Below are 72,089 nucleotides of genomic sequence, written 5' to 3'. Positions count from 1 at the left end.
TAGGTGAGCTCAAAAATTTGGAAACCACACTAACTGCAAAAGAAATATCAGGACGAGTGTGTGTTAAATATACAAGACTACCAACCAATTGCCTGCATAAGGTAGGATCAACATCTTCACCTTCCATGTCCTTGCTTAATTTTAACCCTGAAGCAATTGGAGTAGATACACTTTTACAATTTGTCATTTGAAACCTCTTCAATATGTCTAGGGAATACTTAGTTTGAGAAAGATAAAACCCATCATCCTTTTGCCATACTTGTATACCAAGAAAATAGTGTAGAAAACCAAGATCTTTCATCTCAAATGTATTTTGCAAGCTTAACTTTATGTTACTAATTTTATCCATGCTATGTCCTGTGATAATAAGATCATCAACATAAAGCACAATGATTATGATATCACCACTAGCAAATTCCTTCACATACAAATTTGGATCATGTTGACTATTATGGAAGCCTTGAATTTGAAAATATTCATCAATTCTAGCATACCAAGCCCTTGGAGTCTGTTTGAGACCATATAAAGGCTTCCTTAATTTGCAAACCAAATGTTCTTTCCCTTGTATTTCAAATCCTTGTGGCTGAGTCATATAAATCTCTTCATCAATTTCACCATTCAAAAATGCATTTTTAACATCCATTTGGTGTAGAGGCTACTTAAAAATGAGCTGATAATGCTATAATAACTCTGATAGTACTAATCTTTGCTACTGGGGCAAAAGTTTATGTGTAATCAATCCCTTCTTTTTGTGAATACCCTTTGGCTACTAGTCTTGCCTTATGTTTTTCAATACTCCCATCTGACTTGAACTTGGTCTTATATACCCACTTATTGTTAACCACATTCTTACCTTTTGGCAACTCTACCAATTCCCAAGTGTTGTTCTTTATCAATGAATCATACTCATTTTTCATAGCTTCTTCCCATTCATGTTTTCCTTTGGCCTCTTCATATGTTTGAGGATCATTAGTCTTCATTATGGTGGTCATCAAAACATAATTAATTTGATGAGTCCTTTGATAAATTTCTTGAATACTCTTGGTCTTTGGAGAAGGACTAGATTTTTCATCCATGTCAAAGGGTTCCTTAGAACTTTCACCAGTTTCAAAATCATTAGGATCTTCATGATTCTCAATGGCCATGTGTGGAATAGGAGTGGATATTGGCATATCGTCAAACCATTCATTAAACTTGACATCCCTACTTGTAAACACATCTTCCACACTAGGATCATATAACCTATATCATTTCCTTTGGTCATCATACCCCACAAAGATGCACTTAATGGTTTTCTTATCAAATTTCTTTTCTCTAATCTCATCTGGCACATGGGCATAGGCTTCACATCCAAACACTCTAAAATACTTAACATTAGGTTTTCTTCCACTCCAAGCTTCTTCAGGAGTAATGCTTTGCAAAATATTTGTGCGAGATCTATTCAAAACATGAGATGCGGTATTAATAGCTTCAACCCATGGAAACAAAGGAAGATTCTTAGATTGTAGCATACAACGTGCCATTTCCACTAAAGTCCTATTCTTCCTTTCAGCAATACCATTTTGTTGAGGAGTATATCTATTAGTCATCTCTCTTTTGATCCCATGATGATCACAAAATTATTTGAACCTATTGTTTACATATTCTCCACCATTGTCAGTTCTAATTCTCTTGATCTTATTTCCACTTTCATTTTCCACAAGAGCTTTAAATATTTCAAATTTGTTAAACGCTTCATCCTTTTGTTTCAAGAAATAAACCCAAATTTTCCTTGAAAAATCATCAATAAATGTCAAGATATACCTAGCTCCTCCCTTTGATGTTGGATTCATAGGACCACACAAATCACTATGGATAAGTTCTAGACTTCTCTTAGTTCTCCATGTAGACTTCTCAAAAGTGTCTCTATGATGTTTACCAATCATGCATCCTTCACACACATTTGTATTTAATTTTATCCAAGGTTATTTTATTTGACCTTATATCCATGTTGAGTTATTTGACTCACTGATAGAAGATTTTTGGCCAACCTAGGTACAAAATTCACATTAGTTATTTCCAAATTTTTACCATCATTACCTTTCATTGAAATTGTACCTATTCCTTCTATGGCATGTGAACTATCATCACCAAGAAATATTTTTGCACCTTTTGTTGCTTCTAAAGAGCTAAATATATTTTTGTTGTGAGTTAGATGTTGGCTAGCTCCCGAATCAATATACCATGCATTACTTGAATCACCTTGAGCAGCCAAAGAAGCTATCGTTATATGATGATCACCCTCTTCTTGAACAAAATTTGATGCCTTCTTTGATTAAATCTCTTTTGCCATTTCTTAAAACATTGATCACTTTTATGCCCTTCTTTTCCACACTTGAAACATTTGATAGTATTTGCTCCTTTGAGATTATTATTGTAATTTCTCCCTTCATTTTGTGGCCTTTGATAATTTTGCCTATTTTGATTATCTCTTTGTTGAGACCATTGTCTTTGATTATTTCTATATTGATTCCCTTGATTAAGTCTTTGATTTTGATATGTTCTTTCTTGATTATAATACTTGTATTTCCCTCTAGCTACAAATGCTTGACTCTTGCTAGACTCACTTGTAAACTTGTGAAGCCTTTCTTCTTCATTTAACAAAGCACCATAGACTTCTTGCAATTTTATATTTTCAAATTTGTCAGTTAATTCTAAAGTGCAAATGAAATTATTATACTCCTCTGGAAGACTTTCAATTAAAAATTCTATGATTTCATCATCTTCGTACTCAACCTTCATCATTGCAAGCTGTTTTCTTAAGTTTTTCAATCTAGCAATATGATCATTCATGCTATCTCCTTCTTTCATTTTCAAATGAGTTAATTGCCTCTTAATATCCAATGTTTTTAACTTACTTGTTCTTTCATACATTGTTTGTAAAGTTTCCCATATTGCCTTTGTTGTTTTTAAACCTTGAACATGAGGCCTAATCCCTGGACTAATTTGCCACAAAAGTGTACCATGTGCATTCATATCCTTTTTATTCCATTTATCAAGTTTATCTTGATCTGTAGGTTCTTCTTCTGTGACTAGTTCCCATAAATCTTTCATTTGTAAAATTAACTCCATCTCACATTTCCAATTAGCATAATTTGAACCATCCAATTTTTCACTAACCACAAGATTAAACATCTCACCAGCCATAGTTAGATTTCAATCAATTACCAACACACATGCACACAATCACATAAGCATCAAGCATCTGGCAAAGACCACACCTTGATATTGGCCTTCTTAAGAACCTAGCAAACAAGGACTTATAATAACTTTATCAAACATTTCTTTTCTAAACAAAGTTACCACTTTCTATTCTTATCAATCTCTTCACAATAAATCTTCAATATCTTCACACACCTTGAGGCATATACAATTTATATCTTTCAAAGATACTTTCACTTTTCTCCAATATTTCTTTTAAAAGAAAACACCACCAATTCAATATAGAAACTATAAAGGCTTTGCAAATAACCATATAAAACAACATGTTCCTCGCAAATTTCATATCTCAAATTTTTCTTTCATGGATACTTTGTCCATCGTATACAAGCCTTTCACATATGAAAGACAAGAATACTTTAGCTGCACTACTACAGATCCGTCACCACATTTAGACAGAGAAAAAAAAAAAAAAAAAACTTACTTTTAGTATTGTTGCAAGTTGCAGATTTCTAACAACTCCTTGGGGCAGCTTTCTATCAACAGTTCCTTGCTCTCATCTTGCTTTGCACAGGGGAAGCCTTCTCTCATTTATCTTCTTCAAACCTTCAACTCCTTGCTTCAATAACCAATTAGAAAATGATGATTTTATATTCAGCAGCTTCTGTATGGACAGTCTTCTCACAACAATCATTCTCAAACCTGCACTTACAACTCTCAACTCACTCTCGACTCACGTTGTAAGAGTTCTCTCAGATTTTTACACTCATAGCTCTGATACCATGAAAAAATAGAGAATTTAACACAGAAGAATACTCAGGAAGTGAGTGCTGAAAAATCTTGCCCCAACAAGTCTATTTATAACAACAAATGTAATAAATGTACAGAAATCTCCAGAAGTGGTTTTTGGTGTATTATTAATGTCAGTAGTTGGCAGTTGGAAGGATGGCCGCACATGCCTCTAGAAACATCTTGGTCAGTGCTGACCATGCCTTGCGATGTAATTAATTTACGTTGACACCCTCTGCATTGAGCAGAACCAAATTACCTCCTCTTGACAGCATCAAAATCCCAGACCTGTTTCTAGCGGGAGTCTCCCTGTTGGCCAGCCAAACAACAGTCTTCTCTGGTATTTGGTCATACCAGATGCCAATATACCAGTTGCCTCCATTTGGGCTGAAGAACCCCAACTCAAATGTGTTGTTCTTTGAAATTAATGTCTGACTTCCACTAAGGGAGGCACCCAATAAAAGAGTATCTCCCCCCTCGATTGTAGCACCATAGCTCTGCAATTGAGTAAGTGTAACTAGAAAAATGATTCTAAAACATAATCTTTTCCTGTTTTGCATAGCAAAATTGTTAGGGACCGAACGGACGTCCCTTAAACGTTAATATAATCTATTTCCACAAATGTTAATATAAGCTAAGTTGGAAAGTCAAGTGACAAATGAACGTCAATTGGAAGATGCCACGAAGTCATAAGAGTTTGCGTCGCTTGTGATGAGTGGAAAAAATCACGGACAAGTCCCCAGTCGTGTCTGCAGATTTAGTCATGGTAGAAACAAAAAAAATTGTCTGTAATCTCTGCCGAAATAGTAGCAGTTTGTATTGTAGCACCTCGACTCTGAATTAACACAATAACCGCATTGAAAGTGTTTTCCCATTGCCCAGACAGCAGGATGTCTATCGTGCAATGGTAAGCTAAATTGCAATCTAAAACTTAACGTGTTAGGGTGAACTTGAAAAAAATAGTCTTCATGTGTACACATAGAGTTTGAAAAAATTACTCGAACTGTGAAAGGATCATATTCAATCTTCTTTAATTGTCCATGTACGCCAGAACTAGGTAGAAGCTTTTTCTAAAAGTCCACAAAAATTTTTATTTTTGATGAATAGTCCTTTTCTATTAATAAAAATATACTAATAATACAATTCACAAAAAAGGGGCTGGGCGATACAAGATCACCACACGAAAGAGTTTGCATAGCCAAAGCCAAACTTACTAACACGGCCTCAGCTGAAAACAACAACTATTCATCAAAAAAACATAAATAGCAACCTCAGGCAGCCACAGCAGTGCCAGCCAAGGGAGGAGGATAATATTTGTCAGGAAAACCCAATGCATCAGCGGGATTATGGGGCGGGCTGGGAACAGTCTAGCCATCATCAGTAGTAGCAAGATCAATGGCAGTCTCCGCATTTTTAACCTCGAACTACAATGGAGAAATCACCAAGGCTAGTCAAGGATACTTTCTAGACTGTGCTCGCTAAGGACCAGGGGGAGGAACCGGGGACCAGCCATACCCACCATAGGGTGGGGAAGTGAAGCGGCACCTCCATCCACCATCAACACCACTGGGAAAGTGGTGTCGAGAAGCCTGGGAGTGCAGCATGTGCAAGTGACAGCCTAAGGACTGGCACCGAGAATGGTGGCCATGAGGTGTCGAGACATCAGTCAAAGCATCAAGAAGCACTCTGGCAATAGAGTAGGGAGCATTGCCCGGGTGATTTAACAACTCCTATAGGTGAGCAACTTCTAGGGCAGCTTTGTTAGCTTGCACCTGGATCTGCATAATAACATTGTTACAAATACATGCCTTAGTGTACACAACAATGTTAACATCCAAAAAACTATGAGTGAACAGAACAACATTCCTATCTTTCCACAGAGAAAACAAAATTTCCATCCTAAAGGTATGCAAAATCTGGTTGAACTTTTGAGGAATTCTGGTGGAATCACCCAGGAGAATTATGTGCCATGAAAATGGTTTGGGCCTGAAAGGCTTGAAAAAATCATGAATCTAGTGCCAATAGTTTTGAGCATGCTTACAAAACCATAATATATACAAAAAGGACTCTAGTTGACTACAAAAAGGGAATTTGGGATCAGGAACCCCAATGTGCTTGAGCTGAGGTTCTAGGGGAAGACCTTGGAAGACAAGGCACCAAGCAAAGTGGGCAATCTTGGGTGCTATAATGGCACTCCAAATGGTCTCAAAACATTTTCTCCATTGAGAAAGTGAAGATTGCAAATGCCAGCACTGGTTAAGTGTGTCCACCATCAAAAGATGGGGCAAAAGCCATCTGTACCCCATATTGGGCTTGTAATTAGAAAATGGAGTGGTAGGATATGACTTCCAATCATGCCACCAAGGACGGACAGTCTGAATCCCCACTCTATGAACTAAGTGCATAGGGATGGAAGATAACAAACGGTCAAAAGTCAGCCGATCTGTACTGACAAGGCAATACTGGACTCGCATATCTTCCCATGACCTAAACCTAATGGTGACTCTTGACAAGAGATCCTTAGGAGTTTCGATGCCTCGTTTGAAAAAATGCAAAGAACTGACACCTTGAGTCTTGGTGAGAGGAGTACCCTAAATGGCAAATAGGGGAGACCACCAAATGTTCTGTTGATTCAAGGAGAGCCCATTGTGAAACTCATCTCTAGCCCAATGATGACAAGGCTTAATAGCTTCCCAAGCTTTTCAGATGCTCTTAATAACAAAGGAGCCCTGTATGGCCATGGGTTCAGTCATGATGAGAAGGGTTTGAAAACCAATCCCCTTCCACATAGGCCTATTAATAGGGAAGCCGAAAGAAATACAATGCCAAACTAGAATCATTCAGGCTTCATCTCCAGAAATAGCTCAGATAATCCATTTTGCACAAAGAGCAAGCCCCTATTTCCTAGTGGAAAGCAAGCCAAGACCACCAGAATCTCTTGGGAGACAAAAAAAATTCCATGCAACTCTGTGAAAACCATGCTGATCAGACCTAGAAGCCCAAAGAAAATCTCGGAGCAAACATTCTAGCTTCAGATAGGAAGCTTTGGAGGGAGCCCAACAGGAAGAGTAGTACACATGAGTGGTTGCCATAATCTTTGAACAAATATGAAATTTACCAGCAAGAGAAAGTGGCATGGTGGTCCAATACTCGAGCTTTTTGCTAATCTTGGCAAGCACAACATTCCAAAGCTCCATAGAAGAAGCCTAGAAGGCAAAGGGAATGCCAAGAAAGTGAAATATTTCCCTATGAGTAACCCATTTCCACTGAAACTAGTTGAGCCAAGGTGGAACTAACAAGAATGTCTGACAGTAGCAAAGTGTTTTATGCCATTGAATAGAAGAGCCAGAGGCTTGACAAAAGGTGTCTAGACAATTGAAAGCATTTTGGATGTTTTCTTCATCCTCAAGAAGAGTACGAAACGAATCATCAGCAAAATGACCATTGACTAACTGGGAGTAAGATTCAAGCAAGGAGATGCCACAAACCAGCCCTAAAGACACAGAATTAGCTAGAAAATAGCCAAAACCTTTAGCATCAAGGACATAAAGTGTTGGAGCTAAAGGGCAACCTTTCCTGATTGAATGAAAAATTCCAAAAGCCTTAGATTGTGAATTATTGATGGTAATGCAAGCATTAACATCACCAAAGAGCATCTCTACAGACTGAAGGAAATTGGGACCAAAACCCAGAGCCTGAAGCATAGCCAAGATAAAGGGCTATTCAATGCGATCATATGCTTTAGCAAAATCTATCTTTAAAAGGATAGCTTGCTACTTGGACTTGCGAGAACATTCCATACCTTCCGAGACAACAATGATGTTGTCAAGAATATATATGGACTTGATGAAGCCAGTTTGCTCAGGTCACACAATTAAAGGCAACATGTGCCTGATTTTGAGAGAGAGTGCCTTGGCAATGATCATATGAGACACATTTAGAAGGGTAATAGACCTCCAATTGCATATATCCTTAGGATCACCATCATTAGGTATGAATTTGATATTCCCTTTATTTATAATTGCTCATAAGCTTTTGAAATGATATGCTTCGAGATAGACTTTGTTCAGATCAAGACCTATTTTCTCACAGAGGTGTTTGTAAAATTCACAAAGAAATCTATCACACCCAGGGGAATTTTCATCTACCATGGAGTAAATTTCATCTTTGACGTCACCGAGGGAAAGAAGTTGCTCACAAAAAGCACGTTGCTCAACTGCTAGGCAATTTGGAGTAACAAAGATACACATTTTGTGAGCTTCCTCCTAAGCAACTGAAGTTCCCTGCAAAGCAAAGACATTATCATAGTGATGAACGAATGCTTGCAGGATGTCAAGGAGATTGGATAGAACAATTTTTCACTGTTTGATCATTTCAATCCCAACCTTGGTATGACGGGCTCGGAGAGCTTGAAAGAACTCCTTCGAGGCCTTATCGCCAACCTCTAACCAATGGAGACAGGCCTTGATTTGGGCTCCTTGGGTAGCATAGTTGTCAGCAATTTTCTTGTCATGGCAAAACATGGCAAGTTGAATTTGTAGATCCACATCAAAGGGGTTGAAGGTGAGAGCCTCAAAGGCTTTTTTGAGGGAAAGGGTGTTGGCTTCATAATAGAATTTTTTTGAATATAGCCACCTGACACCCATAGATGCGTAGGAACCAAGTAGTTCTGGTAATGAAATCATTCTACCATTGAATCCATCCCCTTGAGGAATGTAGACATGGCTCCAAATTCCAAACATATTGGATGTGTGAGATGGTGGAAGCATGCAACAGAACATACATGTTGAGGAAGAACTGAGACTAGGCCACCTTGGGGATAGTAGTTTGCCAAGAAATGATAAAAAATATGGGGGAGTGGTCAGATAACATCACATCAGGCAAGGGAATGATTGGCAAATCTTGATCCTCAGAAAAAGAGAAAAAAAAATTGCTTAGTGATCATAAAATGATCAAGCCATTTTAATATACAGTCAGAGCCAACTCGAAAGTTGGACCAAGTGTGCCAAACCCCACTATCCTAGCGGCAGTTGGTATTGGGTTCAAAATGGCCCAATTTATTGCACATGTTTCTAATGACAAATAGTCATGAGCCATAATGTTCCACTAGCAACAATCACAAACATATTGGAATCACAATAAACTACTAGTGATGCTATTTTAGTTCATTGAGTTTGGCTTTACACCCTTTTTCAGGGGACTTTCCCCAATAATTTGACAAGATCCATGTTTTGTGATTGTGTTTTGGTAAACTCCTAAACCATTTTGTGGATTAAATTATAGAAATTATTGGGAATATGCATTTGAAGATTACCATGGTTCATTTTATAGTAGCCAAGCTCATATATTTCAAAAGCTTCAAGGCTTTTTCTACATAACATTTCGTGCACAAAAGTATTGTGATCTAACATATCTGCACAGATCTTTGCAAAAAAAACTCAACTTTTTAAAACAAATTTTATTCTACACAATAGATCATCGATTTGAAATTTTGACCAATGGATCTCAAATTTTCAAACAAAAAACTCAATTCCTCTACAAAAAATCGATTCTAAACAATAGACCTGGACAAGCTTCCATAGATAGATTCCATATAAATATAATGATCACAAAAAACAATACAACTACAACACAATATGTTCTAAACAATAGATTTGGACAAGATTCCATGTATATCCAATGAAAGGGTAGAATACCATCTTTGTCAGAGGCCACTTCAACCATATTAAAGTCCCCACACATAACCCAAGTAGTTGGAGGCAAGTTGTCAGCCAACTAGATCCACATCTGAGATCTTTCCACACCATCATTGGAAGCATAAACATTAATGATTCTAAAAGAATTATTGTTAATGGAAAGAAAAAGCCAAATAATTCTATGTGTGGGGTTAGAACCATGCAAAATAACAACAGAATGAAGGCGAGGTGATAGGAGAGTAACTACACCACCTCGGCTAGCTTCATGCTAGGAAGAAAACATCACGCCATCCTGCCAAATTATGTGGCATGCCAAAGCAATCATGAAACCAAGAATTTTAACTTCTTGTAGATAGAGAAAATCTAAATTACCAAGTCTATGATGGACATCCCGAACATAGTTCTTTCTGGGGAGGTCTATGAGACCTCGGATATTCCATGAAAGGAAGTTCATGAGAATTATTCCATATCATTTTCATCCTCAAGAGAGGAGTAGCTATTTTGCACAAAGGTAGATTCATGGTTGAAGTTAGATGAAAACCCTTTGGACTTATAGCCTGATGCTTCACCTTTGGCATCTCCACATGGCCAAGAGGACTGCGAGAACACCGCGGCACTGGTGGTGCTATGGAAGAGGCAGCAAGAGGAGTTTGCACCCAATCCAAGGTAGAAACCCTGGTGGCTGCCTTGATCCCCTGCGAGCTAGTAGGGTTTGAAACCTGCAAAATTCTGGAAGCCATTCCTTTGTTCTTCGCTTGCATTCCTACGTTGGCTAGAACTAACACTCCTATAAGGACAAGAGGAACTACGGTGACCACAGCATAGTACTACTTGGGGGCCAAGGGACTTGAGGGAGCCTTGCCCTTATGCCCAATAGTGACGCATTCTTCCTTTTTCCCTTTGGCTTGTTTGACAAGCACCTCTTTAAGCATGGGCTTGATCCTAGGAAAAGCCAGAGGGCAGTACTTAATCTTGTGTTCCACAAACTGACACCTATAACATGTGTTAGGGAGGTTCAAGTAAACAACCTTCTAAGAAGGTTGTAGTCCCAATCTAAATTTCCACAAAATCCTTGAGATCCTTGGAAAGATCCATCTCTATGAAAATGCGTCATTGCGGGTAGGCATTGAAGAATTTCTCAAGTTCCTTGGTGACAACTTTTCCAAGAGCTTTGGAAATGGACTTGATGAAAGGCCAACAAGGTAGGGGTAAACCTAGGAACTCAACCCATATAGGAACCCTAAGCTTTTTATTATCCGAGACTGTGAAGTCTCATGACCATTTTTGGAAAACAAGCAAGGAAGAATGCACAGACCATGGTCCGTTGTTATAGACTGCATTTGCTTGTGAGGGGTTAGCAAAGCAAAAAAAAAAAAAACCTTTGGTAAGGTTTTGCACAGCATCAAGGCAGACTCTATTAGGAGTCCAACACTTGTTAACCCATTCTCGAAGCATAGCTTTAGGGGGAGTCCTACCCACAAAATAACCTATCAACGTGTGCTATTCTAACCAATCACATCCAGCATCAAATTCTTGCAAAGGAAGAATAATGTTAGGATTACCTCATGAAAAACCTTTGACATAAACTTGTGCGGATGTTTATTCGAAGGAGGTGCCATGGCAGACTGGAGCAACAACATTAACACTAGAAACAATTGGTTCACCATTGGCTGGAACCATTATAACTTAGCCTAAAAAAACTCCCGCTGTAAATGTGGTGTGACAAGTCGAGCTAACAGAGGGAAAGTTCAGACGAAAAGTTGTACACAAAAAATTGAAAGATCACATGAAGATCACTTATTTGATTGACTAGTATTTCTATCAAAAGGTCCCACAAATATCTTATCTAAGTTAATAGATTAAACTGTGAATTTCATTTCTAAATATAAAAATTAATTTTAATTAGCAGTTGTATGTTTTTGTATATGCAATCATTAGCAAAAGTACTATTCTAAAAAATAAAAGTTACTTTTCCAAAAGAACTGAATAGATCTAAGATCTTATATTTAGAAATCTAAGAATGTGCTACAAGCTTAAATAAAGATATACAATATTGTAATTGGATTTAATCAAACACTTATTTCAAAACACATAAGAGAAACTATTTAATGATAACCTAAAGAACTGAATGAAAACATGATATTCAATCAAAGATATTTATTTTATTGCACAAAAATAAAAACAATCCCTCTTCATACAAATTTAATGGATATGTTAAAACGAAAGAAATCTGTGAACTCCCATTAAATTTGAAAAAGAAATTAAAGACTTAATTAGGATAAAAATGATCTATAAAAATTAGAAACTTGTCATTATCCAAAAGAAAGAGGAAGTTTCATTATTGGACAATCGAGAATGCTAAAGTCATTATTAAAAAAACAAGGAAAGCTTTATTCCCAGCAAAGAGACAACTTTTCCCTAAAAAATGCAATTCCAAAGTCTTTTAGATAATTAAAAAGTGCTACGTAGTAGCTTTGTACTTGTCTATCTGTAGTAAAATAGTTAATTGCAATTTTAAGTTTGCAAAAATATAAATATAATGATTTTTGCAAATTTTAAATATATTAATATTTTAATTTCTATAAATTTAAATAATTATAATCTAAGAAACATTTTTTATAATAAAAATAATGTAATGTAAGATTTTATTGATAAGTTGGTTATTTAAAAAAAAAAATCAATACTAATGATAAAAATTAATAAAATGGTTATATTATAATTATTTTAATAATTATCGAATTGTAAATAATTTAAGAAACATCATGGCAAAATGTAAGGCTAAAAAATTAAGCAACTACCATTGTGGTGGGGGCAAAGTAAGTTCTAACAATCATATTTATTAATTTTAATAATATATTAACTGAATCAGTAAATATGTCAACTTTTGATAACTTCAAATTTTGATAAAATAGTTAGTTTTGTTAGTGCAAAATATAGTTGAATACAATGATACAATAAAAAATAAAACAACCATACATTGAAGTAATTAAGAATAAATAAAATTATCTTCAATTATAATTTTAAATAATTAAAATTAATTTTATAAATATCAAATATCAAAATATCTCTTTAAGAAAAAGTAATCTTTAGGGTTCAATTTATGACACTAGTCAGGGATGGCATGTTACTTATTCACAAATATGAAATCAAGGCTTTCAAATACCTTGATCAATTTAAGGATATGATGGACCCAGATGACATAAAACAAATTGTTCAAATGGTGGAGGATTTTCACATTTGTACTACCACCCAACAATCTACTACACAAGTTTCTACTGATGAAAAGATTTAGCTGGCAAGTGATTCTTTTGTAGCAGGATGGAATGATGAATTGTTTGATGTTGCTTTTCTACAATCTCTAGATTTTAATGATGGATGTGGCCTGAATGTTAATCAATAGCATATTTTTCGTTTGATGATCAGTAATATGTACAGTACAATGTTACTCAATTTTTGGTTATTCTAACTAGCTCTAATACTATTTTGATTAGTTGTAAAGTGTTTCATATGGACTGATTACCCTGTAAGCCATGCTTAGTAGTGATTTGGTAGTCTTTAAATATTTTTTATTTAGGTAATTTATGATGAACAATACAGTATGAACCTGATGTATTTAGTTTTTAAGCTATTTTAATATCAGAATATCTCTAATAAATAAAAATAATAATTCTTTAATGTGAAAATAAAAATTCAAATTATACACCCAACAGTTTTAAATATTTTAATACCATACCACTCACAAGTGTTTATACAACACCTAGATCATGCATGTCTCTTTTTAATATTTGATTGAATAAATACATTTAAATTTAGTGATCCCTGCAAATAGAGGGAATAGAGATGGAAAATTTAGAAATTATAGATTATAATGGAGATATAGATGAAATAAAATAAAGGTTCAGATTCAACAAATTTAATTTTTTCTGTAAAAAGTTTTTGAAGTAATTAATAGCAGCCAACAAGATGGGGGGTTGACCCCAAAGTATAAAAAGACTAGTAAATCAACCAGAGGTAACTTACTAGTCAACTAACCAATACATACTTTAAACTTCAAAAAACAATCTATGTCCATAGTCAGCTTAATAGTACTATCAATCTTTAAACTAATATGCATGAAAAACTATAAAATAAAATAACATCACTTATAAAAATTGTTGCTATAAGTCCCCTTAATTGACATAAACATAAAGACCCCATGGGGTACCAAGTTCATAGGTGTAATCATAAACACAACAAAAATAGACAAAAGAAATAGGGCTAGCTACCATTTTCCAGCCCATGGCTATCATCCTTCTTAGGCACATCCTTGTCCACATCCTCCCCTTCTACTTTAACTAGTTTGTCTAGGATACTCTTTTACCAATCCTCAACCAAAAACCCATAGATAAATCAAGTGGTCTTAGTGACTTTTCCCAGGTCCTTCTCTCTTTGTTTGCCTGTAGTAAATAGAGGGTGGTAGCCACATAGTGCATGATCTTGGTGGAAAACTCCACCAAGGTTTTGAATGCCTGACAGTCACCTTCCCATCATTTCAAGTTCGAAAGAACTACATTAATATAATCTCATGGTGCTTCACCATAGCCTTCATTTACTATAATAGACTACCTTCTTGCATGTAAACTATCACTGCCTCTCTACTATGAATGCTATCTTCCACACTCATTAATTTAATATGATCACTATTTCCCATGTTGTCACCTAGATCAACCACTAATTCTTCAAATAACATAACATTGTTGCAGGTTTTAAGGTTATTGGATACAAATTGAAGAACCCCAAAAAAAAAAATGAAAGGGCATTGCATGAACATCATAAGTCCACAATGTTTCCTGAAAAACAAAAAACCACTCTTCACAACATGGGTGACCATTTTCTTTCCATCCATAAATGGTCATTTCCAACTATATCTTGTGCAGGAATTCATTAACATGTCATTTTGATCATTACTAGATCATTCACTAAATCTTGCCAAATCCACCATCTACATCATTTTATGGTAACAATCAATGCTCATGGCAACCAAAACCATAATGCAAATGAGTAAACAATCATGCCAAAAAATCCCTTTATGAAATGTCCTGCTCACATGCCCACGAGAGAAAAAAAGGCCTAGCACCTATTTTGATTATTCGTATGGTATTTATAAAGGTACGCTCCCTTTAGATCACAACTTGAGTTGATGATGGCAACAATCTGATGTCATCCCATTCCACAAGGTGCATGACACTATGGCCAAATTTAGCTAGCCCATCTGCCATGCCATTTCCTTCATGATATACATCGGCACTATGGATATCTTGGAAATCTTTTGTGAAGCTTTGGATGTCATCCATTATAACTTTGATTGACCAGTTGCTTATGCCTTCACCCTTAGTAACGTTAATGATTAACATTGAGTCTTCCTCAATTGCTAGCTTATTGATTCCTCGACCTCTCACAATTCTTAGCCCTCAAAGAAGTGTTAGTGCTTTAGCTTCATTTCTATAGCCCCCTCCATAGCTACTCATGTAGGTAATGACCATATTTCCCATATAGTTACAAAGGATACCTCTCGCTATGGTGCTACCCATCATAGTTGAACCATCAAATTTTAGCTTGATTAAAGAGTTAGGGGACTGCCACAATGTCTTCTTCCTAGCCAAAAATTTGGAATTATTAAATTGAGCCACTATTGGGGTAGGATTACAAGCTGAATCCCATTTCATATCAAGTTCACTCTGGGTTTTGAGGGGGCTTCCAATGCCAGATCTCGTTGCATTATTTTAGAAACCTGATAGTTGGCTGAGCCACCCCCCAACTATTAGTGGCTTGGTCCTTGAAAATCCTCTTGTTCCTCTCCTTCTAAATATTCCATGCAATATATGGGAGGAGAATCAACCATATGTTTTTGAAGTATGGGTAGTAAGCTGGGTTGTTCCAGTGTACAAATTGTTTAAGATCTCTATCCATACACCATTGAACCTCCAATAAAGCAAGAACCTCCCTCCAAACCTTCATGGAAAAGGGGTAGTGAATGAGAAAGTGAGTAATAGATTTAGCTTCATTGAGACATAAAATGCAACAATTAGAAAGTTGGCATCCTCTATGCTAGAGGTTGCCAATAGTGAGAATCGAACCATGCAAGGACATCCATCAAAAAAAGTTTATCTTAGGTAGGATCCAAGGGTGCTCGGCTTTTTGCCAATTGGCTTGAGCCACTTGCCCACTGAAATCATAGAGGTAAGCAAACTTAACTGTGAACTCCCCCAATGATGGGAGTTTCCAAATTAAGGACTCCTCTATAGGGGTGAAAGGAATCCTGTAGTTTTTTAGCAGGTCCTCCAGCTCATGAGAAAGGCCCAACTCCTTGGGCTCAAGGTTCTAGAAGGTAATCCATTATCTATCAGGAGTGATAAAGTTTTGGGTCTAGGGGTGATACAATTTAGTACATCCCTCTCGTAGAGATAAGAACTTAGTTTGGATGAGGGGTTTATCATGAATCCATTGGTCTTCCCAAAAATTAATAGAATTACCATTCCCTAAAATCTAGTGACACCCTTTTGTTAGGATCTTTTAGGTATTAACAACATTGTTCCATATCTTCTACCCTTGGGGGAGAGTTTTTGCACAAGGGAATTAGTGCTAAGACAGACCTTTGAGATATTTTTCCAATATTATATTACACCAACTACCCTGAGAGTTTACCAAATTCCAACCAATTTTTGTTAAGAGAGAAATATTTAAGTGGCTAGTTCTTCTTGTTCAAGCCTCTAAGAGTTTTCAGATGACAAACTTTCTTCTAGCTCACCAAGCTCATTCTAGTCTTCTCTTCAGTACCAGACCATAAAAAAATTCCACTAGATTTTCTCAAGAATATCTCTAAATCTACTTGGGATTTTGAAGATGGAGAGGAAATACACTAGGATACCTTGTAGAGTGGTAGAGAGAATCTATAATTCTTCAACATTACTAAAAAAAATTCCCTTCCAACCTACTAGCTTTCATTGTAAGTGTTCAACCTGACCATTCCAATATTGGTTGGGAACTTCCTTTATTGTAAGCGGTAGGTTAAGATAAGTGTTAGGGAGGGATGCCTCCTGGAAACCAAGAATATATGTCACCTTTTCTGTCAAACAAGAAAACATGTTGAAGAAATAATCTTTTCTTTTTTCATAGTTAATGCGTTGACCAGAGATCAAAACATACTAGTTTAGAATTTACTTTCATTCTCTAGCTTCATGTATGGATGAGATGTTGAATAGGAAAGTGTCATTCACAAACTTTTGGATAACTTGTGAGGGGCACTGGGAAGCAGGTTTAATGCCCTTAATTCTGCCTAAGTTAGTTAAAGAAACTAAATTTCTACTTAAAACTTCTACCATAATAATAAAAAGGTAGGGAGATAGGGGATCACCTTGATGTAATCCCTAGGAGGAAGAAAAGAAGTTGCCAGGGTTTCCATTAAGGAGTACCAAGAAAGTAATAGAGGTAACACTTTTTTTAATAATTCTATTAACCTTCTCATTGAAGCCAAGTTTTGCAAGTATAGGAAATAGGAAATCATGCTTGACCTTTTCATAGGCTTTGGAAATGTCTAGTTTAAGAGTCATACCTATGATCTTAGACTTTTCTATAGAATGAATCAACCCACGAAATGTTATATCTGAATCAAGATTTTTCCTCCAAGGCACAAAGCCATTCTTGTATGGGCCAATGAATTTTTCTAGGAGGGGCTTGATGTGATTCACTATAACCTTAGCTAGAACCTTATAAATAGTGTTACAATGACTAATGGGTCTGAAATCTCTTAGTCTCTAAGGGTCCTTAGTCATAGGGATGAGAACAATGAAGGCCTTGTTTGGGTCCTTTAGCCACTTTCTTGTTCTTACAAAGTCTCCAGTAGCATGGATGACATCATATTTTTCAATTTACCAAAATTCTTGGAAGAAGGCGAGAGGGAAGTCATCAGGCCTGGGGGCTTTATATTGATTTATACTAAAAATAACCATTCTAATTTCCTCCTCCTTGACCTTGCTCATCATCTCCTCATTCATTTGGTTATTAATCACTTGTTGAAATGACCTTAGTATATCATTCTGTAAAATACTATCAGCCTAGGTAGCCAAATGGTTGTACATTTCCTAGAAGTAGGAGTTGACTTTGTCTTCTATCTATCCCACTTCAGTGATTTCTTGATCATTATCATCTAGCAACATGCTGATATTATTTCTCATTTTCCTTGTCAAGGCTGATCTGTGGTAGAACACCTTGTTTTCATCTCCCTCCTCTAGCCATTGTACCATGGATCTCTATTTTTAGAAGACTTCCTCCCTACTCATGAGGGTTTTCCCTTTGTCTTTACACTCCCTATCCTCCTATTGGTGCTCAAGTGTATCAATTTGCACAAGTTGATTTTGGAGAGTTTCTAGCTTATTTTTAGTAGCCTTCTTTTCTTTTGATAGACTTCTAAAAGAGGATTTACTCCATTCTCTCACTACTTTTCAGATTTTGTCAAGTTTTCTAGCAATCTAAAACATAGTCATGCCTTCCACTAGATCCCTCCACCACTATGTAATACAGTTACCTTTCTCTAATACATTCATTAAAACAAGGTTTTTTTTGTCCATACAAAATAGAGCATTACTTTTTTAACAAAAATAAAACATTTTCTATTACTCATTATTTTATAGAATATCTTAAAAGAACCATGCAAATAAAAAAGGATCAAGGTAGGGAGATAGGTATCAAAACTCAATGTAATTTTTTATTCATCTTTACTCAAACAAATTTAGTATTGAGAATATGTTTTCAAATGCCATTTGAAATAATAACCCATAACATACAAAGTCTATGCTGATAAATTTTAAAAATAATAAAATCTAATGTGAGAATCAATAAAGCAACCATGTGCTTTGGAATTATCTCATTGTGACTCCTCTATCTTTGAGAATGAGGTGGAAAAAAACTTTACAAGTCAAGCCAGTGAAGAGAAGGACTGAAATCACTAATTGGGAAAGCACCAACCACACAAAAATCTCTTCAACCATTTCTTTGAAGGTAAGCCCTCCAATCAATTTTTTATTAGCTTAGATCATGGCAAAAACTTCTTCATCTTTACAAATCCATTCTCTTCACCATGAGCAACTCCACCATCATGAACTTTCTCATTTGTTGACTTCTTTTGAAAAATTTAATCTATAGTTTTTTTAAGGCCATCAAAGACATGCAAAATATTTGACATAGAAACAAATCATATAACTAATTAGTTAAAATGAAATGAATTAGAAAAAAATTTAAATGATTGGAAAGTAGTTCAAGATAACTAAAAAAACTATTTTATAACTAGGGCTGAAAGTTTTTTAGTAGAAAATTGTAAAATTTCGGAGCAAAACTCCCACATATAAGCCTATCAGCTTAATTAAATAGAAAGGAAATTATGAATTAAAATTATTCACAACAAAAATTAAATAGAATAGAATTTCTGAATTAAAATTACTCACAACACTAAATGATAAATTTATCAAATAAGGAAATTATGTGTAATTGATTGAAATTATGACAATATGCAATAGAAAGTTGTGCATAACTTCTTAAATTTTAGATAGTGTGTAACTATCCACTATTAATTTTTTTCATTGAAATTTGGATTTAATAGTAGTTGCATTCTTGTACATCATGTTAATGTACTTTGGAGAGTCATATCAAATGGATAATAAGAGATAATAATAGATAAGAAGATGAATTAAATACTTGTCATTTTAATAAATAGTTAAGCTACATTTGAAAATTGATACAATTCATTATTAATACATATTTATTATGTTTATATAAAATATAAAATATAACATATAATATAGTATCAAATTATAAAAAATAAATATAGAAGGGACTTGTCAATTCATTCCTTAGGTGGCATAATCACTTATTTCTCAACCAAAAATGGATAATAGCTAAGTTATTAAAAGTATCAACTTGTACTAAAATTTGATTTGCCAATGTGATGTGTTCCGCTCAAATGTTTCAATCCAAAACTTAGTTTTAATAAACATTGCAATTTTTTTCCTATTAAAATATTAACTAAATGTATTAATCTCTATCTCAATCACAATTCATTATGTTTAAATTTTACTAATAAAATATACACAATGAATAAAAGAAAAAATCTGAGATCTATTAAATAAGTTCAAGTACCTTTCATTTTGTGTCTTATCTTGTATATTGGAAAATTAGAAATTCATTGCCTAAATTCAGTGCCATTGTAAAATTCTATAAAAATAAAACTTATACAAAAAAAATGAAATAGATAGTTGAATATCCCAGTTTCCAACAATAATTTAAGATTTTTTAAATCAAATGCATTGTTAATGAGAGCATTAAAAATTTCTCAATAAGAACTTGCAATTTTAACTACTGGTTTTTGGAAGAATTGATTTGGTGATTGTAATTTTGGGCTAGAAGAACATACTAATTTTTTATAATAAACCATATTCAAGATAACTTAAGAGGAAAAACATTATTGAGAAATTCCAAAAAAAATTAGTAGGTTAGAAAGGAAAACTTCTAAGTCTGGGAGAGAAACTTCTTTTACTACAATCGTGCCTACAAAGTATTTAGGTTTACTTTATGACCTTCTCCCTTATACCTATTAAGGTGGCTGGTGCCCTTGAAAAGATCCAAAACAAATTCCTCTTGTCAGGTACAGAAGATACAAGAAAAATTTCCCTAGTCATCTGGAATAAAGACTGTAAACCTAAGAAGGAAGTTATAGTAGGCGTTAGAAATTTCATGAACATGAATAACGCTTTACTTTTTAAATTGGTTTGGATGATATTAGAGGTTTCAAAGAAATGGACAAGGATCATCAGAGTTAAGTATTTGGAAAATTTCCCCTCTTGCTTGCTCTTATTGGAGGATTTCAACAGTGGTACATCTACTTTGTGGAGGAATCTAATGAAATCTAAAGGGATAGTTTTGAGAGGATGCAAGAAAATAATAGGGAAAACAAGAAGTAGTACTCCACTCTAGCATGAATCATGGGCTACTGATTCCCTGCTTCAAGAGCTCACTAGTAACCTAAACCTTAAGAATTGGCTCAAGTCTACTATAGGTAAAATTGCTGAAAACTACATTGTCTAGACAAATGAAAAGATTGAATGGCTAGACTTGGAAAGCCTTTGGCTAAGAAAAAGGGAGGCAAGAAGAATTGCAGGAATTAGAAGAGAGGAAGTGTGCACTTTAAAAGGTTGGCTTCCATACCCTTCTCTATTCAACTAGATGCAAGAGGCTAAATGGATTTGGAAGCATATCAATAATGGTCTCTTCTCGGTCAAGTCTGCTTATGCTTCACTAGAAATAATGGAAGAAGAAAATATTTTTTGGAAAGAGGTTTGGATCACTCACTTCCCCCTAAGATTAATTTCTTCTAGTGGGTAGTTGATCATGAGAAGATCTTGTCATTAGATAACCTCAACAAAAGAGGGTTTAATTTTTCTAATAGATATGTTTTATGAGTAAAGGATGTTGAAACTATTAACAACTTATTTATTCATTTTTCCTTCATTGGATAACTCTAGAGCCTTTCTTTCTAGAAGACCAAGGTTAATATAGTCATGCCAAGCTTGACCAAAGTTCTCATACTTCAATGGAGTAAAGCCACTAGCCTCTACACTATTCTTAACAATTTTTGGCTTTTTATTCCTCCCATTGTAGCCTAGTATTTTTGGAAGGAAAGAAACAATGTAATCTTTAGAGAAGAAAAAAGGAAATTCGTCATATTTGAGTAATAGGTTTGGCTTGATAGGTGAACACTTGAGACTTGGAGTACTAGTTATTTGGCTTGGTCTAAGGACATCAAGAATTTTAGAATCCTTGGAGATCATAGTGGAGAATAAATCAAAAGTTTGGATATTTGAACCTAGTGCAAGCATTAAGAAATACATTAGGAATAGGCCCAATTTAGTGTAATTTCCTATGTTTCTAACCATCAAACTTGAGATTTCATTCTAGCACCCTATTCTCTGCATCATTTCAAATTAAACATAGGATAAAATTTTGATACTAAAGGCTAATAAAATATTGTTCATAAATTAGTAAATTTGAATTGAATATGCCAAACATAATAAAAATGAATTATATTACGTAAACATGAAAAATACACATGCACAATAAATTGAACAATAGTATAATATATTAAAATATATATCCAAGTACAAATAAATGGAAAAATTATATATCAAACTACATATACCCATAGAGAAATGGTGCAAATTTATATCAAAATACATATATATCCTTATACAAAATGTGGCCAATCATGCCATCAAAATATGTCTATAATACAAAAGTTTATGTATACATTTTTGCATATGCCATCTCAAAATGTCTCAGGATGCATCTTTAAAAAAAATTATTACCCTATGCTGCCAGTAGCTCATCAAACTATAGCCTCTTTGATGTACTATTCAGATTGAATGCCTCCTACATGAACAAATAAGGAAAACCCAAAGTTAGAATACTAAATTTATATGATTGTACATATCTGACATTATTTTACTAAAATGCATAATGATAAAGTTTTTGATGAATATTTATATTTTCAAACTCTCACTATGTACTTCCCTCTCTAACCTCCTATGGTGATCAGGGTCCTTGCATATGTCCTTGGCAATGCATGAACCCTGTTGGCTCTGGCTTGCATATGTTTGTATGGTCGTGAGGTGGATCTACAACTTAAAATATAACATAATAATTGATAGCATACTAAATTTATGGAATAATCAAGAATTTAAAGTTAAACTTACCTATATTGATCCCTCCTCTAGATGGATCACCTACATTAGCAAAGATACATGACTCTCACATCTACTTTCCTAGACACTAGGTGTTTCCTATGATAGTCAAAAGCATAGTTGTTACTATCATGGAATTTTTTTTGTAAACATTTATGAAAAATAGGAAAATAAAAAATAAATGATAAACATACATACAATGGGGCTCTCGCTATGAATGAAAATGCTAGAGTTTCTAGGATGAAAAATGTTCCTGGAGTTGTCACTAGCAGCTACACCCTATACAATAAAGAATGTAATAACATTTCATTAGTACATATAGGCTACACATATCCATCTATAGTTAATTAATTAAAAAATACCTAATTACATTTCCTTTATTGTTGCACAATGGCTTTGTTTAGTTGTAAAATGGAAGCACTTTGATAGGATGTAGGCCTCCACATTACAAGGCACCAATCCAATCAAATATGTATATGTGAGAGAAAGGGGGGAAATTCTAGGTATGATTCCACTTATGATCTAAATTACATAAGCTAGGACTCAAAGGAAGAATGGTGCTAATACTAAATTTGGGTTGTAAAGAGAAATGAAATACAAAGAAATACACTCTCTAAAGCCCTTAATAGGATAATGCACTAGTGCATTTTAGCAAATATGTGACTATGTGACTAGAAACTTTAGTCACACTACTAAATTATTTAGTCATGTGACTAAAATTGATCACATTCTAATATTTCTTTGCAATTTACAACTGTAGGTGACTAAAAAAGTGACTAATTTAGTCACCTAGTAAAATCACAAGTTTAACCAAATAAAAATGACTAAATAAACTGCCACATAATGAGTAAGTAGTTACTCACTAAAACCAATCAGCCAAACCAAAATTACTACATAAATCATGGTTATTCCTTTATAATTATTCCTTTATTTATATAATCATAGACTAATATATAAATTATGAGTCCTATCACTAGTCATGCTTGTTCATCAATAGGCTAATTATGTGAGAAGCTCTACATCTATCTTGAGCAAAAAGATTGCCTTTCAGGTAGTTTGATTAGAATTCATTGATAAATTATACCATTCATTTAGAGATATAACCATAATTTAAATCAAAATTTATAATTGATATATTCAATTAAAATATCAATTACATTTTATTGTCACAAGTTAAATTTTGAATATTTCCTTTACATAATAGGGCTAACTATAAATGCAAAATAGAGGATGGTTAATGTAGTTAACAAGATTGTTCTAGATTATTAAAGTAAGGCACCTTTTGGTTTAAATATTATATCATTTTATATAGGTCTAGTTAATAAAATGTTTATGATATATGAATGAAGATTTGTTTGAATAGGCAAGAGCCTACAATGCATCAATAAATTGTGAGCCTCTCATCGAAGAGGTCTTGGGTTTGAATCTACTCAAGATTAACATAGCAATTAATCTAACAATGATAATAAAATGAATAATAAATCATCTAGGCTTCAGCCAATTACCTATCCAAAAAAAAAAAAAAGAGTTGTTTGAATAATATAACTAGAAAGTTTGGAAGTTTTGAACCCAAAACAATGTTGGCAAGACTAGTAGACCTAAAGATATTGTTTAAAGTAAATAATAAGTGTTGTTATTGTGTATATTTTTGGATTCAAGTGTGTCAAATATTTCAATTAGCATTATGAAGGTGCATATGCATATTTGTAATAGACTATAATTAAAATTATTTTGAAAGCATAAAATATTTTAAATCAATTTAATATTGTCTTAAAAATACATGTTATTGTTTAACATATCTTAAATTTGAAATTAAAATTATTTTAAATATCTTATATTAGAATTAAACGCAAAATTATGTGAGAGCTAGTTGTACACGTCACTTAAAATAGATTATATATTTTTCTATATTCTAATTATTCAAAAAAATTAAAACAAATAATAAAGAATAGAAACAAATAAATTAAAAATCAAAATTAAAAGAAAGTTCTAATTTATTGAGTAATTTTTAAGAGTATGTTGATCATGGAAATTTTAGGTGGGTATAAAATATAATTCAAAATCTAATGAGACATTTAGTTCCAAAATTGTTCACACGTGGAGGGCAAAATTATTGGCACACTGAACATGGTAGACACCAAATTAGATGCGGTTGGTCGAGCTAATTGTGCTTTCCATGCTTACCTCTTCCAAAACCCATTTCTATTGTGAGATCTAGATTTGATGAAAGTTAAAGAATCAAATCTATTGCCCTAGTACAAGAAACACAAAACCTGATTCTTTAAGTACACTAGCACAAAAATTATTTCTTTATCATTGTAATAATCATAATCTTGATATGGTTTTACAGGTTATGCTCCTCTGCTAGGTAACAAGAATGCCAAAGGTAAAATTGCATTCAATCAAATTGCATAAGGTTCTATTCAAAGTATTTCTAGGTATTAAGAAAATCACTTTTTCCTATTTTATTCAAAGTATTTGCAAGGTACAATAGTGTTTCAATCATTTTTGGGAAAATAATTCTATTCATTTTCTATTCTATCCAGATTCATTTTGCAAGGTACAATAGTGCTTCAATTATTTTGGGGAAAATAATTCTATTCATTTTTTCTTCTATCAAGATTCATTTTGTAATATAATGTAGCTTCATCATGGCACCCTAGATGCATGTTTCTTAAATCCTTAATATAATACTTCATGGCTTGATCAAGCATTTTCAATCTCTCATTATTATATAAATTATAAATAGCAATCCACAAGCAAGCATCATCAAGACCCAAAAAAGTTGCTTTCTGTTGATAATAAAGAGCATAGTTGAGCATGGATAAAATTTCATAGTTTTTTTCCCTAAATCATATCACATAATAGTCCATTGAATTTATATCAATAAATCATTATTAAACATCAACAACAACTAGATGTTTTTTCATTTCAACATATTTTTTTCCCATAAGTGCCCATGCTGAAAGGTAGTTCTTTTGATAAGTAGGAGATAATTTTCACATCAAGTTAGATTGTGATATTGCTATTAGGATTTAACTATGTAGCTTTTGAGTTTAACTCATTGACTAATATTTCATGAGTAGTAATTCAATACAAATCCATCTCTCATGAGAATAAATGGAACACTCAACACTCATTATATCTAGGTGATGGTCATAGAGGTGAAGCACAAGGACTTCATAGGAGGTTATTGATCCTAGTACTACTCTAGCTTGAGTGCACTTAACTATGAAGTTTCTTCTAGGTACTTCTTTTTCATCTTTATTACTCGCATCAAAAAAAAAACAACCTTTTCATACTAACCTTTGAGACTACAATAATTTCAAATTATAATATAGGACTTAGGCCTATATATTTCAGTAAAAAAAAAAATTATGTTCTAGGTGGCTTAGAGAAGTAAAAATTTCTTTTACATATTATATGTTTGTAAAAATATCTATACTATCAATATGATAGGCATTATACTCGAGCATATCCATATATAAGCTTTCATCTCTCTTATAATGACTTGAATTATAAAAATTGATGCTGATATGACCTAAAATATACTCTTTAAAAGGAAATATTCCTCTAACATCATATATTTTTCTAAGCCTTCAATAATTTTGTGGAGTTCCAAGTAAGCACTTACAAGAACAAAAATCTTTCATCCAATAATCATTCAACTCAAGATTATTTAGTATACTAATATTTGTACATAAAGCCTATAGCTCAAGCCAGACACTCCAACTCCATGTATATGCATCAAAAGATTTACCAAGAACATCACAAGTTAATTTATTATTTCCATATTTATGTAGCACAATGCCATCAGGTAGGAGGGTACCATAGAATTAATAGGGGGTGCCCATAGAATAGTAGAGCACTCTGCTGACAGCTAGCTTTCTCCTCCCACCCATCGACAGCTATCTTCTTGGTCCCCACTACTAATCTACCAAGGCCTGGGCCCATAGCCCTACTCCACCCTACCCCACAATAATAGGCGAAGGGGCCCACCCCACAATAATAGGTGAATGGGCCCCACCCCACAATAATAGGTGATGGGGCCCTACCCCACAATAATAGGCAAAGGGGTTCTGAATGCATCAAGAGTGTCAATGCTCTAAGTACTAGATAATTTTTCTTCCAATCAAATGGCTAACCCAAATGAAAAGAAGTAGTTGAGGTTTGATATGAGGCAGCCTACTAACTTAACACTCTCTTATGGGAAATTGCACTTATATATGCTAATAAAAAATAAAAAAATTCATGCAAGTGTTAATATGATTGAAATTAAATGAATTAATGCTCAAATACCTACAATCATTCAAGAATGGAGCCCCAGGCAAAGAATTTTCATGGGTCTACATTAAATGTTTTATCCTTTACTTTTATATCAATTTTTTAATACTTGAATAACTTAAAATCACTAAGATACACAATTTTAAAACTCACAATAATTGAATTTGATTATAAATGATCAATGTACACCTGTAGGAGTGATGTATGGTAGATGATATTCAAGTTTTATAGTTAGATTTGATAGTAGAAGTAGTGTAGTAGAAATAATGTAAAGGTATATGATTTAGGGAGGTCACATGGTAGCTGAGAATAGTCCATTATGTGGTTGTAAAATCTTCTAATGTTGGAACAACCAAATATGGTTTGGACTAATCTACACTAAGTTGCAACATAAATGCAATCCCCTAGCCCATCTATACAACATGGCCATTCTATAATGTCCCTTGCTATATCTACCCTAATTTTGTCTTTGAATCATAAATTCCATTGACTAAGGATTGTAAGATAGATATGATTATAACTGAATACCTTGATTTTCTTTTAACAAGATAACTCTTTCCAAATGAATAACTAATAATCTTTGTTCTTTTCATTCATTTTCTTAACCACTTATTCCATATGGACTATATCCATTTAGTACTCTATCTCCTCTTTAATGAATAAGTGGTATTTTTTGTTTAGAACTAGTTATATTATGATTTGGTTTCTCTCCATCTAATGTAATTATTCTTTCTTCCTTATTACTCATGATTCACATTTTGAATGGATATACTAATGTTAATCTATCCCTTTGTCTACACGTTTGACTTGTTCACTACTCTATAACAAGATTCCTCATTCCTTTTGTATTAAATCCGAGTTGCATATATATGTATACTAATCTATCTATTCCAAGATGTGTAAATCTTTCTTATTGTTAAGTCACCACATATTGGATTTGAATTGATTGCTAATTAGATTCATATCTGTTGAATTGGTCTTTAGCAGTTGATTGACCATTCATTGGAAACCAGTCTTAGATTCATTGGATGTCTAATATTGTATTTTTTTTTTCAAATTAATCACTAGATATAATGTTCATCATCGGTTCAATAGGTATCTCTAATATTGTCTTTGATTATCACTTTACACTGATATCATTGTGATATTAACTGAGTAAGACCACAAGATTTAGGTTATTATGACTTCCTGTTTCCCATATTGAAGCCTTTGATCATTGTACTTACTCAATTGTTATCATCAAATATCTACTTGCTAAATGTATACAGTGTTCACTTCTCTTCCATCAATTATATACTATTCCATATTTACTAATCTCTATCACATCATATACATCTGGGCCTTCACTGTAAATTGTACACTCTTGAATATTCTTGTCATTGCTAATGAGTATATCCTATTATTAACTTCCCATGTATAATTCATTAGCATTTCTCCATCTCTGTCCAATGTCTTGTTATGCCTCTTGGACTCCGTATGTATGTCTTTGAAATGATTGTAATCTACACCGAAACAACGCTTTTCTAATATCTCTTCCTAATCGCTATTGCTTGGAAATTTACTTTTTTGTCTTTTCTCAATATCCCTGCATACAAACAAAAATATCGCTACAACTTACAAGATAGGAAAACTAAACATTGTAGAGAAAATGAAATTCCACCACTATAGCATAAACACACTACTATGTTAAAAATACAATATATAATTGTGATATTTTTATTAGGATTTAACTTTATGGTTTATTGAGTAAAACTCATTGACCAATGTTTCATGAGTAGTGATTCACATGAATCCATATCTCATGAGAATAAATGGAGCACTTAGTACTCATTAGATCTAGATAATGTTCATAGAGGTGAAGCCTCATGATTTCCTAGGAGGTCACCCATCCCAGTACTACTCTAGCTTGAGCGCACTTAACTATAAAATTTCCTCCATGGTTAAATCCTCTCTTCTTACAACTATATTTAAAAAACCTTCACCAAGTGTTTTCCTAATGAACCATTCATTATAAATCCCCTTAAGTTCATTAATTGATAAGATAAGAAGACACACTCTATCAAGATAGAGAATGGTAAGCCCCTTAACAATATACAATATAGAGAAGAAGACTAAATGTATCATCCTGTAAAGGGAGTAGGTACTATGTTCCAAATTTATTTTGGTGTCGAAGAATGTTTTATTCAAGTTAGTGGTATTGCAACTGAAAATATTATTTTCCTTTATCAAGATGATATGTATAACCTGGGCATATTTTGGATTCTCTTCAGCCGATGTTCTCTAGTGTCAATCCTCAGAGTCAATAAATGTAGTTTTTGAATAGGATCTACATGAAATAAGGCCTTTAACTCATCTATTAGGATGTAAAAACACTATGTTTTATTTTCCTAAACTTGCTAGGAAACATGTATTGAATGACAACAAAGTGACAATAACAGTCACAAGGAAGCATTTAGACAGTCATAGTGATGATAAAGAGACTTTGTCCATAGTTAAACTTAAAGGGTGTGTTGGAATGAAAGTAATTCAGAGATGGGTAAATAATGTCCTCTAGATGTTGGATGTATTGGTTAAGGAAAGAATTCCCAAGGAGGTCGAACAAAACAAAGAGTTACAGAGAATCAGTGGGACTATTACAAGGAACAATAACAAGTTAATTTTTTTTTGTTTGATTAAGAAGTTGTATTTTATGACTTGGATATGCATGAAGGGTGTAGGAAAAGTTAGAGAAGAGTTTAGGAAGTGTGTAAGTGCATGGGTGGAAGTTAATACAAGGATCAAGAGGTATTAAGTGGTTGTCTTATTGTTGACTGTCACTAAAATAGTGAGTACGTTGTACTGGTCAAGAAGCAAAGTAAGGTGAGTTGTATATGTCTTAGTCAGCCAAGATAGAGTACAAGTTTCCTCCATGGTGAAAAGAAGTTTCAGGTAGCCATAGTACAAGTCAAGTGTAAGGGTTTATCCAAGCAAGAATCTAGTAATAAGTGAATTAAAAAGGGTTATATGTGGACAATCATGAGAAAGTGTATGCAATCAGAGTTTCAAGTTGTTATGATTATATCGAAACTATTTAGGATGAATTTTTCCTATTTAGTTAGTTTTGATCAAAACTACCATCAAAAGTAGTTTCAATCAAAACTTTTATAGTTTCTATCAAAACTAGATGATTACTTTCTATCAAAAATTTTTGGGCAAAAAATCCACCTTTTGTGATTTTGGAGGAATTTCTTCCTCCAAAAAAGTGTAATCCACTATTGTGGGTTCACCTGAGATCAAGGATTAAACTTGTAATCAAAACCAAAAGGAGTGTTTTATTTGTCTAGGGAAAGACCTCAATTTGATAGTGTGTGTTTAAAATTTAGGATTTGGGGTTGGAATCCAAAAGTGTATTGTGGACTGTCAGGTTGACAAGATTAGGATAGTGAGAGTCCTCATCTAGTTGTGACCCAAGGTAAGGTCATTTATGATTTTTTGATGGTTGTGGGGAGTATGTAAGAAGTTCTCTATTAATAGGATGCTAGGGGAACCATGTAGAGAGTTGATTCAAGGGCTAGGATCTGAAAAGTGTTGAATGTAATTAAAGGCTATGTATGTTGTTGAGATGATTAAGTTATATTGTGAAGACACTCACAAAAGTAGAAGAATGATCAATACAAGATCAAGGATTGATGGTGAGTTATTAATAAGATGTCGAGCCTAGTGGAAGTAGAGTATTACTTGACCTTTGAGAGGTCCCAAGGTCTTGAGACTATGGGTATGGGTCTAGGATGATCCAATTAAAGGACACAACAAGTGTTGTTATAAAAAAAATTAAGGAAGAGATAGTTTCATAATGGAGATTTATTCTAATCTAATACCCTCTACATAAAAAATGATTCCACTCCATTTTGAATGTAATTTAAGGGTCTTTCATGATCAATATTAAAATGCTGATCCATTTATTTAAAATTATCTTAAAATGCTCCAGTTTAAGGGGTTAAGAGAATACTTATTGATAACTCTCTAGAAATTGGGATATTTTTGAAGGCTCTTTTAAATTCTTTTAGTCTCTATTTGGATGTTTGTTTCCATTGACAGAAAATGGATGCCCTATGTAGGCTGTTGTGTGAGTATTCATTGTTAGTGATAGTTTATTGTAATATTTTGATTAACTATCGATACATATGGAGTTGCCAAAGGGTTCATGAGGCTGAATTAGTATATAATGAGTTTGAAAATTCTCTCTATTATTGCTTGGAAATAAATTTGAGTTGCTTTAAATCTCTAATTTATAGAAATAGTATCCAAAATATCACAGGCAATAATAGTTGCAGTTAGGGGGTTTTACTTTCATTAAGTGTAGGGACATCTCAGTTTGTATTCAATTTCAATGCTATATAATTTCCATTTTAATTTATTAGCTGACAGGCTTTCCCATTGAGGTTGCCTACAACTAGAATTTGTCTCACACTATTAAACCTTTCCGTACATACCATTTTTCAATCATCAATAACCAATTTTCACATCAACTAAGTCTAGGTAGTTGGTGAGTGTAGTCAGAGTTGGTGAGTTGAGAAAGTGTGTTCTCCACTCACCCACTGAGTGAGTGTTTTCAATGCATTTATGGTAGCCTAATGGTTTTAACTACCCATTATCGTCCATCCCTTCATGTCTAAAAAATTCACTCATTGCTTTTGAAGCCTTGAAACACATTGAATACATTAGAATCTGCTCTCAGGATTACCATGGCTGTATCTTTTTTGGGCCTGGATATCCAGGGGCTATCCTTTGCCTGAATCAATTATAGGAAAGGTAGAATTGTGAAACCACATTTTCATTTGAGGGCTTCAGAGGTTTTGATTGTGATGAAAGGCACTTTGTGTGCCAGATTTATTGATACACAGAACTGGCTGATTGAAGAGATTGTTGAGGAAGGTGAATTATCTGTATTTTCACTAGGAATGGTGCATTTTATCCAAAATTTGGGGGATTAATTGGTTGTGATTTTGTCTAGCTTTAATAGCCAAAATCTTGTGGCTATATTGCTTGCTATGTCTTTGTTTGCATCCAAGTTTGCTATTCCCAATATTGTTCTTGCCAATGCCTTTAAGATCCTATTTTTTTCGCTTTTCCTCTCTCAATTTTTTATGTATGCCCAAGTTATGGATGTGAACTGGATTACGATGGGATGCCCGTGCTTGTTAATTCTTATTAAGGCTGAATTGTCCTTATTTTGCGATAATGATGTTTTTATTTTATGAGATTATCAACCTTTCAAAGATGGGTTACTAGTGTAATTTTTGGATAAATGTCTTGCATATTCTCTCTGACTCAGGTAGATCAACTATCACATGTTTGATTGTTTATTGGGAAAAAAACATTTTCCAATTTAATTTTAGTCGATTGCATTCATCATTTTTTCATTGAATGCCAAACTCAAAGATGGGTATTTAGTATAATTTTCAGAATTGTGTCTTGCATCTTCTCTCTGAATTTAGTAGATAATTTTCTGTATTGTATGTCTGATTGATTACTAGAAAAAGAAAGTGTAATTTCAAATTTTGTGTCTTGCATCTTCTCTCTCAATTGGGTAGATGTTTGTTAGTAATGCATGTCTGATTGTTTATTGGAAAAAAAGTGCAATTTTCAGATTCGTACCTTGCATCTTCTCTCTAAATTGGGTAGATGATTTTCAGTATTCCATGTCTTATTGTTTACTAGACAATTTAGTAGATGATTTTAAGTATTGCATGTCTTATTGTTTACTAGACAATTTAATCTTAGTCAATTGTTTTGATATGTTTTTATTGAATTTGAATACATGGGTATTTATTATTTAGTATGTGTTGTAAATTTGTATCTTGCATGTTATTGATCACTCAACTAGATGATTGACATTAAGGTACTTGTGATTTCTTGTTGGAAAAAAGACTTCTTCTTTTTTTGGTTATTTCATTATTATTTTGACAAATATAGATATAGGGGATGTATAGTTGGGGTCCATCCCTAGATATAGAAAACCAACTATGTAGTGCATGCAATATTTGTGAATGTCCACATGATTTCAAAATTGACCTCATCCTTCTTATTAGGTACTCTACCTTTGCACCATATTTTATTTGTTTCTCTTTATTTAATATTTAGACCATATTTCCCATTTTGTCTCTATCATTACTTTAATTCCAAGCCATCAGGTGTTGGCAAAGCTAATGAACCATAAATTGTAATAGATTTCCACAATCCATGCTATTCATATTTATGCTTCTGGGTGCGATTGTGTGTAAGCTTGATAGCATCAATGTTTCAGATCATACTCAATGATCCATCATCAGGATTATCCTTCTAGGTGCAATTTTTTGTTCCCTAAGCTCTCTCATCCTGATGATGGATCATTGACTAATGAACCATCTTAGAGCTCCCCATTTATCATCATTTTTTGCAAATTTTCTCTGAAATCAACCATTGTAATGACTTCAAAATAAAATCATACTATAATATGTCAAATCCTATTATCTGATACACCCTAATTTATTTTCAATTTCACCTAAAGAGTTGTAGTTTAAATATTGTGTACTACATTGTCTAATACTAGACCAACCTTTAATGGACAACATGGTTTTGAACAATTAGTTATTACAGTCCAGAGACCAGCATTAAGCCACTGTATAGACTCAAATCCTAGACACTTCAGGGTCCCCATAAAAAAATGATTAACACAACCAACAGGATAGATCATATAATACATGTATCTCATATTCATGCAATAATATATCAGAAACAAACATAATTTATATGTGAATAGTATGCTATAAACACTGTTGCTGAAAGCCACCTCCACACACAACACAAGACTAGCCACTTGACTTATAAATATATGCTCCCTTCAAAAAAAATTCACTTTGATTGCTGATCATATTCATCCATTTTTGAATGAGAGAATTAAGGTTGAGAAGCACTAAAATTGGTTAACAAAACCATTGCTCTTTTTTTGTTTTCTCTAAAAGCAATGTGATATTTTGAAATATATTAAGATCTCTTTTCATAAAAGAATAGAACAAAACACAAGTGACATCAAAGGTACCTTGGGAAAACCCTCTTACTTGATGGAAAAACTAAGCCACACTATAAGATCTTTATTAAATAATCAATGGAACTCAATATAAAGCTTACAAGCTTTATCAGAACAATCACTTCTTCACTGTGCCTCACAGATACTCAATACAAGAGAAAGTGACATACTAATATGATCATACTCAAAATAAATCTAATACATACACATTGCTTGTTTTTGTAGATAATATCAAGTTTTAACGTTCTAGTTACATAATTTTCTATAGTTTCACATATGCTTAAGTCATATATAGTTGAAGATAGTATTCACAACATTCCTCCATCTCTGATATTAGGTCATGAAAGAACCATAACACATCACACCAAAAAAATGCATCTGATAGGAATAATTAGACTAGCAATGTAACATAATTAATCTAGAAACATAAACTTCATGTATGATTGTTTTTCTTTTTTATGAAGATTTAGAACAACTCATGCAAGCATGGAATTTAAGGTCATTCCATGTACGCCATTTGTCAGAGTACTGAGGAAAAATCCTCTCATATCTTTTTCTTATGCCCTTATTCGAGATAAATATATCCTCTATATCCTTTTTGTATGCCCTCACTAGAGAGAAATTAGCCATTGCTAGTGGAGGTTTTAGAGTAAACATTGCTTCAATACTTCTACCCTTTAGGAGTTCTAGGATCAATTTATATACCCTCTTGCTCATGCTCCTTTCCTAGTACAGTGTGGAACATTGGCCCTACCTTCATTTTATGGAAAATTTTGCTGGAGTGGAATTAAGAATTTTTTAGGGAAAGAGAATAATGAGCCATCAATTATAGATGTGAATCATTAGCAAATTTTTGGAAACCATCTTAGCCAAGTATGATATATTTGGAGGAGATGAGCCTAGTGACATTCTCATCATTTAGAGGTTAGGTTTGGAGGGTTTTAGGTAATATTATTCCTTGTCCCATAAGGTTTTTCATGGTAGGAATAAATATCTTTCTGAGGGTTGTTGGGTACCTCCCACTGGTGATATTTTGAAGATTACTAATGGTTCTTTAGCCTAGTGGCTAACTAGCTAGCCAAATTCCCTTTTTGTTAATTTATTTATTAAATAAAAAATTAGAAACCTTTGTGTAAAAATTTAAAAATTCATTATTAAATTGAGGAAAATTATTTATTTGGGAAATTTAGTCTGGTGGATAGACACTTCCTTCTTTTAGAGTCAATCTTAGGCATGTTGGTATCGGCAGAGTTGGTAAACACTTCTCTAGAGTTGTTCAGTTCTTCTTCTCTACTTATAAGGGTGTTCACATTAACAACTTCATGCAAGCCTTGGCTATAATCTCTATGCTTTGGAGGTATTTTTCTTTGGGTTAGAGGAATATCATCCTTCAATCCAACTCGCAAGTAGTTGACATGCTGAATGGGAGTGAAACTGAGGTTAAGAGTTGGCAATTATTAGGAGTGGTTCAATTTTGATTGATCCTGCCAAATAATGAATATATAACATATTCTAATTTTCTCTACCTATTCCACTCCTACTCCAGCAACCAGATGAGCCCTTAGGGAATCTACTAAAAACTTCTCAAAAGCTTATAAGAGTGCATTGCAATATTGTATAATAAATTTTTCATGCAAAACATATATATCTAGTTGAGGAAAAATTTCAACTACATCTATCAAATTTTATGGAATTTAGATATGTGGTGTTGTATTATCAACATATAATAAATATGTAACAGTTCTCATGTATGTGATATTCTAGAAAAGGATAGATGTGTTAGGATAGAGACATCTCATTTTTTTTCTTTGAGAAAAAGAAAGTTTATTTTAACTCTGATGGATCCAATTTTCTACGTTGAAAGAAATAGATGACATTAAGTCCCTAGTTCAAGCATCCATAAATCTAGACCCTCCTACAATAGCTTTTAAATGTGAAGGTCATGGAGATTTATAGGTACCAAGTATAAAGTTTTAAATTCCCTATATCATAAGCAATTAACTCAATTTTTAATTTCACTCAAGATCCATGTCTAAAGAATGTAATTTTGGGTTTCTATTTTATAGATTAACTTCTTTTATTATACTCAATTTGATCATTTGGTTGCATTTTAGTGTGATCACGATATCTCATACATGTAAGCATCAGATAGACCGGGGAATGCCCTCATGTAGAAAACTAGCTTGATTATGCTACTTGTTTGATATCATTGCATATTTCCTTATAACAACTCGAAAATGTTTAGTGTTGAAAGAAATTTCTTCAGCATAAATTTGGCATTGATAATATTGAAATTCCCTCAAATGATTTCTCTCAACAAGTAACTTCTACGGGTACATATATAAGTTTCTTCATGCAACTACTATAAATATTCCTATTGGTCTTTTGAAGGATAATAGAGGAAGCAAGCTAACCATTAGGATGATTAGACTATTGAACATTCTAGATATAGTATCTGTGCCACTAGTGACTAGTCACCTATAGCCTAGAGATTCTAGTGGCAATCAACAGTAGCAGAATTGTACTTCATACATTGCATTTTTTGGGAAATTGAAGATGATGATGAAGAAACAAATGATTCTTGAAATATTGAACGAATTAGATATTAATAAACTAGAAAATCATCTAGCAGGTATAGCTTGCATTAAAGATTTAGCAACACTCTTTATCTATACAAAATTTGGGATGAAATGACTTTTAACCCCCTTTAGGTGCAACTGGTCTTTAGGAATTGTCCAAGTGTACTGCCATTCTAGATGATAGTTTCCATTCACATTAATGTGATGCAGAGCCTTGGGGTATCACATGAGTTTCTCAATTTGACTTCTCAAATGGATCAAACTCCTTAGGTCTCTAAGTGTTCCAAATGCACCAATATGTCTCCAAGGGCTCAAAACTCAACTTCACCCTTGACTATTGAATCCAAGGCTTTCAAACACCTTTTCTAACCCAAAATAAGGTGATTTAATAGTTTCTAGACCCTCAAGTGGTTATCTATTATACAACTACAAACCCTTCACAAGTGACTAACTAGGCCTTAATCCCCAACTATGTCTTTTAAACCTGATTTTTGGCCTTTTTACCCAAAATCTCCAAAATAATAGACAAATTTTGGATACCCTTTTGGAAGGAAAATAACATATGTCAAACTCACCTATGGTTTTTTTTAACCAACTGTATGGATGAGTTCTATCATCATCAAATTTAGGCATAATTAGGCCACTTTTACAAAGCAATCCCTAGGAAGACTTACTACCAAACTTCCAATAGAATTGTATTATGATGTAAATCAAAGGGTTTGTTGATTCATTTGACACTATAAGATTTTTTTATTGATATTGTTTCATGTATTTGAAATTTATCTTTAAACAAGAACTGGTATTTGAGTTGGTTATTGTACTTATGGTTGCAAAAGAATAAATGGGATTTCTTCTTATTTCTATTATGGAAACTTTCACAATGCTGATTAGTGGCATTCTTACTTTTCAATGTATGTCCTTTTCACTACCAAATAAAATAGTTGTCACTTAGGTTTGCACCCTTGTCCAAGGCCTATGCACGAGGACAACCTAGTGAAACATGGAAGCAACCTCCAAGCTGTGGGACTTGAACTGTGAGGTTGAGTCTTCGGAGAAGGCTGGCTTCCTCTTATTATCAAGGCGCACCTATCTACTCTTGGAGAGGAAAAGGGAGAAGAAGAGCACGAAAGAAAATCTACCTAGTCTAATCTAAGGAGGTGATGCACCAAAAATAGAGTGTTTAGACTCATTTCTGCCCATATATGCACTACAAAACCAAGATAACATTCAAAATACATACACACCCAGACTTATGTCAATCAAAAACCACATACAAATCAGGAAACAAAACTGAATAACACGAGGAAAAGGATTTCACTTATATATTATCCAATAGGCCAAAAATAGATACAGCATGCTAGTCACAGATCTCAACAATACACCAATGAGAGGCAAGATGGATGAACATATGCATTGATGGCTAAAGGAGATGATACAGAATGTTATACAGCTCAGAGAGAAAGGGAATTTTACACTGCCGACCTGCGAGCAGTAGCAGAGAAATCAGAAAAGGAGTCCCTTTAGAAAAGATCACAAAAATGCCTTTATAGTTCAGGCATAATTGAGGATTTTTTTGTATTACATTTACTTCTCAACTACTAGCATTAACTTCTCACCTTGAAAATCCAATCAGAGATCTGGTGGTTTTAGTACCAGAAAATCTGATATTCCTCTGAGAAAGAGCCTGGAGAAAATAGAACAGCGCCAGAAAACATCCCCTAACATAGTAGATAGATCTGTAATGGTGGTAGAATGTCCTTGCACTTTGCATTCACTTCTGAGTCAGTGGCATTGAACACAGGATCAAAATCTCATAGCAAAAAACTTGGTTCATTATTTTTGGCTCATGAATTCACAAGGTCAAAGCAAGTCAAATAGTTCCTTATGCACCAACTGGGCCACACGGGCCAATCACCTCTATTTTTTCTGCTACCTGGGAAGTCCTCCGTAGTTGACCTTCCTTTATTGAACTAACCGTGCCACCCTCGAACTGTTACCATTAACTGCGGTGATTACAACCTTGACTGCAAAATTAACTGCTAGTCGCTAATCGTCAACCCTGATCTACCAGTGAGACACATGTTAGCAAGACGCTATGTCGCTATGGTAAAGATCACACAACTTCACCATAGCAAGACAACACCTTCTGTTGATCTACCTTGATCTGACAATCGTGAAGACTTGTCATGCTCCGCGCTATCCTTACCCCAAGCCCATCATATCTGGTGCCACCTGGCAATATTTGACTGACGTACCCTATTGCAACTTGGCCCCACTGATCCACGTGGTGAAAGGGTGCCATGTCGCTATGGTTAAGATTGTGCAACTTCACCATGGCGACATGGCGCCTTTCGTCAATTTTCCTTGATCCAACGGCAAGCAAAATATATACTGCTCCCTGCCCCTCAATTTATCAATCAATGGAAACCGGCTACGTGCCAACCATCTGTATTTCATGTGCCTCCAAATCTGGACCCACCAGACACATTTCATCAGGGCGCCATGTCACTATGATAAGGATTATGCAGCTTATCCATAGCGTGATGGTGCCTGCCGTTGATCTCTATAGATCTGACAGTGGAGAAGTTAACCTTTTACTGCACTGGCTGCATTGAAGATCTAGTCCCATGCGCTGACTGTATTCTGACCTAGCATATGTGGTAGTTCTGCATTGGACTAACAAAGCACCACCTGGCAGACTCAAGACTTTAACCCCTACAGAGTGGGCACATGTCAACAAGGTGCTATGTCGCTATGAGGAAATCGAGGCCAATTCCCCATAGCGCCATAGCACCCAACTGATGACATGTCCTCTGATTTGCACGTGTCTTCCAATGATTTGCCACCATGGCACCGGACTCTGCCAACTGGGTAGATGAGGTACAAAATGGGACCCAACCACCTACTTGAAGCTCTTGCCGTTGATCTCTTTCGTATCCGTGAACCTTGCTGCCGACACTGGGACTCACCGTAGAAATAACCTCTAGCCGGCCGGGCGCTATATCGCTATCAAAAAACTTGTGGGTTTTTCGATGGCGACATGGCGCCTTGTTGCCTTTTGAACTTTTCAGCCCATGAAAACTAACTGTCCGCCAACACTTTTCTCGGTGACGCAACCTGTCCGCTGTGAAAACCTTTTCGTCGGGCGCTATGTCGCTATGAATATTTTTCGGCCAACATATGATAGCGACATAGCACCCACGGTGCCGTGGAACTTTTTTGACCCGCCAAAACATGTTGCCTGGCCCATTGGACCCACCAAACACATGCGAAAGGGTGCCATGTCGCAAACATAAATCTCGTGCAGTTTTTGATGGTGAGATAGCACCAACCGTAGATCTTCATCGGATCTGACGATTATGAACTTGAGGGCCACAAAAAACATCATAAGTCTTGGCATTAAAATAGTATTATCTTTGGAATTAGCCATTGGATGAGTCGAACGTTTGAAATTTGAATCTTTGGTGGGTGAACAAATGATAACATTTCTTGTGACTCATAGGGGGCATGAGCCTGCTCGATGCATGACCAGTGCCTCTAAATAATCCATTGGGCCATGGAGTCAAAAAAGTATGAATTTGAGAACTGCAAAACACCAACCCATCTATGAGGAGATCAGAACATTTAAAACCCTAGCTCTACAACTGCAACTGGAAACAAAACGTCCTCTGTATCCTGAGACACCTTAAAATCCACTACCTCACAGGGATGCGGTTGTACCCACGCAGTTCTTGAAAAGTAGGAAAAAACAGAAAATAATCTAAACTACTTATGTACATGGATTCACAAATTTTTCAAAAACAGGGCTTCAGATAGATCCCATTGACTGGAATGGGCAAAATCCCTCCATTGGGCTAGCTTAGCTGGAATGCATTAGCCTGTTTGCAACTGGCAATCAGGTAGGGGCCACTCCATAGTGGGTCAAATTTGGAATGTCTTCCTAGTTTTTCCCTATCTGCATCCCACTTTAGAACTAAATCTCCTTCTATGAAGGTTCTGACCCTAGCTCTCTTGTCAAAATTCCTCTTCATCTGCTGTTGATGTGTCTCCAGGGTTTCCATAGCCTTATTTCTCTTTTCTTCTAGTTCAATCAGCTCTACCATTCTTACTGACATGGCATTATCTTCAATCAATTCCAGTTGATGTGCCAACTCCAAGGATGGGAATTCCAATGAAATTGGGAGTCTGGCCTCCCTACCATATACCAGTAAAAAAGGTGAATTCCCAACTAATCTCTTGGGCATTATCCTATTAGCCCACAGAGCAGTTCTTAATTTCTTATGCTAGACCCTCTGATTGTCTTCTATTGTCCTCTTCATGATTCTAATCAGATTCTTGTTGGAAGACTCAGCCAAACCATTACCCTGGGGATAGTAATTTGATGATGTGCTCAGGTAAATATTGTGATTCATTTCCCATGCACAAATATGGGTTCCAACAAAAGACTTGGCATTGTCCGAAATGATAGTAGAAGGAGCACCAAATCTAGATACAATTCCATCAAGGAATTCAACAACTGATGATTATGTGGCATCCTTCAAGGCAACTGCCTCTGTCCATCTAGTGAAATAATCAGTAGTAGCCAAAATCCATTTATGACCTGCGCTAGATGGAGGATTAATGGGGCCTATAAAATCCAAGCCTCACTGGGTAAAGGGCTGATCCACCTGAATAGGACGAAGGGGGAGAGCTGCAAGCCTTTATTTTCCTGAGAAGAAAGCACATTTCTCACATTTTCTCACATATCTATAACAATCATGAAACAAGGATGGCCAGTAATAACCAGCCCTCATGATCTTCATGGCAGTTGTTCTTGCAGAGAAATGGCCACCATCAAGGCCATCATGAAGTTCCTTAATCATCCTCTCAACCTGATCCACTTCAATGCATCTCAGCAGGGTCCCATTAAAATCCCTCCTAAATAGGATACCATCAATTACAACATAGGGAATGGACTGCAGTCTATATTGTCTACTTTTAGTTCTGTCCAATCCCTGAGGGTATCCATTCCCTGATAAGAAGTTCTTCATGTCATTTATCTAGCTCCTTGGACCATTAACATTTCCTTCCTGCTGCTGCTCTATTATTACCATAGCAGCCTCTTCATTTGAATCCTAGCCTGATAACATTTCTTTGCACAATCCTCTCCCTCTTACTAGCTTGGTAATCTGAATATCAACATCATATTCCATTACCCTAGTGATCCATCTAGCTATCTTTTCACTGATATCTTTGCTTAACAGGAAGTCTTTTACACTAACATGGGGCACCAACAAACGGATTTTATTTTGGGATAAGAGGTGCTTGAATTTATTCAAGGCTCTGATGACCGCAAGGGCTTGCTTCACAACAAAGCTATACTTATCTTCATATTCCTTAAGCCCTTCACTGAAGAAAGCTATGGGCTGCTCCTCATCCTTGTCAATTGTTTGAGTCAAGATAGCAAAGATACTTGACTCACCACCTAGAGTGTAGAGGATGAAATCTCTCACAAAATTTGGGTTCATGAGAGTAGGGGCTGAGGCTATGGCTGTCTTGATTTCTTCAAAAATCTCCTTCCCTTCCTTGGTCCATGAGAAGACCATACCTTTCTTAAGCATAGCTGTAAGAGGTTCCACCATGGTAGCAAGATTAGGAATAAACCTTCTTACAAAATTTATCCTACCAAGGAAACTTTGCAACCCTTTCTTGTGTTTAGGAAGAGGAAGGGCAAGTATTGCCTTTGTTCTTTCTAGATCAATGGTCAGCCCATCCTTAGATACAATGTGTCCTAATAATTTTCCTTGGTTTGTAGCAAACACACTTGGTTGGGTTAAGGGAAACCCCAAACTCTCTACATCTTAGAAATACATGTCTTAGATGATCAAAATGATCTTCTACATTTTTTGAATATATAGTTATATCATCAAGGTATACTAAGACAAACTTGTCAATTAATTTTTCGAAGGCCATCTCCATTGCCTTCTAAAATGTGGCACCTACATTTGTTAGTCCAAATGGCATCTTGCAATAAGCATAGGTGCCCCATTTAGTAGCAAATGTTGTCTTATATCTGTCAGATTCTTTAACTAACACCTGGTTATAACCAGAAAATCCATCAAGAAAAGAGAATCTCCTTGAACCACTGACCTTGGATAGAATCTACTCCATGGAAGGGAGAGGATGGTGATCTTTAAGAGAAGCCTGATTAAGGTCTCTAAAGTCCACACACAGTCTGATTTCTCCATTCTTCTTCCTTATAGGGACAAGTTTGGCTACCCATGATGAGTGCTTGATAGGAAATATTATATTAGCCTCTATCAACTTGGATAGTTCTTTTCTCATTAGAAGGTTCAATCTTAGGATTCACTAGCCTCTATTTTTGCCTTACTGGTTTGGCCTTATCAATTAAATCTATGGTATGCTGAAACAAACTAGGATCAAATCCTTTTAAGTCATCATATGTCCAAGCAAATACATCATTAAATTCTTGACATAAATGAATGAAGTTTTCTTGCTCAGTTTCAGAACATACCTTTCCCATATTTAGAAATTTTTCATCAACAATTGTAACTGGGGCATAATCATCCTTTTCAGTAGCTAGATTCATTCCTTTGCCTCTTGTTTGATCATCAAGATTAAAGACACTCTCCAAGGTAATGAGACCCTTGGGCAACTTGTTAGAACTGAGGTGAATGATCTGATCACCATACTGGTCTTGCAGTCTTGACTGGTTTCTATCTGAGAATTCTACCTCATTCTACAAGAAACTCACAATTTTCTCATCAAAATCAAACACCTTCCAATGAGTGTTGTTGTCAAGGATGGCAGGCCTCACCACCACCTTTATTTGTTTCTTCTTTTGTTCCTCAAGATTCCCTGGTACATCATAAGCTACACCCACTACTGCAAGTCTATCAGCATGTCTATTTTCTTTTCTAAGAATGCTCTGAATATTAAATGCATTGAAGCCCTCAAGCAAATCCCAGACTCTATATTTGTAAGATTTAAGCAGGCCATTTTTGGTGATATTCTAGTTTCTCACTTGGTTAACTACTAACTCACTATCCCCATATACTCTCAAGGCTTGAATTCCTCTATTTTGGGCAAGTAAGAGACCTTGAATCAAATATTCATACTCGGCCACATTATTGGTGCAAATAAATTAGAGCCTAAAGGAGAAGTTGTATCTTATTTGTGTAGGAGAGATCAGCATAACACCAGCCCCTGATCCATTTCTATTCCTTGAGCCATCAAAGTACATACTCCATGTTCCATTTATATCATCATTAGTCCCAACAAGATCAAGAACTTGATCATCTTTCTCTATTATGCAATATGTACTAAGGCATGTCTCAAGAGTCTCTAACATAGGCTCAAACTGATATGCATTTGCCCACTCATCCAAGAAGAAATCATGAATCTCTGCTATAGAAGTGGCAGGCTCATTTACTATGTCATTTCCATCCATCTCTAAAATAGGGAAATTCATGTTGATGGGATTGGGGTTGTAAGATTTAGTGTGATGAAGGGCCTGAGGTTCTGCTCTAATTGAGGCATTGGCTCCATATCTGGTCTTAAATGACATATATGACCAATCGGCAGATATGAATCCACCAATTTGAGCAGTGAAGTCTCTTGAAAGATAGATAGAAAAATAGGGCTTGACTTCAGCAACATATATGTCTTGAATCACATTGCAACTAGGGCATGCATGTAGGGCCATCTCCACATTCTTAAGGATACCTACAGTTTTGATAGTACTACCATATAATTTTAAGACATCCCTAACAATGGGCTCATATTTCATTCCTAAAGCCTTAGCAACACACCTAGACATTACTGAGCTGCTAGCCCTTGAATCTATCATGCAATTGTGGACTAATTTGCCTCCTATAATCAGAGAAACATAGAATGGAGGAGGTCTAACCTTTTTCTTTGTCTCCACATACCTTGCTGGTTGTACTAGACTTGTGACACTCTCTATGGTAGATGGCTGATCCTTGGGTTCAATCTTCTCCAACTCTTGCTGCAACATCCTCTTCTGTGTTGGTATGGTAGCAATGGCATCCCACATGGAGATATTCACATTGGTCTTCTTCATTTTCTCTACCACATTGAATGGTGTATTGGAAACTTTGGTAGAAACTTTGGGAGCTACACTTATAAGAGGTTGAGATGGGGCAGCATAAGGATCACTTGCATCTTTCTTTCTAGAATCTTGTCTTTGCTGTTGTGAAGCACTTGTTTGTTCATTTTTTGCATGTGCATGAGGTGTAGCACTTGAAGTTGAGGCCTACTTAGGAGAAGGAGGGGCAGCATGTTCCATAGCTCTCCTCTTACTTCTTGTGTTATGAGCAATGGAATCTTGGTTTACATTACAATGCTCCCCAATCTAATGATTCATGAAAGAGAAATCATCACGTCCTTGAATATATGAGGCCTCCTTGGGATGATCCTTCTTGTATGATTGCTTTGCTACAGGTTCTTGGTTAGTTAGGGCCAAATAAGATTCTGCCTTCTAGCACATGCAATAGGTATAAGAATAGTTGCAGGAAGGACAGAAATCTTGATCTTGGGCCAAGTTATTTTGAGGGACTATAGCTCTGTTCTGATTTGAGCTTGAAGCAGAAGCATGACTATTTTTCCTACCCTGATCAAAAGAGCTATTCCATTGATTAGGAGGTCGTCCACCATTTGGAGCTTGATATTGCAATTGGGGAGGCTTGCCACCTTGAGCTTGCTACCTTTCCAAGGCCACCACCTTGTTACTCATTTTTTGTATTATAGAAAAACTATCCTCTAATCTCTTCCCTTGGTCCTTCAACTCCCTCCCCTGCTCTCGCAATTTTTTATCCAGGGTCTTCTCTCTTTTATCTGTATTCAGCACTAGACCTTGGAGCATTTCTTTGAGTTCATCTATCCCATTTGAGGATGTGGAAGCTTGGGGAACTAGAGTAAGGGCTTGTGATGTAGAAGTTGTAGGAAGAGGGGCTATTGCTAGTTGGTGGTTGGGAACATCAGGAAAGAAAGGCATAGGGGGCCTTGGAGCCAACTTTCCTCCTTGTATTAGGATGTTCTCAGCTTTTATGGCTATCTCATAAGCATCAGGCAAGGTATCTCCTCCCATAGTTTTGATTGTAGTGGCAATATCACTGTTAAAAGCTCTAAGGTAATGCAAGAAGGCATTACCGGGGGTAAGTTTCGCTGTAGTAAGTATTCTATCCCATGTCTTTTGAAATCTATAGTTAAAATCAGTCATACATTCATGGGGGGGCCTTTTAATAGTAGTCAACTACTCTAAAAGTGATAGATAGTCACTTTTATCCTCAAAATGTTTGCATAATCCTGCTCCTAGTCCATCCCAATCAATTATAGAACCATGAGCTAAGCCTCTATACCACTGTAATGCTTTTCCTTTTAAAGATGAGGCTAGAAGTCTAACAGCAACATCATCCTCTGTGATACCATGAATATTACAGACATTTGCTACTTCTTGAATATGCTCTAAGGGGGAGATGGAAGTTTCACCAGTAAAATCATGTATACTTTTGAGTACAAATACTGGTATATCATGTCTTTGGGCTAACAATAGAGGATTTCCACCATTAAAGGTGGCAAAAGCATGGACTCTTGGCTATGCCATGTAAATGAGTGTTCTATTGATGAGTGTTGATGGAAATCTAGGTTAAGTTCGAGCAATAGGAGGAGTAGAGATAGACCTTATAGGTATATTAACTGTTATTACACCCCTAACTGGTGATAATGAAGTTCTAGTCCTCCTTCTAAGATTTGAAAGAGAAAGCTCTTGATATTGAAATTTACCTCTAGAAGATGCCCTTGTTTCAGCTCTGGGCATGAATCACTGCAACTTTGGCCTAGAACTAGATTTGTTGATGTTCGAAGTCGCCAAGTACTTTGAAGGATCAACCTCTTAAAGGCTTGAATACTGAAACCAGCACTACCTCTTTAGTAATAATCTCTGAAACTCTTTCTTCTTGACACCAATAGACTTTTTGTTTGAAAAAGTGTCCCACCGGGTGTGCCAAAAATTGTTGTCACTTAGGTTTGCACCCTTTTCCAAGGCCTATGCACGAGGACAACCTAGTGAAACTTGGAAGTAACCTCCAAGCTATGGGACTTGAACTGTCAGGTTGAGTCTCCGGAGAAGGCCGGCTTCCTCTTACTATCAGGGCGCACCTATCTACTCTTGGAAAGGAAGAGGGAGAAGAAGAGCACGAAAGGAAATCTACCTAGTCTAATCTAAGGAGGTGATGCACCAAAAATAGAGTGTTCAGACTCATTTCTACCCATATATACACTACAAACCAAGATAACATTCAAAAGACATACACACCCAGACTTATGTCAATCAACAACCACATACAGATCGAGAAACCAAACTGAATAACACAAGGAAAAGGATTTCACTTAGATATTATCCAATAGGCCAAAAATAGATACAGCATGCCACTCACAGATCTCAACAATACACCAATGAGAGGCAAGATGGATGCACATACGCATTGATGGCTAAAGGAGATGATACAGATTGTCATACAACTCAGAGACAAAGGGAATTTTACACAGCCGACCTACGAGCAGTAGTAGAGAAATCAGAAAAGGAGTCCCTTTAGAAAAGATCACAAAAATGCCTTTATAGTTCAAGCATAACTGAGGATTTTTTTGTATTACATTTACTTCTCAACTACTAGCATTAACTTCTCACCTTGAAAATCCAATCAGAGATCTGGTGGTTTGAGTACCAAAACATCTGATATTCCTCAGAGAAAGAGCCTGGAGAAGATAGAACGATGCCAGAAAACATCCCCTGACATAGTAGATAGATATGTAATGGTGGTAGAATGTCCTTGCACTTTGCATTCGCTTCTGAGTTAGTGGCATTGATCACAGGATCGAAATCTCGTGGCAAAAAACTTGATTCATTGTTTCTGGCTCATGAATTTGCAAGGTCAAAGCAAGTCAAATAGTTCCTTCTGCACCAACTGGGCCATGCGAGCCAATCGCCTCTTTTTTTTCTACCACTTGGGAAGTCCTCCATGGTTGACCTTCCTTTATTGAACTAATCGTGCCACCCTCGAACTGTTACCATTAACTGCGGCAATTACAACCTTGACCGTGACATTAACTGCCAACCGCTAATCGTCAACCCTGGTCTGCCAGTGAGACACATGTCAGCAAGACGCTATGTCACTATGGTAAAGATCGCACAACTTCACCATAGCGAGACATCACCTTTCGTTGATCTACCTTGATCTGACGATCGTGAAGACTTGTCATGCTCCGCGCTATCCTTACCCTGGGCCCATCATATCTGGCACCAACTCAGCAACCACACCACACCCAAATGACACTTGGCAATATCTGATCGATGTACCCTGTTGCAACTTGGCCCCACTGATCCACGTGGCGAAAGGGTGCCATGTCACTATGGTAAAGATTGCGCAACTTCACCATGGCGACATGGTGCCTTCCGTCAATTTTCCTTGATCCGACGGCAAGCAAGATAGATACTGCCCCCTGCCCCTCAATGTATCAATCAATGGGAACCAGCCATGTGCCAACCATCTATGTTTCCTACACCTCCAAACCTAGACCCACCAGACACGTTTCATCAGGGTGCCATGTCGCTATGGTAAAGATCGTGCGGCTTATCCATAGTGCCATGGCGTCTGCCGTTGATCTCTATAGATTCGATGGTGGAGAAGTTAACCTTTTACTGCATTGGCTGCGTTGAGGATCTGGTCCCATGCGTTGACTATATTCTGACCTGGCATATGTGGCTATTCCCCATTGGACTAACGAAGCACCACCTGAAAGACTCAAGACTTTGACCCCCACAGAGCGGCCACATGTCAACAAGGTGCTATGTAGCTATGAGGAAATCGAGGCTGATTCCCCATAGCACCATAGCACCCAACTGATGACATGTCCTTTGATTTGCACGTGTCTTCCAATGATTCTCCACCATGGCACCAGACTCCGCCAACTGGGCAGATGAGGTAGAAAATGGGACCCAACCACCTGCCTGAAGCTCTTGCTGTTGATCTCTTCTGTTGCTGCGAACGTTGCCGTTGACACTGGGACTCACCGTAGAAATAACCTCTGGCCGGCCGAGCGCTATGTCACTATTGAAAAACTCGTGGGTTTTCCAATGATGATATGGCACCTTGCCACCTTTTGAACTTTTTGGCCCATGAAAATTGACTGTCTACCGACACTTTCTCGGTGACACAACCTGCCTGCCGTGAAAACCTTTCCGTCAAGCGCTATGTTGCTATGAAGATTTTTCAGCCAACATACGATAGTGACATAGTGCCCACGGTGCCGTGGAACTTTTCCAACCCACAAAAATAGGTTTCCCGGCTCGTTGGACCCACCAGACACGTGGTGAAAGGGCACCATGTCGCGAACATAAATCTCATGTAGCTTTCAATGGCAAGATAGCGCCAACTGTAGATCTTCATCGGATCTGACGATTACAAACTTGCAGCCTGCAAAAAAAATCATAAGGATTGGCATTAAAATAGTATTATCTTTGGAATTAGCCGTTGGATGAGCCAAACATTTGAAATTTGAACCTTTGGCGGGTGAACAAATGATAACAAAAATTAAGACCGATTTACAACTTTACTTTTATCGTTGATCATGTTTAAGGTTTAGATGATTTGTAATTATAATATTTATTTGAAAACATAGGACTAGTGATAGATCAAAGTTCTCCTTCCTTTTTTAAGCCATGGATGAACCATTTAGTAGCTCAACATCCTAGTGCATTAGGATTTTTAATCATGGCCATTCTCCCTGTGTTTGGTGTTGCAATGTTGACCGACATTCAGGCATCACAAGTAAGTAGTTATTAACAAAAGAAATAAATTAAATTTGGGAAATTTGGAAAATTTAAATTCAAGTGATTTGATCATATTAACCTACTGAAATTGAGTAGCCATGTCTCCTGTACTAGAACCATTAATCAATTGTTTGAAGTATGTTGAACATTGTATTGAAAATTGATAAACAAGATTTTCTCTCTTATTTAGCATTAGGTTGGAGTTAATTCCAAGGTCAACTGATTGAGATTCACATTTTAGTGTTTATCTATGAGGATCCCATTATGAAAAGGGACAATTTCTATAAACCAAAGGACAAATTGTATCATCCACATAGAAAATTTAAGCCATGCAAGTTTCATCTGGAAGATAGTCATAGGACTACAACATTAAGACAAAAGATGTAGCTTTCTTGAGAAAAAGAAAGAAACAAAGTATGAGTATATATAGAAGGCACATGAATACTATGGAATTGAAAGTAAATAATAGTAGACATGAATATATATAGCATGCATAGCTAACATGAATATATACAATACACACATGAATACTATAGAATTGAAAGTAGAATAATAGTAGAGATGAATATATACAACATGCACATAAATACTAGAGAATTGATGTTTGAATATGTAGATAGAATACGAGTCTATGTTTGATATGCAGACTAAGTTATACAACCTTTAGAATAGATCTTGTTCAAGTAAGGCAGGTCAAAAAGACCAAGAGGCTTGTCAAGTGTTTTCTAAACTATCTAAGACATGATAAAACTAAAGTAGGGGTTCTATTTGATATACATTATATCTTCTTGGTCATAACTCATATTGACTATATGTTCTTAAAAGATTTTACATGATTGAGGTTTTTGCATTATTCGTGTTTGCTCATTGTATTTGGTTGGTTTTAAACAAATATGTTATAGATGATTGTATGCTTATTTTATTTTTTATAAATGGAAATGTAGCCCCAAAAGCACATGGTCATGCTTTCTTTTTTCATTATTCATTTATGTAGTAGTAGTGGTTAGTATGTTATAGTCTTGTATGATTCAATTAAATGTGATTTACAGAGACTTTGAAATACTATGGTTATGCTTGTATAGAGTATTATTCTCAAAAATCTAAGGTAGACTCAAGGGTATAGTATTATGTTAAATTTGAATATATTATGCCACATTTATTTTGGGAAAAAATGAGTGTTGTATACATATTTCATAGATAACCACTAATCTGTGGCATCTAAATGCTATTTTGTGTAATAACATCTAGGTTGCACTAGTAACTGAGCCTAAGGACAAAGAAATGTCTACAAAATATGGCTCCTATCTTAGGAATTACAAGCTTGGCCTAATACTTATATAAATTATAATAATTTGGAAAAATTACATAGCAAATTACAACCTTCAAGGAAAAGTATAGATCCCTTAATAGCTTTAGCACAAGGACTTGATGTCATGAATAAGGTGTTATAGAAGAAACCACATCTATTCATTTAAAAGAATGTGTCACAGATAACTCAACTATGTGCAAACAAATCAAATATTTTGAAACTACAAACTTTCTACACATTAAACTTTAATTTTGAATGTTATTTACTTGTAGTTATCTTTTACTGTTGTTTTGCAGTTACTCAGGCCTTGTTTTAACAACAAGCTATTGGGTATAGGAAAGTCATTTTGCACAATATTTAAAATTGTGTTTGATGCATTTCCCATTGATACCATGCATACAACATATGATATTAAGATACCATTCCAAGTTTGAATAATTGATAGAGAAACATCTTTTAACATCAATTGCACCTCAAAATCACTTGAGACAAGCTTAACTAGTTCAATCATAAGTTTTACACTTTCTATTGGTAATATTCTTGATAAGGGGTAGAAATGTTTTATAAACCCTTTTATGATGCCTTTAGTTTGTGTTCTTCAATACTTCACAAGGGAGATGGGAGCAATTGCCGACATATGGAAAAACAAGTATAGTTACTCTTTCTTTAATGATTTTAGTTTTATTAGCTAGCCTAAGTAATGCATCTTATGGCTCTTATGAAGTGGCCAATATGATGAAACATCATCTATTTTGAATTTTCCTATATAAGAAATTATTGTTTTAGTTTTCTTGATACATTTTCACTTACTTCCTTTTGGCTACTATTACTTCTAAAAATAAACTCTTTTGTTTCTTATCTGTGTGCAATGTCATGTGGGCTTAGTAGTCAACCTTTTATTTTGAAATGAAAAAATACTTTATAATCTATTTTTTTCATCTATTCTTACCTTTTTTAAAAAGCATTTATTTTGTGTAACTACATGGTCAAAGGGTGGATGTAGAATCTGTGACTGCAACTGCATGTTTGATGCATGACCTTGGTGCTGTTACATCAAAATTTAAGGAAATACTTAAAATCATAAGTGGAATATCAATGTTTGCACCTGAATGCAAACACTTGACTATGCAGATATTACAAGCTAAACTATCTGAGAAAGGCACAAATTCTAGTGCACTCCTTGTAATACTTGATATAATGAAAGATGGGATTGAAAACAACTTCAAGTCATCTAACTTTGGAACTCTTAATGCTATACATAACCTATTATAACTAAATATACTACTAAATATGATACTAAATATACTAATTATGTGACCAAATAGATCGTTACATATAACACTAAATATATGAGTAAATAAACTTTCAAATTTATGACTAAATATGTGATTAAATATACTACTAATTATATGACTAAATGTGTGACTAAATCAACAATCAAAATCAGTGACTAAACTTAGTCAGGTGACTAGTAATAGTTAATATCCAGTCATTTATAACACTACTAAATATACTACTAAGCAATTTTAGTCACTGATTTTGATCTGTGACTAAAATATACTACTACTAAGTGATTTTAGTCACATATCAAAATCAGTGACTAAAATTGCTTACTAGTATATTTAGTAGTGTTATAAATGACTGGATATTAACTACTATTAATTAGACACCTGACTAATTTTAGTCATATGTATACAATTTTTAGTGGTTGTTTTAGTCACATATTATTATTTTTGTACTAGTGATGTGAAACTGAAATTGAACTAATTGCTTAGGAAATGCAAATATAGATGCTATGTGAATACAATAAGCCCAATTAATATGTAATTCTAGGTTAAAGATATAAAAGAAATGAAATATAAAAGACTTGCCTTAAAATGCATAGAGGAAGATGTGTTTTTTCTCAATAACTTTCAGATCACAATCATTTCTAAACTTTTGTTCATGCACCTTGGAATGAAACATTGAAAGGAAAAAAATTATAAATCTCCATGAAATATTAGACTAGAGGACTAGGTCAATATGGAAGGACATCCTACAACCAGGTTGATGTAGTCCATGACTCCAAAACTAACAACTCTAGTTTGCTTGTGAATTGGAAGTTCCAGATCTATAATTCTTTTCGCTCCCAACCTTCAAATCACCATAGAAAAAGAAAGGTTTTAGGGTTGGGGTTTGATGAGGGATTTCCTTGGTCAAGCCTTGGGTTAAGGAATTAACTATAAATGATAAATGTAAATATAAAGGACTATAAAGAAAAAGATAAATGTTAGGACTCACCTTGCCTATGTGTATGTAATGTATATGTACTATAGATCTTTAATTAACATAGATATCCCCATAGTTTGTAATAGATCTATCATAAATATTTCATGGTATCATGGATATGAATGTGCATCAATGAAGAATATGATTCCTTCAATGTGGATCTTCTCCCTTGATGGCCAGCAATACAGTGGATCTTGTAGAGCAAATTCTCACAAAGGATTTTCCAATGCTAGATAGGAATCCACTTGAATGCTTGATAAATGTTTGAATTCCACAAATATAAAAGATATAAATATTCTCTAGAGAAAAATATATTGAATCATTTGAGATGAGATATGAATAAGATTCTTGATATATTTTAAAATGAGGTCTCCAAGTCTCCTTATAAACGATTTTTTGAGTGGGAAAACAATACAAGCCGACTAGGTAATAGTTATAAATTAATCAAACCGCAAGGAATTTCTTGCCCTAAGATCCAAAACTACTAGTGACTAAGTCAACCTGGTTCAACCTAGCCAACACTAGGTCAACTTAGGTCTACCTTGTTTAGGAGGACAGGTCATGGGTGCCATAGAGAGGCAAGGAAGATGCCAGAGAGATAAAGTGGAAAGATAGAAGAGAGAAGAGGAAAAGGAGGAAAATAAGAGAAAGCATGAGCATATTCATGGTTCAAAGAGGGAATCATGAAGAAAAGGGAGCTTAATGGTCTTAAAAGGAAAGTGCATCCATTTTAAGATGATATAGGCTCACCCCTCACACATTGCCCTCCATTGACACACGATACCTACAAGAGAAAATAAAGATGAGAAACCATGTATGTTCAATTATCAAATAGAAATGAAATGACAACACAATATAATGTACTGTAGATGTCTTAGGACCAAATGAAATCACTGAAAGCATGACATCATTGACCTTTATGAGCTCCTCCACAATCATCAACTAAACATGAATGAAGATCACATACATGTATAAGTGCATAGTTGCTAAAATTATTCAACTATAAAGATTTATTCTAAATCAACTATTTCATAACAAAAGAATTTTTACACCCACCACAAAAAAGGAGTTCATGGCTCTACATGCCTCTCCACCTCTCTCATGTCAAGGTCTATAGTCATTGTAGTTGTGTGTATTGAATCCTCCTCCCCAAATATAAACTTATATTTAGAATCACTCATGGGACCAAAACATAATTCTTATACTTAGTGAAAGTCTGGGGCATACAAACATGCGATGTTCTCACTGATGATGAACTCACACCATTATCAACAACATGTGGAGACAATACTAACCTAGTCTAGGACATCATTAAGCTACTCAATCTATGGCTGAATCCAATAGTCTAAGAGTTGGCCTCTATGATGATATCAATTGACATCACTAGAAGCATGAAATCATTGATCTTTATGAACTAAGTGTTGGGAGATTCTTCTACAACATGCCATTTCCTTTTAAAATTAAGAGGTCTCTCAATATTGGGTCTGAGAGGTGCCTACGTGAAGCAATCAGTGTTGTGGACAAATTTACAATGGGTATTATTCGAAGTAAGAAAAGCCATGGGGTGGTTAGAGATGATCTTCTTTCTAGATTCATTGCAACTTTTGGCAAATCAATAGATACTAAGGACAAATTAGATCAATTTCTAAGAGATATGATTGTTAATTTCATTTTGGCATCCACAAAAATGTCATCTAATTCATTGACATGGCTCTTGTGGATTCTTTCCTCTTATCCCATAGTTGAAGAAGGAATTCACCAAGAAATCATGAAGATCTTAGAAAAAAAAAGAAAGTGAAAAGGGTTAGGTTGTGTCATAACCCAACTTTCCTTGCCAAATAAATTGGCATTCTAATTGCCACATAGATGAGGGAATCTAATTCTTGCAACCATTTTTGAATTAATGAAATGTAAACTTACCTCATCTCACCTTGACAGTTTGACTATGAATTGGGGAAAACATTCTTTAAGAAGGGGAATTTTGTGGAAAACAAGGGGAGGTCAGTTATGAAATTTAGAAATGAAAAATAGAATAGGGAATTTTCTTGAAGGACATAAAGAGAGCACTTCTTATCTTTTGATTTGGGAAGAGAAGTTATTTGATGTGTGGTGGACACATTCTATGGACAAAAAAAGTAACTTATCATCATCTAATCTCTTTGAAGACTATCTTCATATCCTACAATCTGCTTTACCAATTTTGAGGTCAAAACAGAGTTTAGCAAACATGGCAGCACCATTACTTCAGCTAAAAAAATTCCATCTTCCATCAACAAGTAGTTATGCTCTTCCAACACTGGATCTTTCACTCCATCGGGGTTGAAGAAGCATTGGCAAGTATATGGGGGTAATAGGAAAGAGATGGCTAAAGTTGTATACTAAGCTACAAATATCACTTTTAGTCAGGTCCTTGATATGGGAAAAAGAAAACTAATGAGTTTACTACTGTTGAGAGCTATTTCTTTGCCCACAGCCAGAATTTTGGGTGCATATTCTGTCCTATTTGTTCCTCCGCAATTTGGGGGTGGTGGAGGAGGCCTTGTTGCAAAGGAAGCTTTAGGAAACAATATTTTAACTTCTACCTGGCTCAAAACTCATCCTTCTAGTGATAGAATGCTCACACAAGGATTAAAGGACTAGTGGCTAGAGATTGGGTAATAGTGAAGAGGCTTGGAGGATGAAGGGAGCATGTCAAGGCAAATAAGCTAGCATTAATTCATAGGTTCCATTTCTCATTAATAAAAATCATTAAATACTTGTTTGACCTTTTAATTTATATGAGAAAATATGCAAGTAATGTGGTTTCTTGTTGTTTTTGTTACTATTCATCTATGTAAAATGTTTTTCCATAGCTGTTGTATGAGAAATATTTTCCATAGTTGTTGTATCTGAAATGATTACCATGGTCATTATTGTAAAATGATATACAACAGGGGATTAGGTTATAATCTTTGGTAGGAGTACCTTTGTTGGATATGACAATTCCTTTGAATTTGTGTCATTAATTTTCTAAATCTTTATTAGATTGGTTAGGAATGACACCCTTGTCTCTTTATGGATCTTAGCACTATGTCCGTATCAAGTTCTTATTAATTTCCTGCATTGACTGTATGTGGTGATTAATTCCATCCAAGACTAGTATGGAAGTAGCATGTTAAAATGCCTTGAAGCTGATTGATAGATGAGATACCATGTAGTCATATGTGATTATTTAAAGTAGATTAATTTGAACCATTTATAATAGTTTTAAAAGATGTGGAACAGTTATGAATTAGATAGTAAATTTTATCTAACATTAGATGATGTATGACGTGTAGGTCTAAGTCATTGGATAAATTTTATGGTCTCAAATTTCTTTATAGATTAACTACTATTAACATTTGATTATGTGTTCAATTCCATGATGGTTGATTTTTCAACTATGGTTTTTGTTTATATCTTCTACACTCCATGCTCTAATGGTGAGGTGGAAATGTCTATTAGGATTAAGAAATTGCATATTATGTTCTATTATGATTTGTGTATTATTTCTTTAATTATGGTGAGGTCTTTTTTGGTCCTTACATAAAAGGCATATCAAACCATATGAACAGTATCTATCGAGTTGATAAGTAACAATGTAAACCTAGTATCTTAGTATTAACCAAGTTGCATAGTATCAACCATGGTCTCCAATATCTACCAAGTTTGCAATATCAGTATTGTGAATCTAGTGTTGACCAAGCCAAGAAATGTCAACCAAGTGATTCATTTTATATTGAGCTCATAGTGCTAGTGTTGAATGAGCAGTGCAATGTCAACCAAGTGATTCATTTTATATGCTAAGTTTTGCCAAGTTCGTCAAGTCACCAGTGCTTATCAAGTTTAGACTACTTGGAAGTGATTAGTATCAACCAAGCTTCTACATCTACCAAGAGCATGATGATGTTGAGTGTTGACAATGGTTGTCGAGTATCAAAACCTCACCATGCTTATCATTAGAACCTAAGTGCCAACAATTGAGCCAACTTTGTGTATTTTGGTGATACTTGTATTATACCCAACTTTAATGAAGTGTAATTTGGATTGGTATATGTAAAATTTATCGTATCACATCGAAATGAAAAATAATATGTGTGAGAAAAAATAAGAGCAAAAGTGCAAATTGAGAAAGCTACAAGAAGTATAATGAGTAGAAAAGATTTATTTATCATAGCAAGGTGATCATTACACTTCAAAGAAATCTCAACCAGAAAACTAGAATTGTAGATTACAGATTAGCCACTAGTTCATCCTAATAGGTGGAATAGTTAAATCATTTCAAAAGGTAGACTTAACAATATTTTGAAAATTTCTTTACCAAGTGCATACTTCATTTTATGTTTTGTAAATTTTCTAACAAGGTGGACCTAGGAGTCCTTATTGCTACTAATAGGGTAGATCATTACAAGTGATCAATTGTAAGCCTTAACTAGCCAACTTTATACTGCAGTACTAAAGCTTTTGTCTATCATCTGCACCCTAGTTTTACTTTCTATTTAGAAGGTTTCTAGGTCACCATATCTTGTGTCAATCTATTATAAATATTTTAATGTTTTTATTATTTCATGCATGCAATAAAATTACTATATAAATGAGGGATTGTTTGGTATAATAAGATTAAGTTCTATTGGTGTCTGATTTACCCCTCCCCTCTTAGTAACCTAGCCTATTGTATATTTCCAACAAGTACAACTTGGTTTTTCAAAAAAGAAGACACACATTAAAAATAAATTATAGTTGAAAGGAAAAAAAATAGTCTAAATTCAAAATAGATTATATGGTTATATAGCTAACTTAGACTTAGGAGAATATTTTCTTCAAGTTTTAAGTGAAAAATATTAAATTCCTACTATAATTTTGAAACATGAATAAAGATAAATATGTTAAATAGCATGGAAAAATCCCTAATCATATAGACCATATGAACAGTGATTCATTTTCATCTTGATATGTTTCTAGAGTGGGAATTAATACACACATCCCTAACTATGTGATAAATAGTGATAATAATAAATAATTAAGTGGTGTGCTAGCTATATTTAGATCATATTCAATCGTAAATGACTCACTTCTAAATTTTTGAATGAATTATATCTAGATTTATTATTTAAACTTGTGTCATTTTTGTGTGGATTCAAATCCATAAGTTCCAGGAATAAAATCTATCGAGTTTGAGGCAATCTTTCTCTTTTGATGTAGGGTATAGTAAATGTTATCATTTATGGCTCCATAGTCTAATTAGATTTATCAAACAAAAGAATTCATACTTGGTCTTATAAGACTCAAGCTCTTCTATATATTTTTGTGAATTCTTCTTCTTAGCAATAATGTGAAAGGGTTTTGTCTATATACACATGAAGAACCATGCATTCAACATGAATATCTTAGCAAAAATTATCAACCTATTCCAAGCATAGGAATAATTAGAAGTACAAGTGCATGGACACTAGGAAAATAGGCATGAACCAAATATAGATGCTAAATTATTACTTTTGACATGTTTCTAACTTTTAGAACTCTATTAGGTATTTTCCTATCCAAGTTTAACTTTCTCAATATAAAGATTTATTCATATAGAATAGATGCACATGTAAAGAAAAGAGTCTAGAGCTTGATCTAATGAGTTTCCTAAATAATAATATATATATTAATTTATGGATGACTTTTATATGAATTTGTATTCCTATATTTATCCATTATAGATCATGAGTTAAAGGTTGATTGTATTTTGATAACATCCAAGATTTGTGTAGCTATCCATTATGCCAAATTCATCCACACAATACAAATGTCATATCCTTTAGTTTTAGAGCCATGCACTCAACAACACTTGATATCAATTTGAATCATAAAAGAGTTATTCAACTCCTCTTACTTCCAAAAATCTAGGTATGAAAATTAATTTTTTAATATATGTGCTCTTCAATGATAAAAAAATAAATTTACTTCAGTAATTCATATGAATTTGATTATGGGTTTTTGATAATTAAAATGAACTAGAGGAAAATACGAAGTTCTATGAAAGCTCTTATGAATATGTGTGAGAATTTCTAGAATGCATGTCAATGGGTTATAACAATCATAAGTCATGAGGTTTTTGAGAATGCACATTGATGTGTTATAGAGATGTTTCCTCATTGTAGTATTTCAATAGATATAGGGCTTGAAGTTAGTGTTAAGGCCCTATTGTAGTATCTTGAACCAGGTTAAGACCTCCCATATCATTTTGAGTGAGGTAGGGGAAGTTGTAAAGTATGCAAAATTAAAGTAGTGTGTTGGAGTGATAAATGAATTCTAGAGCTAGTGAATGTGCAAAAATAAAAAGGAGTCATATTACAAGACTATATATATATATATATATATATATATATATATATATCTATATATATATATATATATATATATATATATATATATATATATATATATATATATATATATATATATATATATATATAGATATATATATATATAACCTTATGAAAAGTAAAATAAATGATAAGGGAAAATCACCAAGGATATGTACATAATTCTTCTACAATCACCATATCATTGAGAAATCTAAGGGATGTCTCTTCATATAAATATTAGAAATTCAAGTATTTAAAATTATTAATCATTTGTGTAGGAGTCAAGATATGGTATAATCCATATTATTTTTATTTTATATCAAACAAATTGAGAGGAGGTTTGAACCCTTAAAAATCAACCAATAGGTAGAAAATAACTATTCTAACACAGGGTGAGAACAACCCAAAAATGAGGGTTGAGCCCACAAACTACAAGGAATGAAAGAAGAAGCCTAAAATTTGGGATATCCTTGAATAGGGGCATTTTATGGGCTTCATGGAGAAGTTAAATGGTAGTAACCTAGCTATTACCTATCAGTTTATCAAGACTTAGAAGGATGGTAGTATCTTGGCAGGAAACCAAAGAATAGAAGCTACAAAGGAAATTATTGTTGAAGCCATGGATCTCAAGATAGATGTGATCAATTTCTAAAGGGATAGGAAGCTATCTGATCAGGTTTTTGATGAGTTTGTGAAAACTAGCAAGGAGAGAAACAGGTTCGTGAAAATTGGTAATTCCTATTTTAATCCACACTCCTTTTCAAGACCTTGGAGATTTGTGATGTTTGTTGTGATTGAATACCTTATCCTTGATGGCCATTTCACCAAGATTTTTGGGCACCATTTTATGTTGGTCAATCATTTCAAACATAGTGTTAGAATTAGTATCCCCTTCTATTTGAGGAAAACATTGGATAACACCATTTTTCTATTTAGAATGACCTTGATGGGGATCATGCTTGCCATGAGGGTTTCATGGTGCTGACCATGAATCTCCTTAAAGCCAAAAGGGTGGATAGGCGCTATTTTAGTAAAAAAAAAAACACTAGAGTGTGATATTGAAGGGAGTGATCAAGGTGAGGGTTATGAGGATGATGAGGTAGAGATTATCGACAAGAAGAGGAAGAAACTCTCACCAGGGAGCTTGTCTATGAAGAAAAGTAAGGGGAAGGATGTGGATTATGAGAAGGACATAGATTCTAAGGAGGACTCTGAGAAGGTTATACAAAATAATTTCAAAGGCAAAACTAGCATTGATACCAGAACCAAGGGGAAGAAGACTGATAAAGCCTTGAACATTCCATCTGATGATGAGCCTCTTATTCAAATGAAGCGGAGGGGTAAGAAAGGGAAATTTCAAGGGAAGAATGATGACATTAGAATCAAGGAAGAATATATTGAGAGAAATACTATGGATATGGATGTGGATTGCATTAAATCATAGTAAGGACTATGAGGAACAAGGGTATATGAAGGGGACCTTGGGTAACCCAAGGGTGATGAAAAAGGATATTTCCACCATGAAGGAATAGATGTAGGATATTAGAAGGGATTTTGAGTAGCTTAGAAAGACTACTAGAGAGGAGAGGACTCTTGGTCAACATCTAGATAGACTCTCTGAGGTTATTGGTAATGTGGAAGAAGTAAAAAATTAATGAAGAGAGTTCCACCAGTGGAAGTGAAGAATGAGGCTAATAAACAATTGATTAAGGATATGTAGAAAAAGATGGATACTATGGGAAACAAAGTTGACAATATGGAAATGGTTATTAAAAACTAGCTGACCAAAATTGTTCCATATTGAAGACTGATGTGGACAACATCAATTCTCTATTGAACAAACTGGATTGGGGGAGTATTCATGGTTCTAGGGATAGGACTGAGGATCAGTGCCCTAGTAAATGCACTAGACCTAATTCTAAGAAGATAGAGGTGATGAAAGATAGAAATCAAAGAGTTGAATGCCTTTGTAGTGAATGTGAATATCCTTCTTAATCAAGCCGTTGATATACTAAAAACCCTATAGCTATATGGGTGTTGTCCTTTTGCTATATTTTCCTATTTATTTTTTTAAGGCTTTTGTACTAGTTTGTTTTGTAGTTTTAGTGTTGATGCACAGTTCCTTGTGGGATTTCTTAGTTGTTTTTGCCTGATACTTTGTATAAGGTTTCGAGTCCTTTAAAACCTATTTTTACTTAACAAAAACCAACCCAAAAAACTATTAGCCCAAAGATTAAAAAAATAAAAAATAATAGAAAAAAATGAGGTGTAAAAAATATTACCAAAGTAGTCACCATCTAGATGATGAGGGTCTTAATAGACTTTCAATACTTACTTAAATCTTTCAAAGGCTATATGATTGAAGCTTTAGGCATGGAATAAATCACCATAACTCTTTAGCATTAAACCAAACATAGCCTCTATCATTTTCTTTGGTCTGATTGATGTTTTGGTTCCTCTTAGAGCATCTATAGAGAGTTTGAAGTCTTTCTAATCATCCTTACTATGGTCAATCACTTCCTTTAATTTTATTTTAAGTTCATCTTGGACACTTTTTCTTGTAGCAATGACATATAACATATCTCTTTCCTTCTTCTCACAAAAGCATTAAGATACTTCTCATATATCTCAATATTATTATCGCAAAGCTAAAAGGTGTTTCAAAACTAAATAGATTTACGACACACAACCTCACATATTGAATATTGTTTTTAGTTGTGAATATTCAATAATTTTCTTTTAATTCTATCATTGTATATAATTATAGATGTTTTTATTGAAGCCAATTAGTAACACAATGACATTTCAAACATAAAATGTAAATAAAAATATAGAAGAAAATACATATAAATTATAAAAACAACATAATTATGAACTTTCTAAAAACCATTTGATATAGTTAAAAATTGAGTTTCCAATCAAAGTAGAGTTTAAGCAAAGAAAAAATTGTCAACCAAAGTAAATTATAATTAAAAAACAATAATAATTAATAGATAAAACAAGAATATTTGTATAATATATAGAAAAAGAAATTAGAATTTTAATTTTTTAAATGTCAAAATGTTTAACATAGAAAATGAAAAATTACATGATAGATCACTATGTCAAACTTTATTTACTGAATTTTAAAATGACTTAGTACATAAAAGCATTACAATACATAGAATATATAATTACTAAAAGTATTATTTTTCGATAGATAAATAAATCTTTATTTTAATTTATTTAAATTAAAGTAATTAAGATTATATGTATAATTATTAGTATAAAATTGATTTATATATATGAAAATATAAATATTTCATAATAAATAAAATATTTATAATATAATCTCTTATATTAAAATTTAGAAAAATATAAATACTATATAGATGTCATCAAAACTTTATGCGTGTGTGTGTGTGTGTTGTGTGTGTTAATTAATTGAAGTAGATTTACAAGATATAGATGACTAACATTTAAGCATTACTTATCTTAAATGTATTCTCCCCTTTATTCTCAATATATTATTCTAGCTTCTGTCATTGGTTTGTCATAACTACATTAATCTAAGGTACCATTGTCATTTTTGTAGCGTCTTGTGTCACTTTGATGTGCTGGCCTAAGCTCAGCACTTGGAATCTGTAGAGTTTGTGGCTCCCTCTTTCCTTCCAGCATCTGCACCACTTGCCTCATGCTCGGCCTCACTTCCTTGTCCTCATGAATACATAACAATGCTACGACCCATTCCGAATCATTAGTCGAGCAAGTCCTTAGTGGCAATCCTTAGCGAGTGGCATGGTAGGGACCAACAACAATTCTAGTTCTCCCTCCCACTGCACCGGGCCCCTACCCCTACTATTAAAGGAGCATGGCCCCTACTATTCTATGGCCCCCACTATAAAATTTTATGGGAGCCCCTAGCCCTCTAGCCCCCTAGCCATTTTATGGCCCGCACCTCCCCCTCCCCCTATAGATAAATTGATAAATAGAGAAATTGATAAATACGCTCTTCTTACCTCTTCCAAGTTTGCCTCGTCTCCAACACCTTCCTCTACAATATTTATCATGTTCCCTTGGTAAATTTTAGTTCTAGCCAATGGAGGAAAATAAAACAGACTTGAATCTTGCACATTCAAGTCCAGATTTCTTCGTCCAGAAATGATTTCCAAAAGAGTCATAACAAAATTGTAGACGTCAACCTTAGGAGTGATGGGAAGATCAGAAATCCACTCTGGAGCCAGGTATTAATTTGTTCCTCTGGTAGTCGTCAGCACACGACTAAAATCTCTACCCATCAGCTTTGCCAACCCAAAGTCAGCAAAGCCTGACCAAATTGACATGCTGTACGTTTCCCAGGGAACTGATTTCTGCTCAGAATTGCTTCTAACCTTGTCTCGAACCTTTCCTTTTTTTTACGGCCATAGCTGTACCATCTGGTAGAGAGCCTTTGAACACCAACCCAAATCCTCCATCCCCAATGTACACCTAAAATTCCTTGTTGCAGCTTTCAACTCCTTATAAGTAAACATTCTCAGAAAAGGGTCCGAGAAATCTGCGTGCCTGGCCATTGATTGTAGCTTTATATGCCTCCGCCATATTAAAATTACAGAGATGACCAGAGCAACGCTGAGTGCACCAACGATACCAAGTGCAGCACCCACAATACATGTGCTTTTGCATTTGTTTGAAAGTGGAGAGGCACCTACCCGAACAAAGACGATTGAATTGCTTGTCGATGAAGTAAAGTTGCTTAGATTGAGCAAATCTGCAGACTAGAATTGGCAGGGCCCTGAAGGCGGATTGAAAGAAAAGGCGATGCATGAGCAGTTGCGTTGGCAGGCTTCCTGGCAATCCTTCATTGTTGATATTCATGAGGCAAAATGACACTAAGGTCGGTGAATCTATCTATACTACCATTTACGGCATTGCATCTCAATGGAGTCTTTCGAACACAGCCAGTTGATGCCCAGTCTTCCGAGAGCCAAGCTTGATTGTCTCTTGGTCTGAAGCCTTCTACGCAGCTGCAAAGATCAAGATTACTTGAGTCACAGATTCTGTAGGCACCACAAGTCCCATATACGGTGCATCCATCACCTGGCGCAGACCAGATCGTGCTCCAGTTATTGCCATCGAATGTACGCATTTGCGCTTGTCTGAATTGAGCCAGAACAAAATGTACAATTGCATTGAAGGGAGGCACCAACCTATAAATTTGAAACAAACCAGAGCTATTCTTTTCAACTTTAATATTCAGGTATTGATTGACATCCGTTTCTGGAACTCCACTGAAGATTTTGCCATCCCAAATTCCCATCGCCCAATACTGTACAGAGTTGCTCCGTCAGAGCTCAAATTGTTCGGTCCCAGATGGATCCATGCCAAAGAAAAAAAGCCCAGGAGCAGGATCCATTGAGTTTTTCCATGAAAATAGCTTTTCATGATGTCCACCGAACACCATCCCTGGCAACCAGGTATCTGCAAGATTCTTGAAACTCTGCCAAACAGCTTCAGATTTATCGTCATCACTCAGCATTAAGAAATTACCAGAATCACATAATACAGCCCTGGACGCTTTTTTTGTTGTGTTGACCGGCCAAATAGATTTGCCTGATGCATGAAACAGAACCAAATTACCATCTTTTGAGAGCATCAAAATGCCAGATCTATTTCTGGCAGGAGTCTCTCTGTTGGCGACCCAAACATAAGTCTTCTCTGGAATTTGGGTGTACTAGATGCCAATATACCAGTTGCTTCTATTGGGGCTGAAGAATCCCAACTCAAATATACCGGTCTTTGAATTCTCGTTTGGCTGTGGGAATAGGAATAGGGGAATAGGAATAAGTATTCTGGAATAGAAAATGGGGCTACATATTCCTGTTCGCTGTTTGGTTCAGCCAATATTTAATGGGAATTCACGGACCCCAAAATTTATGTTTTCTAAAATTAAAAAAACTGGAATAGGAATACGTATTCCAATAACACCTATTTGGGTGGAATTGCAAAACTCCATTTTTGGGCAAAAATTGGAATACGTATTCCTATTTTACTTCGTATTCCAATTCCATTTTGGTGCATCCAAATGAAGAATTAAAAAAAATTGGAATTTACATATGCCTATTCCACTTGTATTCTGCTTGCCAAATGGGCCCTCAATTATTGTCTGATTTCCAGCAAGCAAGGCACCCAATGAAATAGAATATTGAGCCTTAACTGCAGCACCATCACTCTTGGATTGAGAAATTTCAATAACTACAGCAAAAATAAGGCATAGGAATAATTTTCCCATTGCTAAAGTCCCTCTACCACAAATATCTTTCCAAGAGAACTTGCAAGATAGAGAGTCCTCTAGATGTATAGTTTCAATTCCAGGAGGGCATTAAATGGTTTAGTGTCAAAAAGCCACGTCTCGTGAGTCCTGCCTTGCGTTTTGAAGGGTTCAGAGATGCAGTCCGTGGTAGACAAGTTAAGTTTGATGCACTTACAAAGTCAGTCGTCCTAGGGAAAAATATGCAGGTAGAAATTAATGGCCCGATGACAAGTTTTACAACGTTAAAGTTGATATTGTGAAGACCAACAGTTAAGTCATTGTTCCCTCCAATAATCGAGTCTCTTGGTTTCCAAAGACTCTTCATTTGTAATATTATTGGAGCCCTTTTATATGCTGCTCCTGCTCATTTGTAATTAACTTTTTACACATTAATCTAATACTCTGTAGTCTGGACGTAGCCACTATTGTGGCGAACCAGGATAGATCTAGTGTTGTGTATTTCTTCTTATTGTGACATTTTTATTCTCTGTTTAAATCCCTTCAATTGGTATCAGAGCACGAGGTGTGCAGATTGGGAAATCAGTGTTGAATTTTTCAAAAAGATGGAGGATTTGAAAATAGAGAAATTTATAGGCAAGAATTACAGCCTGTGGAAAGTGCAGATGTGCTCCTTGTTGGTTAAGCAAGACTTGGCTCTTGCAATCAAAGGAAATTCTAGGAAACCATCTACAACTACTGATGAAGATTGGGAAAAGATGGATGAGAAGGTGATGGCATCCATTTTTCTCTCGCTAGCGAAAAACGTCTTGTTCAATGTCTCAAATGAGAAGTCAATGAAAGAGGTTTGGGACAAACTTCAGAATATGTATCAAACGATGTCAGTTGCAAACAAAATCTTCATTATGAAGAAAATCTACAAACTAAAAATGAAGGAAGGGACTGCAATGTCAAATCATATAAATGATTTGAACACCCTATTATGTCAAGCAAGCTTGGTTGGTATGACTCAAGATGATGAATACAAAGCAATCATCTTGTTATGTTATCCCGTAGTTACAGCTGTAAGTACTTCAAACTCTACAAAGTCAAAGCTAGCCTACAATGAAGTTGTTGCCACTTTATTAAGTGAAGACACGAGAAGAAGTAACAAGGACTCCTCATCCGGTGATGCTCTCACTATGGTCAGCACTGAGAGAAGAGGAAGAAGCCATCATAGAGGAAATAATAATTACAATGAGCAAAGATCAAAGTCATCCAATCATTCAAGGTCAAGAGGTAGGAATGGTGAATGCTGGTTTTGTGGTAAGCCTAGCCACACAAAGAGAAATTGTTGGGCTTACAAGAAAGCACAAGAAAATGTGAGAAACATGGAAGCAAATACAGCCTATGAGAAAGATAAAAGTGCTTTAGTTCTTTCTACAAGTGACAAAAAATCAGAATCTTGGGTGATAGATTTCGGAGCTTCTTTCCATGCTAATTCATGTACAGATTGTTTCACAAACTACCATGAAGGTCAATTTCGAGAGGTATTTCTTGGAGACAACAAATCCTATAAAATAGTTCCCAAAGGTGACATTTTGTTACAACTGGAAGATGGAGGGAAATGGTTGTTAAAAGATGTTCACCATGTTCCCAAATTAAAGTGAAATCTGATTTTGGTCAATCAACTCTTTGAACAAGGATATTATCCATTCTTATATTTGGATACTTGAAAAGTTACCAAGGGTTTGAGAATAATTGCCAAGGGAAACAAAGTTGGTAATCTTTATCTTCTTGAGAAGCCTACTGAAATAGGGGTTGTTATGACAGTCATGGGCAGCGATGCAGCACTTTGGCATCAAAGATTAGGCCACATGAACAAAAAGGGCCTTGAGATAAATCTCAAAGGGGATCAACTACCGGGTCTCCAATCAGCAAATTTGGAATTTTTTGAACATTGCCTTTACGAAAAATAAAAGCGGGTCAGCTTCTTAAAAGATGGACATAATCTCAAGGAGAAACCATTGGAACTTGTACACTTGGATGTCTTTGGTCCGGTTGAGGTAAGCTCTACCTCACTAAATTTAATTTCACTAAATTTCTCATCCTTTTTAGATGTTGAGGGGCTCGAAATCAGTAAAATTTGATCTTTGTTAGACTTTTTGTAAGTCATTCAACTTGACCACTATACGAAGTGCCATTTGATATAATGTTCTAAGTGTGAAAATCGTAGGATGTTTTCTTACTCAAAGATCATGTTACATTTTAGTTTGAAATTCTATTACTTTTACAAGTTTATAATTTGTACTATATCCTAAATATCTATTTTAAAATTAAAATTTTAATATTAAATAATTGTAATTTTTTGAAGATCAATCATTTATACATGCATAATAAAATTGTATGAGAAAACATTATGTATTGTTGATATCTTTAATCACAATAAACTTGAGTTTTTAACTTTCTTTGTATTGTATAAATATTAATATCTTATTTAAATTTACTCTTTCTTTCTATTTATTTCTTTAAACTTTCATATATAAGTGAGACAAGATGTTGAAACAAAACAAGTTCAAAGAGAAAGTAAAAGTAATTTTCATTATCAAAAACCATGTTTTGAAGGGACCCAAAATCATTTAACAATTTTTTTTAATAGAAGTTATACATAGCAGTAGAGTCCACCATAAAAATGCTGCCCAAAGACTTTTACTAAAAATAAAAAAAAGATGAACACAAAAAGAAAATAAAAAATAACAAAGCATTCCAAAAACCCATAGTAGAATGGAGGAACATAACAAGATTCTTCAAATCATCAACATTTTCAACATTAATCTTCAAGATTAGATTATATTAGCATTTCGGGTATAAAATAAACTAATTTGACAAACCTAATTTCATGAGGATATTTTTCAATGGTTGTGACTTTTAATATAAGTTTATTATGACTTTTGATTTTTAATTTTACTAAATTTAGGATTTCTATTAGATTTCAAATTCTATGTTTAATACTAATAATATTTATTGTTAAAAAAAAAAAAACTAAACTAAACTAAAAATATTTTCAAAAAATCAATACACTAGGTATTGATTTCTTTTTTCTAATATAAATATATAAAATTGATTTTTGATGCATATTGAAGAAGTTTTTGATGTATTAAAAAGAAGCCACAAGGGGGGCTGACTACGTGCAATAGGCTAGGAGACAGCTGGTAGTCACACCGCTATGATTCAAACTATGCCTTTTGTAGACATCAAAAAAATCTTATCAACTAGAAAGATATCCAAGTTCTTCTTCCTAACAATGTTAACATAAGAAACCATACTACTAAGAAATCTAAACCAAAGTACATAGTGGCAGTATAAGATACAGGTGCTACTATATAACCAATAGTAAGATAGCTTAAACAAAATTGTCTTGTAGGACCCAAATTTCACCAAATGCTAAATCATAACAAAAAAAGAAAAGAAAAAGAAGCATAGGGTTAGCTCCTCTCAGATATTGAAGAATTTAAAAATGAACTTAAGTCTAAATCATAGTTTGTTTAAATTTAAAAATTGATAAAATGTAAAATATTCAATCTAAAGACAATGAAACCAATTGTAATCACTAGATATCAACACTCCAAATCCAAATTAAAAATAGTTTTTTTAAATCTCTTGTAGAGGAAATTTTATTATGGATTAAGAGAATATAACTCTTTAAAAATGACATTTTATCTGTTAAAAAAATAGTTTTTAAAGGAGGCAGAAAACTAGACACAAATAACTCCCGAAAATTTCCCAACAAAATTTAGTATCTAGATTAAAAAATGCTAAATATTATTGGCTTAAATATCATCTTAACCTACTTAATTATGTAGGATTAATAGGCATTTTTATACAATTTATTTTTTAAATATGCATTCTAATGTTGAAGTTGAAAAACTAGTCTAGCCCACTATTGTGAACCACCCTACACATAACTCACATTTAACCTTTAATAATGCATCTTTAAATTATCAAAATAAACTATTATTTCAATTTGTGTCATTTTGATGTGTTGGTATGTCCATTAGTGCAAAACAATTAAATCTATTAAGTTTGAGGTTATCTTTCTCTTTAGATGACACGATACCATTGCTTAATGCACTCTACCAAACACAACCACTAAATTTCCATTCTTACAAAAATCTAGCTTTATTGTTGATGTATGTGAATTCTTCACCCAAATAGATGTTTCAAAAGTTTTTGTGTGTACAATTAGAACCACATGTCATTTATGGATCTTTGTACATAAACTATTACCCTTTTCTTAACATAGGTATGATGCCAAGTGTGAGTGCATTGAAGGAAGGAACATATGTATGAATACAACAGATAGAAAAAAAATTTCTTTTGATATTGAGAGTCAAGATCTCTTTGTTTGTAATTTATAGAAATCCTATTTTTCTGTCAAAGTTCAAGTATCCCAATGGTGTACAAAATTTCTTCACCTAAATGGATCTATGTGTACATAAAAGAGTATAAGAGAAAAATATAAAGAGTTTTTTAAAGGAAAAAAATGTTTTCTCTTAATGGAGGTTTTCAATACAAACCTAGATCACCAAAGTTATATGATATAAGGAACAAGTCAAAGTTTGATTCTCTTTTTCTAAGAGGAAAGGGTTCATGGACTATTCATTATGCCAATTCATATAGGGAACAATCCTAATGTCACCACTTATAGTTTCAATGCCTTGGAATAAACAAGAATTAATTTCTAGTGGAATCATTAAAAAAGCATTCAACTTCACAATGTAAGAAAAGTCTATTAAAAGTTAATTTTTTTATTGTTACTTCAAAGATTAAAAATATTTTTTTTTTCAAAGAGTTAGATAAATGTGATTGTGCATTCTTAATAATTTAATTAGAGGTAATATGTCCTTTTATAAGAGAGTATGCCAATTTATTTATGTTTTTCTAGGTTTCATGTTGATAGATTATAAAATGTTAAGCTTCCCCAATATCACAATGGATAAAGAATAGGAGGTTAGTTATTAGGCTATTATATTATCTGGAACTAGGTCAAGACCAACCAAGTAATCTATAGGTCAGTAGGAGAAGTTATAAAATTAGAATTAAGCCTAATTTAAATAGAGATACAATAGTATATTTGAGTGATAAATGAATTCTATCATAAATGCATGTGCTAAAATTAAAAAGAATAATATCCTAAGACTATCTACACATAACCTTATACAAAGGCATAACCTAAGAGGGTTCAAAAAATAAAGGATATGATTGTTTCCCTTATATAATACCAATTTAATTAAGAGTGAGTGATTAGACACAAGTATAGGAGTGTGAATAAAGTTTCTATAAATGGAGCAAATTTAGAGGAGGTTTTAGATATAATGAAGACTCAAATGATGTTGTTGGGTTGACAGTCTATTTTTAATCTTCTTCACCAAGGTTGTGTGGGCTTGAATCTTTAGGATCTTTTTGCTACAGGCATTATTGGGTTTGTATTGTAGAGCCCTATTGTTATAGATCTGGGGCACGTCATATCTTTATTGTTATTTCCTAGAAGTTCCTAATGGGTATCAATCATTCCCATGTTAGATGGATTCAACTTTAGCGATAGAGGTGTGGTATGTGTGTGCATCCATTGATATCAATGTTGTTTTGGGGCTTGTAGTTTCTCAAAGATTATTTGGGTCAGCTCTAAGGTCTTCTATATGGATGTCCATTGAAATCTTTTCTAGATGGAGTAATTTTGTTGGTTCTTGAGCATCCTTGTTGCTCTTCTCCTTTAATGGTTCGTTGATCTTGTTTCCTCATGAAATCCTCCAAATTTCAGGATTTATATGTGGAGGTCCAAGTGATTATTTAGTTGGGTACTTCTCATTTTGGGGAGAGTATGCCCTTCATTTTTAGGTTGTGTCTTGTCTCCACAGACATCATTGTCTTCTATTTGGAATTTGACGAGGGACTTTGTGTTTCTATTGAATTTTTGTTGGATCTTATATTTCCCTAGTGTATTCTTGTGGAGCTTTTGTTTGATACTTGATTGGCCTCTTCTATTTTCTAGCTAGAGGACTATAATTTTTATCCCCAAGTGCTTCATTGGTCTCTTTTTTCATGGGTTTTTGTCACTCTTAGTTCTCTCTACTCTTTTATGGTTCTTATTGAGGTGGTTCATGTCCCTATTAAGGTGGGGTTCCTTAGTGTTTTTACTTTCTGAATTTGGCTCTTTTTTATCTATCACCATTTATCTTTCATATTATATAGGGAATGACCATCCTTTTGAGGTGGATATGGGATTTTGGAAGGATGTGATTGATGGATGTGTACATAGGGTTCTTTGCTAAGTGATAGCCATGATTTAGGATTGAATTTGATTTGTGGTCCACCCAAAAATTGTGTGATGGATTTGAGTTCTATGTTAAACCCCTTGGTGTTGTTAGCTAGATCTCCAATTTGCATATGTCTGAGGCTGATTATAGAGGTCAGGGGGGATTTATCTTAATCCCATATATGGTTTTGGGAGATATAAAGCTTCAGCTAGATCCTTGATGATCAAGTTTCTAGGCTATTTTTCACTATGGTTATTGGTACCATGTCTAAGTCTAGTGTTGTGAAGCTTTGGACTTTTGAGTGTTCTTCTAGGTAGTAGGTGTTTTTTTTGTTTTTATTTCTTTGATATAGATAAATGCTAGTTTGAGTCTATTGGTTTTCATTGT

The 72,089-nt window shown here is 34.5% G+C and overlaps 3 protein-coding genes across 3 annotated transcripts in view; all 3 read right to left on the bottom strand.

Moving 5' to 3' along the window:
* The window catches only part of LOC149566882 (G-type lectin S-receptor-like serine/threonine-protein kinase B120), a 6,033-nt gene extending 1,188 nt beyond the window's left edge, over positions 1-4,845 (bottom strand). Inside the window, exons 1-4 of the mRNA XM_089816556.1 lie at positions 4,841-4,845; positions 4,652-4,736; positions 4,212-4,484; positions 3,925-3,972 (exon numbers count right to left, since the gene is read on the bottom strand). Coding sequence (XP_089672682.1) covers positions 3,925-3,972; positions 4,212-4,484; positions 4,652-4,736; positions 4,841-4,845 — 411 coding nt within the window. The remainder of the gene's footprint in view (positions 1-3,924; positions 3,973-4,211; positions 4,485-4,651; positions 4,737-4,840) is intronic.
* A 43,948-nt stretch (positions 4,846-48,793) lies between these two features.
* LOC149566881 (G-type lectin S-receptor-like serine/threonine-protein kinase SD2-2) lies at positions 48,794-64,455 on the bottom strand. The gene is made up of 6 exons (XM_089816555.1): positions 64,056-64,455; positions 63,702-63,994; positions 63,471-63,645; positions 63,158-63,372; positions 62,717-62,849; positions 48,794-48,855 (listed from the first exon to the last, which is right to left on the bottom strand). The coding sequence occupies exons 1-6, from the start codon at positions 64,453-64,455 to the stop codon at positions 48,794-48,796; spliced, it is 1,278 nt and encodes a 425-aa protein (XP_089672681.1).
* A 27-nt stretch (positions 64,456-64,482) lies between these two features.
* LOC149566880 (G-type lectin S-receptor-like serine/threonine-protein kinase B120) lies at positions 64,483-65,427 on the bottom strand. The gene is made up of 2 exons (XM_089816553.1): positions 65,256-65,427; positions 64,483-64,853 (listed from the first exon to the last, which is right to left on the bottom strand). The coding sequence occupies exons 1-2, from the start codon at positions 65,425-65,427 to the stop codon at positions 64,483-64,485; spliced, it is 543 nt and encodes a 180-aa protein (XP_089672679.1).
* Between the last annotated feature and the right edge of the window lie 6,662 nt (positions 65,428-72,089).

The sequence above is a fragment of the Cupressus sempervirens genome, chromosome 3 (genome assembly GCF_028749045.1).
Source record: "Cupressus sempervirens isolate cs-2001-9-10 chromosome 3, ASM2874904v1, whole genome shotgun sequence".
NCBI classification, from domain to species: domain Eukaryota; kingdom Viridiplantae; phylum Streptophyta; class Pinopsida; order Cupressales; family Cupressaceae; genus Cupressus; species Cupressus sempervirens.
This window is presented reverse-complemented; position numbering and strand designations above follow the sequence as displayed.

Excerpts from the sequence above, each read along its gene's own strand:
- LOC149566881 (XM_089816555.1), bottom strand. The coding sequence starts at position 64,455 with ATGGGAATTTGGGATGGCAAAATCTTCAGTGGAGTTCCAGAAACGGAT. Across the intron at positions 63,995-64,055 it reads GAGATGCAATGCCGTAAATG|GATTGCCAGGAAGCCTGCCA; the intron begins GTAGTATAGATA and ends TCAACAATGAAG. Across the intron at positions 48,856-62,716 it reads ACGCTACAAAAATGACAATG|GCTGCAAGTTTGTAATCGTC; the intron begins GTACCTTAGATT and ends TTTTTTTTGCAG.
- LOC149566880 (XM_089816553.1), bottom strand. The coding sequence starts at position 65,427 with ATGGGAAAATTATTCCTATGCCTTATTTTTGCTGTAGTTATTGAAATT. Across the intron at positions 64,854-65,255 it reads GCAGAATACAAGTGGAATAG|AGAAGACTTATGTTTGGGTC; the intron begins GCATATGTAAAT and ends CCCAAATTCCAG.